Raw genomic sequence first — 72,089 nt, 5'->3', positions numbered from 1 at the left:
CGTGTTTGTTTCAGTCTGCCCCATGTTCCACTGTGCCCCACCCTCCCCTAATGTTAAGGTTTATTCTGTAACCGTTGCATCGTGTGCAAGTGTATGATCTTCCCGCGCAACAAAATCGTGAGCCGCCACTGAGAAAGTGGCCGAGCGTGTGACATTCAATTCGGGACAACCGTTACGGCCAGGGCAGGCAGCACTATGTATAGGGCTGTGACATAATAAATTCATCAGACATCAATCCGAAATTTCGTGTTCTCTTTCAGGCGTCCCGAGTGGCCATAACAGCTCGGGAGGCCCTGCTGCGTTGAACCGCTACCTCTAGCCACAAGGACGAACCTACCCTGAGATCCCGAACAATATTGAAATCACGTAAAAATCAATAGAGGTAGTGGGGACGGCGTCAATATGTTTATTTTTTATATGTAAGTATACAAATTATATCTACCTAGCTACAACCAAAGTTTATATAGTGGCTATTATGTTGACGACAACCATCGGTGCCCCAATCAGATAGCATAGACCATTATCCTTTGTTACCACCTCACCAAGTTGTGTGCATCAATGCGCGAGTAGCTTACATGCCTAATGTTCGCCCAGGTAGATGGTGCAACATAAGAACTAGGCTTTTGAGCAAGCAGCCAAATGTGCACTTCGACTATCTGAAATAGCTTGGCTTCTGGGTTGTAGCCGCTTCCAAGGCGAATATATCACCGATGTTTCGGTCGAAATTGCAGTCGTCATCATCAGGGTAGATTTATCTACTGAGGTTATTACAATTTCTTCTCCCTTTAATACTTTCGCCTGAGAGGAGTGATGCCCGATTGGCCCACAGCTGCAGATGCTAGTCTGAAGGGCAGAGGAAGGGTGGGGGGCTGGGTCATGGCGTTCAGTGGCCAGAAGTCATTACATAACCACAGAGATCCATTTTTATTGGATGCTAGTACTATAAAAGCATTGTAAGGGCTGTTGGAATGTTCTATCACCCCATCCTGTAGCATTTCCATCACTTGTGACCGAATGATTCGTTGTTCCCGAAATCCGTACCCACAAGGGGGGATGGGGGGCTCATAGATGGGCTGGTCAATAGTGGAAGGAATGTGATGTTCAGGAACCGCAGTGTGCTTCAGCAGGTGGGATACAGTAAGCACATCTTGCTTCTCGCACAGCACTTTGTTTACCTTGTATTGATGTTCTGGAGAACACTGTGATGAATGTCGCTTAAAGTTAAAATTTCACCATTTAACAGGGGGGCTTGTCCTATGGTGTACACTATGAAGCACTCTTTTAGACCCATGTTGATGAGAGCATGACCCATCTCCAGCACTGTATCGTGCTCTGCTAAGCATGTTTGTCCCAATATGAGCTCTTCGTGCAGGTCCTACACTACAACTGCTATGATGTTGGTAGTTATCTCCCTTAGGCTTACCTTAATGTACATGTGCCCCAGGATCTGGCCAGCATGCATGGTGGTGGCCAAACATAGATCACCATGGTGCGGGTGCAGGGCACAGGGCAGCACGAAAGCAGGGTGGATGAACACATGGCTCGCCCCTATGTTGATAAACACTGTGACAGGTGCATCGTGTACCTCTTCTGGAATGCAGAGCAGATAGTCTGTTGGCAGCATCAGCTGTTCCAGGGTTGGTCGCAGCACATCTGTGGTCTGTGCATGGTGTTCTATATGCACGGTGGGCAGAGGACTCAGCTCACTCCATCTCCAGACCATTTCCTGGCTTTGGCAGTGAGGACATTTGTAATTGCACTGTACTGGCTTTTGGTGCGGCTGATGTCTGGGGATATTCATTGTACCACTGGTAACTGCCCTAGGGGCAACCTAGTCGGCAGTGTGGTGGCCAGCTGTAGGAGAGTGTCCCAGTCTGTTGCGGTTCCAGCTGTTGGTTGGATGATTGCAGTAGGGGCGCGACTACGATCACCTGGTTGCGCCATTGTTGAGGCGGTTGTTGTTCCTGTAATGCTGGTTGTCTCCTGCTGTTGTGAGGGCTGTGGTTGCCCCTATCTGCTTATGGCAGGTTACATTGCCATACTCTCTGAAGATTGCGTTCTGTCGCCACCGATTGCTGGAGGTAGTCTTCAACTGACAGAGTGTGACAGGCCCCTATGAATAGCTGCAAATAGTACCTCAATAACAATGTAATGATAGGTAGTGCACTGATGGGTTCACTGCAAGGAGAAATTCGCCTAAACAGTTGAACTTGTTGAGCAATGAACTGTTCCACAGGCTCTCCATTTCGCTGGCCATTGCCGTAGAACTGTGGTGTACACTGCACGAGGGAGAATGCTGTGTCGAAATAGTGGATGAATGTCCTGATAAACTCTGGACAGCTCATTGCGAACCATCCTCACAGATTCTACCAGTTGCGGGTGAGGCTGCGCAGCTTTTCGCCTGTACTCTCTGCCTACTCGTCAGGTGGTACTCGGTAACAGGCCAGATGCATCTAACTACTGCTGTAAGTATGTGCATGGGTCTTCATGTGGTGCTCCGCCGAACTCCGGTAGTGTCAGTCATCCTGCCATGGCTCTTTAGATGACAGTTAGGCCCTAGTCGGCTAGTGTGTCTAGTTATAATATGTGTGGTGACATTGCAGTTGACGTCGTCCCGCCTGTGACAGTGAAGTCCAGTCTCCACCCCGCCAGTACCGGACCCCGCTGCAAGACTACACCCCTAGCCTAGCCTATGCAGGCTAATGCTGCCGCTCCTCCTCGGCCGGCCGCGGTCAACGGCAGTCGACAATGGGTCATCAACTAGGATGGACATGCCGTTCCCCACGTTTCCCATCCGTTCAAGTAATAACCGTCAGGTTATTACATGTGTGTGTATTGTGTTCAGCCACCATACCCTAATCAATAGCCAAGGAGCTTAGTAGTGCACACTGGTGCCGACGACCCACCACAACAACGGCTAGATGCTTTAAGACTAGCATGGCACCCTCCCGGAGAACTATCACCTCAACAGAGACACCAACAACTACTAGGCTCACCTCGGGTATCGAGCTCAAGACCTTGGGTGATGGCATAGTGGTGTGAAACGCACAGTTTAGGCATGTTTCTGGTTCCCTGTCGTTGAGTGTTTTGGTCCCTGGTTTGCAGGTTGCTGTTGTCAGCTTTGTCAGCTCTAATGGTGGAAAATGTTTTTCCTTGCTAGATATTTTCCCAGTCAACCTCCCAATTTGGGGCGATTGGTTCACTTTTGCATGGGTTGGTGCTTGATTTTTGTGCACATGTGTAAATATTTCGCCATTGCAGTTGGTCTTTATATGTATGTAATTTCAGCAAATGGCAATGCGGACATCTCGCGGGTAGTTTGCGTGGCAGCACCCCGAACCAGCACTACTGAAAAAAAGTTTAATTTTTATGATTTCGCCCCAACAGAGGAGCCAAATGCCATCACCCGCAGTTATGTGTTCGACACCCAGGGTATAACTAGTGGGGGTTGACATGAATGAGGTTTGACTTAGCTTTGGGAGGGCACTAAGTTAGCTTTTGATGCTAACAGAAGATGTATTGTTGGTCGTCAGCCCCAGAGTGGCCCACCGGGCTCGGGAGGCTGAGGTTTACTTAGAAGCCCAATATACACCAGACACTCGCATCGCAGTTAAGCTGTAATGGGTCTCTGAATGATAGAAGCATTTGGAAAACACATGGTTTAATTAACACATGACTTGGTTTACATTTTAATGTTTGTGTGGGCAAACTACATTAACATTTGAAAGAACGAAATGTGGAACCACACCTATCAATAGTGGCATGCTATGCTTAGTCCTCGCGGCAGTCTTTTCTAAGAAACGATGGTGGTTAAAACATGTAGCTCGGGTTCTGCAGTGGGCGCCGATAATCTATATTAAATGAAACAACATTACTTAAATAGCCTACAGACATATGCATGGCTGATTTAAGCAAAGTTGGTTCTTGAGTCGTAAGTTCGAAACCATGCGGTGGAAGGGTCGCATGGTGGTGAAGCTGATGATGGCTGGGTTATGCCCTGGACCGTAAATGGTCCGAGATGTGGGGGAAATAAGCTAAAAATGTTTAGGTTGAAAGGTTATAATTACCAGAAGTACTGTGATCAATGGAACAATGGTAGTGGCTCCCCCAAGGTACGTTGCATCCGCTCCGGATCGCGGCCTTACAAAGACTAGCGATTGCTGGGAGGTAGTGGCGACGACAGGGGGCCGCCTCCCGCAAACTGATTGAAAGCACTAAAACTAATTTTATGTGAAAGTTAACTAAACATGTCACATATCCCTTGAATAAAAAATCGTACGACCAATTAGGTGATTAAAGGCCTACAAATGTTGTATTAAATTATGTAAAAATTAGATTTACAATAGCAAGTCAAGTTGGAGACCTTCAGTGTGTGCTGTGAACCACTCCGGGAATATATTTAAATGGATTTAAAATTAAGATGCTGTGATCAAGAATAACTATGAGTTAAGTTAGCCCCTAGGCTGTAAGGGGAGGCAGTGGTGTTCACAAAATAGGGTGCCTTTAACGGGCCAACACACTTCCGTGACACATTATCCCTTTTGGGCACTAAAGAGGTTGATGTACGTAGCATGGGCACACAATGAAATTAAAGAATAAATAACAACATATGACCGCTCACCACAACATTTCCGCATCGGCACAGTCCTGCCCTTGACTCGTGGGTGAGGGCGAGGGGTGCTTTCCACCAGTGGGGTCTGGTACAGGTTGGTTTGGGACCGGGCTTTACTACTGAAGGAGGTACAATGTCAATAAAACCTATGCTTGGATGTGTATGTCCTGTTTCAGATAATTATTTTATATTTCTGCTCCACATTGTTAAACGTGCTGACATTTTGAGTGGCTCAATTCAATTAAATTCAAAAGTTTTTATTCACACATTTTGCACTTTACAGGTTTTGTGTTTATAATGCGACATCCCAGCACTCAGTGGCTGAACGTCGACAAAATTTATATATATATATATATATATATATATATATATATATATATATATACACACACACACACACACATATATATATATAACATACAGTTAGAATAATTATCTGGCTAATTTGCTTAAAAAAACATTATTGTGCAGTATGGATAAATTTAATAAGTCGGAATATTAAATTGGTAATTTTAAGGATAAACAACTATTTTACTGGCTACTATGAAACAGTGATGCCAACTAGCTGAATATTTTCTCCCACACCTATTTTAAAATCTCCTAAATTCAGAATAAAATACCTTAACTTCAAATGTTTTAAGAGTTTATATCAATTAATACAGTTTCATTTAGTAATATTTTATTGTTTAGTATAATAGATTAATTAAATGAAAAATGTAATTACATATTTCTATTTTTTAAATCTATTTAATTAAATCACCTTGATAATTTTTTTGAATAAGAAAGATTTGAATAAAAAGGTTCTATTAAAAATAGTATGTAAGATTTATAAAAAAGTTAACTTATTTATTGTTTGCATGTCCTATCGATATTTGTTGTTTTAATTGTCAATATTTTTTAATCTACTAGGAGCCATTCGATTAATTATAAAAATAAATTTTATTTTAGAAAAAAGATTTTGAAGCTTCGACGTTTCACGAAATTCTAAAACAAAACAAAAAATGTTAATTTTTATTTTGACATTATTGAAATGACACTGTTAATTTCAGCAATCTAGTCATAGAACTGTCGGTGGTTTTAAAAGTTTGGTGCCTGTTGGCAGGGCCGGATTTAGGGGTCTGGAGGACTCGGGGCAACAGAGGAGTGGAGGCCCTCTGGCCCCAAATTATTTTCCAAATAAAATGAACTATTTTTTTCAGTCGAGTTTTCCAATAAATAATTTATTGTGAAATCAAGTATATTCTCTTAGTATTTAAAAAAACATACATAAATATAATCGGAGACAAGAATTAAGTAGGTATATGAAATTAAATTTTAGTGTTAATTAATATTTCTGTTAATATTTAACAATAATATAATCATGTATGTACAAAGTACTGTAGGTAAAGGTAAAACAGCGAAAAAAGAATATCAAAGGAAAATATGTTTACTAGTGTTTACTTGTCGGAATTTGAAAGATTTTTTTTCCGAAGTCTCTATTGTGGGGGCCCTCCGTTTGTGGAGGCCCCGGGGCTTTCGCCCCGGTTGCCCTCCCCTAAATCCGGCCCTGCCTGTTGGTGTCTAACGCTCCTCCGAGCACACTATTCACTCTCGCACAACTGATGACTACTCGCTGCCGACGTGGTTGTCCTTGCATTGCGCGAAGCTGTCACATTCAGCTCGCAAAGAAGCCCCAGTCAGCCAGGTGTGTCCTAAACTCTTGATCAGATTATCCTGACAGTTTATTCCGCGGACAAAGTTTGCCCGTTGTTTAACGTGCCGGATTTCAAGTTAATTCTCCCGGTAAGGCCATGTCATACTGTCAAATTTTCGCTACCAACACCTTTCAATAAGTTGTGTCAAATAAAGTTGGAGGACTACAACGTCACCTGAAATGTCATTAGCGCAGCCATGTCTCTTTGAAAAGTTGGATAACTTAAGTTCCCATATAGTATTTTACATACAGGATAGGTTATAAAATATGTTGGATGTTGGATGCAATCGGCCAATCAAAATCATGCCCCACGAAAACGGAAATGATATCTGTCTTGGTCACAACGATTCTTTAAAATGGCGAAAAATACATGAGCGATATAAAAAAAAGACCACGAAAGTGAAATAATTAAAATAATGTTAATATGAATGTCATCATGGAGTTAGGAACAGTCAGGAGATAGTGTGCTGTGACGTAGATGAAGTCACTTTTTAAACTCAGAATCTCCTAAATGTTCCGCTCAAAACATTGCAGAAATGGTGCTTGACCACGTTTGATGATGGTAAGTAAATATGAATTAGAATCTCCATCATTAGTCACTTTCATAAAAAAAGGTATTTAAAACTGTTTCTACATGTCAAACACTACACTTCAACTAATGTTTTCGGCATCTAACCTACATGGTGCAACAATAAACTGAAGGATAAAACGGCTTCACACACCAAGTTATCATGAGGAAGTGGCCAACCCCTGATTGTGGTATGTGAAATACAATTTGTACAGAAAGGATGTTACTATAACTATAAAAAATCACTGAACATGTATTTCAAAGTGTAATAATTATTATAAGTTATGTAATATTGTGAATAAAATTTTTACATATTAAAAAATTTTTAAACAAGTTTAAAAATTTCGTCCAGCACTGTGATGCATTATTTAATTTTAAAATTTAAAAGCGTGAGATAGCTGATATAAAAAAATTATAGTGTGATATTATTTAAAACATATCTGAGATTATCTGTCCAAATTATTTGATGGAGAAAGTTGGAAGCCATTTCCCGTCCAACACCAACTGTATTGTCAAATATATCGGAGACATATATTTGATAGTGCCTTAAGGGCTGGAACACCACTGACACTTCAGATCCACAGGGAAATGGATACACCATTTCAAAGAAGCGACTTGAAGGTGTTTGAGAAAGAGCTACGGTGAGAGGCTGAGATGACCCATCCCACATAATTTCCATCCGTCCCTCCCTTTTCCACTTAACCGTGACGCTAACCTGTGGTTGACTCAAAGAAATCCCCATCCTAAGTGTATCACAAGGCGCTTGACCAAGTCTATAACATCTCTGGGACTCCTCAGACAACCGAGGGTGTCTGTGATCTGGCCGAAGTGCATCCAGCATCTGTTGCCTGTCCAGGCTGGTGCGTGAGCTGTATCGCCGCTCACTGCGTCAACTCGTCAACTCATCAACTCATCAACGGAATGGAGACTCCTCAAGATTTGCTCTAAGCGACTAGCGCTATCAGAGTATCTTGACGGAGGCAACTGTTACAGTCTGTCTCACGCTTAGATTGCAGTACAGAGTAAATGGCAACCACTGTTTCCAATTTTTATACTACCCAACTTTGTTAACACTGAACATATAATTTTATATATCATCTACTAAAAACAATGCATATTCATTATCGTGTGTGGAGAAGGTTCTCCAGGAACCATCGCGTCTGCTGCTCCCACAGCACATGGGATCGTAACAAATGGCAACCAGTGAGATTGCTTATCAAGATTACGAAATACTAACTTAACTAAACATATATATTATGCCTCGAGATCACAACACGGGCAGAATTTACATATATAATGAAAAAAACGTAATAATGGAACACTAATAACTGTTTTCACCAAAAACTCCTAAACATACCCTCAGCAAGGGAATGCTTAAGCTTAGGCGATCCTTAAACTGTCTTTCACCGTCGTAAAATCCACAGTTAGGGGATACTTAGGTAGGGACCGTCATGCCATAGATTTTCGCTTCGTACATATAAAAGAACTAACAATTTTTAGGGAGGTATTCGAACGTTTTGTCGCTTGTTATATGCTAGCCAAGAAACAAGAAAATTGGATGTTTATTCTGTTGGCGGTATTTCGGTGTTTGTGTATTTGCACTGTTAGGAAAGCTGTGTAACATGAACGTCAAAGTTAATAATTACGAAAATGTCAGAAACATAAAGGATAATGATGCAAAACTTTCCTCCAGATGATAAAATGAAGAGTTCTGAGTTTATTTGAGAGGTACAAAATAGTTATAGAAAATTAATTAACAGACGCTGTTTTAAGTGAATTAAAGGATGAGGTATGGGAAAAAAATTGGCCTTTTAATTTTAATGTAGGGTCCTCTGATGTGCGCTCTAAAGAAAATTCAAATAAACTTTATGATGTTAAAACATAATGCAAAATTGTACATTCCAATGAGAAAATGCTTCTCGGGAAAACTGGTGCCGGACCAAGTTCAGGTGTAAAATTGATCCAGTTATTTTTAAGACATATTATTTTATGGGGAGGGGATTCACTTGTCTGAAGAATGCCTGTGACGAAGATCTTGCATTTGGTGCGACAGAAAACTATATTTATTAAGTTTAGTATAACAGTACAAATATCTTGGCCCACATTAGTATTTTTGATATGCCTACCTTTACCACACTTCACTTTCTGAACTAATTCATCCGTCAGTTTTGGTTATTTATTTTGTTTTCCATAAATCCCGTATGAACATAATTAACTAAATGCGTATAACCAGTCAAAAAAAATAGCCTAAGTTACCATAAATAGTAAATACACACACACAAATTAGTAAAAATTCATAAACAGAAGAAAATCGTAGTAGCACACTACAAAAACAATATAAATTAATTTCAAACATACATAGTAATAATATGAAACAAAAAAATCCCTTTCGGCACAGCCTACAGGCGTAGGATTCTGAGTACCTATTTCTTCTGGAAATATTTTGAAAACTTGTATCACCTTCTGAAACATTGTAGGAACTTAATGTAGATAACATCTTTATGTTCTCTAATATTATAAATTGATCGATTAAACATTTTTTCATTTTCCATGCAGTGACAATATTATGAATGCATTTAACACAGTGCATCCAGCATTGAATAGCTTAGAAAGAATTTTATTTTATTGCAACTAATGTAGTTATACTAATTTTTATTTGTTTTTACTTTCGAACACTATGTTTCATCCCTTGCAGTAATAACGTGGTCGTATAAAAATTGCTCTCGACCAAGGTTTAAAATAATATGAAGATTTTTAAAATAAATTTGAACGAATTTGATACCACGGAAGTTTTGATTTTTTTTTGTTTCAACCCCTGTTTTTATGGTAGTAATTCGTTTTATCAAAAATAATTTCAGCCAAAGTTTTAGATAAAGTTTATGATATACGCAATAAATTATAACGGATTTGACACTTTATATATTTAAAAAGTAATTAATTATTTTTTTACTTTCAGTCCTTGTTATTTACACCAATTGCAGGAATGAATAGATACATAAAAATTTATTTTAACAAAAGTTTAAGACAATATTTCGAAAGTTAAACAAAAATAAGAACGGATTCTATAGTAAACATTGTATGGAAATTATATATATTTTCTTATTCCAACCCCAGATTTTCAAACACCTTTAAATAATGGTTTGTAATATAAAAAAAATGTTACAGGCCAAAGTATTAGATAAAAATATAAGATTTACAAATCATTCGAATGGATGGTGTGCCTACGAAGGGGGTAATTAAATGTTTTCTCCCTCCAACCTATTTTTTCCAATCCTTGTAGTAATGGCTGATCGTATAAAAAATGTCAGACAAAAGTTGTAGATAATAATTTATGATTTTACAATAAATTAGAACGGATTTAATAGTGTACATGGTACATAAATTGTTATTTTTATTATTACTCTGTGTTTTTAAACACCTTGCAGCAATGGTTCGTCTTATCAATAACTGTTTCAGACCAAGTATTCAGATAAAAATTATAAGAGTTATAAACAATTTGAACGGATACGACGGTTTGCCTACGAAGGGAGTTGCGGATTTTTTTTTGTCCTCCAACCCTTGTTTTTTCCACCCTTTGCAGTCATGGTTGGTCGACCCAAAAATGTAATTAGACACAAGGTTCGAGTATTAGTCCTACTAGTTATACTATGTTAAAAACGGATGAGATGTCCGTCGTATTATAGGCGCTTTAGCGATGTTTCTGTTTTTCAAAAAACCTTCACCATTTCAACTCCTTTGGTCGGACATTGCCCATTAACAAACTTGACTGAGATTTTCAACAACTATATTTTATGTATCCGTTTAGAAGTGATTTGTGAAAAATGACGGGCATTATGGTGTCCATGAAAATTATATATATATATATATATATATACATAAAAAATTTTGAGCTAACGATGGTTTTTGGGTCTATGAACCATGAAACTAAAAACTATAATAAAATTTTCCGGAAGTCACACCATGGGTAACGGCTACAATAATAGGTAGTATTTCTTCGAAATATACCTAAAATACAAACTGAATGAATTAAGAAAAATTGAATAGAGAACGCTTAGTACTTTAACCATGCTCAGCAAGTCACATTAGCAGTAATTGTTTTAAAATGTATTTCCTTGATTTTAATACAAATGTAGTACGAAACATATGTTCGAAGATTCAAGTAGTGTTTTCATTTTGTCTTGCACTGTATAGTGCTTATTTTGGTTTATCAAAATCTCAGGCAGATTGTAGCAAGCTATTTGGCACCAGAATATATTCGCTAAACAAAAATACCCTGATAATAATCTTGTGTACGGAAAGTGTTTTATTCATTTTCTGCCAGATCATAAAATTAAAAATTATAATAGAACTAGAGAAAGTTCTAATCTGTCAAAAGGGAATCCCAAATAATTTTCGATGTGAAGTATAACCCCTTGGACAACATTTTTCTTCATGCAAAATCTCTTTAAGAAATAATTTCACCTAGTTGTTCATAATAATCAGGCATTTGTTGAAATATTTGTGGTCGTGACAGCTATTCCACAACTTCCACAGAAACATTAATCAAAAATTATGCTTACTCTCTGACAAGTATTTTTTTATCTCCACAGCATATATTTTATATAACCGGTTTGGGATCGTACAGAACTTCTTAAGAACTTAGAGGCCCGATTTCGGCCGCTTGAATCAAGCAATGCTTAAGATTGCTAGGAGTTCCTTTACCATTGGTGAAACGCTTCAACGAGCTAGGCAGTTTTCACATGAGCTTTAAGCAGCTCTTAAAATTTAGGCGAGCTTTGTGAAGCCCGCCATAGATATTCTTGTACTTTAAACCATTTTTAAAGTATTTACAACATAATCAAATATGGCTACCACCGCAGCCAATAATATGCTTCTGTTGGTCGCACGGAGAAACGTAAACGGAAGAGCTAAGCTTTGCCGAGCTAATCCGTACGGGTCCGTCTCCTGCGTGCGATTGTAGCAACTCTGTTACGTGAGATCCGTCTACGTTTACGTGATCCGTCTCCGTTTCTGTGCCGTTGTAGAACAGGCCTAAGCAGTTAAATGTTTCTGCTGCGTAGCTTGCACTGTCTACGTCCATGTTTAGTGTATGGTGACACCATGCCCGTTATACTGCGAGAATACTGTTTCTACCCACACGAAAAAAACAAATATAAACGAACAAACACAAAATATTTCTTGCTATTACAAATCGTTTGTAAAGGATTAAAACATATAAGTACAGGCAAAATTGAAAATAATTAATTTTATTTTAAATTATAAACATTTTGCTAACATTTTTATTAAAATATACACGTATTTTCTGAAAACATTCAACAAACAAACGTTTTAATTTTTAACTTAGAAACAAGGTACAAGTATGTTCGTTCTTCGAAATACTGCTTAAGCACAGCTTTGTAACATATCAGCATAATGTCTTAAAAGCAGTTTACCACAAACCACAGCAGTAAATCCGTTCACATTTTTATCTTAACCACATTCTGCAGAATGATTTTAATTTTGAATTTTGTCGAGTCTATATAACTTCACGCAAGTTTGTCATTGTAATTTTAAAATGTGAATGCTGTAGCAAAAGTTTTAAAGATGGTTTCTTCGCTAACATTTACGTGTGGCTAACAAAACTGCCACAAACTTTATACATATAGGTAATTTACATATAACATTGTGGCTCAATAAATATTACGAGCTAATACTTGCACACTTACATTTAACACTTATCACAGCCTTTTAAGTAAAAAAAAAAGCAATATATATTTGGTAACTTTAAAAATTAACTTTTACATAAAACACTTTTTTTAAAATTATTCTTTCTCATTATACGTCAGTCAATTTGTGCTTTAGTCTATAGTCTGTCTCACGCTTAGATTGCAGTTCAGAGTAAATGGCAACCACTGTTGTCAGATTCCATTCCACCCGAATTGTTAACATTAAACAAACATTTTATTTTGTAGCCTATATCATCTTTAACATTATTAAGTTTTATTTGGTTTTTAATTTTACTGAATGTTTATTTTCAAGACTTTAAATTAGTGTATATTAATATTATCACAGTTATAGTCATTCTGACAAAAAAAAATTATATTCTAAATATAAATAATTATTTTACGGGGAAAACTATTTGTAGCAGTCTGTACCTACAAATAACAAATAATTCCATAAAATGATGTGCTTTGCTCAAAAGAGTAAAAAAAAAAAATAATGATATAATAATAATAATTGCAAAACGTTGAAAACAAGATGGTGTCTTTCAATTACCACTCCTTAGAAATAAATAATGAATATTATATAATTAATTTCTTGATTAAATAAAACAGAAAAATGTGGTTTCAAAAACCTCGTTACAAATTAAAGTTTTCAAAATATAAGGTTTCAAATAGATTTTTAAAAAATAATTTCATTAAAAAGTTGTGTCTAGAACGTTTTTGCTCCTTGGTGTAGATCTGGCAACAGAGCACACTGAAACAAGAACAGCGCTAAAGGCAGAAATAGTGCATTGGAAAGAGACAGTAAATGTTCATTTAATTGCACACTGCAATCTAAGAATGAAACGTTCTGTATAGAGTCTGAGTTTATTGTCAATTGATTTCATTTGGCACGAGATGAACAATAGAATAACTAATGTTTTTGTAACAATAATCAGGTGTATTTGAATGATCGTTTCCTACCTCGAGGTATGAGCCAGCGAAAATAATAAACGAGCGAACAACACAGACGAATGACGAACCACCATAAGAAATAAACGTCCCTTGCCTACGCATAAACTACCGTTTATTGTTTTTCCCGTGACATTCACGCCATTCTGGTCACAGCTAAGTCAAGATCTTCGGCGCGACCGCATTTATAACTCTCTAATACAAACTACAGGTTCTAATTCCTGCTGCAAAAAAAAACACTCCTTTAAACCAATGAAATTTATTAAAATAATCTACCAATTAATATAATTCGCAAACCAAATATTTCTGAAAAACAGAGTTTACGTGTGAGGTAAACATTGTGAACCAATGACATTAAAATACTCTTCAAACCTCATAAATTCACACGTAAAATAAAACCGTCATCCTACTTAAGCTAATGTTATTCTGGTTATTTTTTTGTATCATTGTATCATAATAATTATATATTCTAATTGATGTTTCATTCAAGTATATTTTTTTATCCATGAAAAAGATGATCGAATGTTCAACAATTTCACTTTATTTAGTTGTACCATGCTCATTATGTGCGCAGTTAATAATCGAATACTATCAGGGAACGTTTTAAAAATAAGTTTTACTATTGGAGGTACTGAGAAAACACAAAGCATAAATATCTGTAATTTTACATTAATATTTCTGTTACATTTACGAAAAAAAATTACAGCGTATGATTAAAAAACCCGTAACTATGTGCAATCGCGCAAGTTAATATCATCAAGGAAATTGTTTAATGATACTGAATTGTTTGCGGAATTGTACGAGAAATTGTATTCGAGAGATATAGTGTGTCTCACTAATGTTATCTGGGTTTAAATTGAGAACATATGTTCCCCCCCCCCTCCCCCATTCTTTCGGGATTTCTCGGCTGATGGATGTCACTCAAGTCATTGGATTACGTTAACTTCTACAACGGAGTCGAGATATAGCATTCTTTGGACTCTACGTTCGGGAGAAACCGGGTTCGAATTTCCGTCCTGCAACCTTGACTTCGGTTAGCCAGACGAGTTCTCTCTGGATCACTCGTCAGTTCACGCAGACGGTCGTAGAAAATCCTCAAGAACGGACAACAAAGCGTCCGAGATCGCGTTTCGTCGTTGTGCCGTCCAGATTGTGCGTTTAGTTTCATACCGTGTTTGTTCTATGGTCGTTGTCAGCCTACTGTCTTGTTCTGTGCTGTATTTTTTTAATAAATTAAGTTTTAAGTGGGAAATAAATTGGCTTTACATATATGTTTAAGTAATGAATAGTTTTAAGTTTTTTAACAATGTTTTTTAATTATAGTATTTGTTCTTGTTTATCTATTTTCCTTTTAAATTTTATATTTACATCGTGCATTTTTTTTCTCTGTAAGGAATGAGACCACCATTTAAGATCATATATGTTTTTAAAAAATAATCATATGTAATTTAAGTGTGAGCTGTTTTCTTAGTTTATTACATTTTTTAGTGATCACTTTTTGTATTTATATTTAAGGTTTATTTTTATTTGTAAAAATTATATATATATTTTTTTAAATCTGTTGTAAAACGTATAAAAATAAGAAAAACAAATAAATAAATTCCATTAAATTCCCTGTGCTGAATAGGTATGTAACCGTGTGTTTATTCATCTTTGTTGTCTATTCAGTGTAAAATAGTAATTTAGTTTTCCCATGAAATCATTTCTAACAATATTCTCCATTGCAAGAATCATTCTAATAATACATACATCAAATAGGCTACGCCGCGTTAATCCCGGTTTCCCTACTTTGTGCGCTTTTTAACGTCTACTTTAAAAAATGTAACATTTTGGCAAGAAAATTTCCTTTCTCTACACGCACTTGCTTGTTATTGTGAGTGTGAACATAACTGCTTTGCTCTCGTCAGCGTATCTTTTACACTATTAAAAAGTTTATATTATAACCTAACGGTATCGTCTTTCGCTATAACTAAAAAAAAAGTAACATCTGAAAATTTTAATGATCAAAACTGCCATATATTTCAGGTTTCACTTTCTTCGTGTCGTCTCACACCGGTGAAACTATTTTTTCTTCGCCAATGGTATTTCGTGGTATATTTCAAGAATAGTTAAATTGAAATCACGGCATTATGTCTCTTCACGCTGCAGGACCAGGTGTCAATAAAACGTTTTTTTTTTTTTTTTTTTTTTGTAAACCGGGTTCCCAGCAGCACAGCTCGGACTCAAGCATGAGATTTTCGAGACATGTTGGAACCTGCCCGCACTTCTCTCTCGTGCTCGCGCGGGCGACAGGACAAGCCACGAGACAAGCTGGACAGAGGTAAGCTCGGGCTACGGGCTGTCGGTCCGTCAGAGAGCTTCGGGACTGTCTCTCAGGCGGCGATAAGCCCTATTGCCGGGTCCAAACCCATACCGCCGCCGAGGAGAGGCAAGTTGTGTCGACGCACCTGCCGACGACTATACAGGTCCGGCGAGCCACGCACCTGCAGTGCGGCCAGGTCTTTCAACGCCGGAGCTACTTAAATTGAACGAGGTTTTAAGTAAACATGTTCGCAAACCCGAAAGTGTACGTTTACACGGCGTTTGACACAAAACGAATGTTTACCGACGTCGAAAGAATGTGTTATGGATCCTATTCTCTGTGTCAGCATCAATTTTAAAACACTAAAATAATTGCCTGTTGATCCTTTTTTTTTTGTTGCAATCAGGAAAATTATTACACGAACTAGTGCCGGGAATATTCTCCATCTTGCGTTTTTCGCAAAATGATTATTTATACTCTGAACACTCGGCAGCTAATCAGTGGCTTATGGCTTAAGTAGAAGAGATGTCGTTCTGAAATACTTTGCCAACATGTTTACGTTGAATGAGAAACGGCCTAGAAAGAAACATGTTCAGGCTGTGTGTAGCCGCTCGTGAAATATGAACATGTTATTTGATTTAATACAATTTTTTGGACATACGTCATGTCATTGGGGGAAAAAAAAATATCAAGAATGCAAAAATAAAAAAAAATAAAAATAAAAATGAAGACATAAATTCTATGAGAACAAGCCTTTAACTAATCGAACCTACCGTGTTCGTCGGTGTCGACGTTGTATTGTCCATAATACCCGTTAATTGTCGTAGTTGTGTTTGTGTGTTTGCTGCGTTCTCTGACTGCATTCACTGTTCTTGTTGTAACTGTCCCGTCGTTGCTAGCCCGCTATGTTCCTCTGTTCTGTTAATTTGTCATGGCTAAATTTCTTCCACGAAATTCTTGTGCTGACTGCTATCTAAATTTTGAATGAGTTCGTCTGTGCTGTCGTCACTGTGCTGTCCTTGGTACCTCTTTTGTTTCAGCGTTGGGTCTGTATGTTCAACATCAGATTTACGCTTTTTATCTGTGAATTTAAGTTTTATTTTGCATTCTTGAATTTTTTTCCGTGACAAACAGTGCAGAACTGCAATGGTGTATTTCCAAATGATTGTATTGAATCGTATTTACACATTGCACGAATCATTTAAAGACCGCATTGAACATGTTTGCCTGAAGTAGTTCAGAGCGCCGAGGGAAGAGCTCTTGATGTGAAAATTTCGAGCTCTGCTTGCCCAGAGTATGGCTCTGCTTCGCCTCACGGCCATCGACACTCGGCACGTGATGTAACCACGTGTCCGCGCCTCGTCACAACGCCCTATCCACCCCGCGGAGTTGTTCCGGGCCCGGAACTCTTGGTATCAGTCGGAGAGGAATTTTTCCGGAGACTTTCGAAAGTAAACGGGGGGGAAGGGGGGGAAACCTCGCTGATCTTTAAGTAAACCGGGAGACAGGCGGCGGAACTCCCGTTATATTTCTCTCTTCTCGCTAATCGGTTGAACCCACACCACACTCCGATTCCAGTAATGAAATAAAAACATGTATTTCATCCTGAGAGCTGCACGTGACGTTGAAATAAAAAAAACTAAACCCTAACCTATCAAAACTAAACTGAAACAAAACTAGTAGCACGATACTCCTGCACTCTGGGTCACCACTGAAGGAATTGAGCGCGTGGAATCATAACCTCCCCACTTCCCCCCCGGGCTGAAGGTGAACCACGGGTAATTGCCCGAGAACGACGCGGCGCGCGACAGTGTGCGATGATGAGCCCCGGGTGCCGGCGCGACCATCACGAGGCGGACGTGCAGAAGCAGTAGAGCTTCATGTGGTAGTCGGCGACGCAGGCGCTCTGCTCGCCGTAAGTGTTGATGCGGCTGACGACGCCCTCGACGGCCATGGCGCGGTCGCCGCGCCGCCGCACCGTCGCCTCGTAGAGCGCGTCGCCGGGCGAGGTGCGCAGCACCAGCACGATGTCGGCCGGGGCGTGGCTGCGGCGCAGCGCGGCGGTGGGCCGCTGCCTCTGCGCGCCGCGCACCTCCGCCAGCCGCAGCGGCGCGCACTCGCCGTAGCCGCGCAGCAGGGCGTTGAGGTGCTGCAGCACCACGGCGGCGGCGCGCACCACGCGCTCGTCCGTGGCGTTGAGCGGCTCGCTGGTCTGGCAGGTGCACCAGTGCGCGTCCACGCCCGCCTGCTCGCAGGTGCGCTCGTCGGAGCCGGGCAGGAAGAGGCTGCGGCCCCGCCCCGCGGCGCGCCGTGCCCGCAGCCGCCCCTCCTCCAGGTCCGCCAGGTGCAGCAGGTCGCGCAGCGTCTCGTGCAGGTCGTAGGGCGTGGTGAGGCGGCGCGCGTTGCGCCGCAGGTTGGCGACTGCCGAGCCGTACCGCCGCGAGAACCACTCGGGCAGCGCCAGCACGAGGAAGGGCAGCCGCTCCTCCAGCCGGCCCTGGTACGTCTCGCGGATGTCGCCCCAGCGGATGCCGTGGTCGCTGGTGAACACGAGCACGGTGCGGTTCAGGTCGCCCGCCTCCAAGTGGCGGCGCAGGAACGCCTCGTAGTGGGCGTCGCCGAGCTGCGGGAAGTTGAGGAAGTCGTGCGTGAGGCTGGTGGTCCAGAAGAAGGCGAAGTAGGGGTCGCGGGACATGGCCGCGGCGAACTTGGACATGTAGCCGAGCATGGCCTGCAAGGTGAGCTGCGAGCCCACGCACAGCTTGGCGTTCCACAGCTTGGTGTGTCCGAGCTCGCCCTCGGCCAGCTGCTGGTACGTGCGCGCGTAGAAGTCGGTCGGCTGGCGGCGGAAGCCCTTCTTCACGTACGTGAAGATGCCCATCCAGGGCGCATCCTCGCCGAACGCCGTGCGGTAGCCGGCGGCGCTGAAGTTCCTCCAGATCCAGGGGCAGTCGTCGAAGAAGTCCTTGTCGGAGGGCCAGCAGGCGGTGCGCAGCTCCGCCTCGGACAGCCCCGACAGCACGGGCACCACGTTGGGGAAGGTGTTGTCGCCCACCTTGTTGTAGCCCAGCATCTCGACGGCCCCGCGCGCCCGCAGCAGCGCGAGCGTGCGCGGCATCTGGCGCAGCAGGTTGAGGCGCGACACGGCGTCCACGCCGACCACCAGCACGCTGACGCCCTCCCCCGCCGCCGCCGCCGCCGCCGCCGCCGCCGCCGCCGCCTTGCGCCGCACGAAGGCGTGCACGTCCTTGTAGACGCGCCGGCCCGCGGCGTGGCACTCCACCGTCACGAACTCGTCCTCCACCACCACGTCCCCGGCGAACACCGTGCAGTTCTTCGAGAACCTGCGGACACGGCGCCACCAAACATATCACTTTCCTTTATCAATATTAGATGTTTAACGTACAAAAAAAAATTGGTTGTCTGTAAAGTCGGTTTACGGACGATAGTTTAACGTGACAACGTCATAACAAAACATTGATGAAATGATTGCATACTTTTATGAACAAAATTGAATCATTTTTAATTTTAATAATAAAAGAATTATTACTTGAAATATTATACTAGTAATCAGATTTTAAAATGCAAGAATAATTAACCTTTATTGCCGAAATTGTTTTTGTAATAAGCAATGAAAACCACATTAACTTTTCACTTCACTTTATAAACAGTCGACGAAACAGTTCACGTGTAGATGACTTGTTATTAATTTTAAAAACTGGTGTTTAGCTATAAAGTTTAAATATAATTATGAACAAGTTTTCATATAAATAAACTGTAATCAAATATCTATCATCAATTATATGAATCACCATAATTTTTTAGTCAATTGTAACATAACCCATTATTACAGTACTCGCCGACAGCGTAACGGAACACAGCGTAACGGGACACCGCGTAACGGAACAATGAGCGTAACGGTACACAGCGTAACGGAACAATTTGCGTAACGGGACACTTTTTAGTGCGTGCAGCCGGCGTTCATCGATTTATTAGGCGTTGTCATGTCAAAAAAAATTGATTTTTTTATAGAACTTAATTTAACAAATTTATTTATACAAGTTGTTTGTGATTGTTGTTTATTGTATAGTGCATTTAACAAAGAGTAACATATGGCACACAATTCCTACCATCTTGGTAGTTGCAAAAAGAAAATTATGAGAAAAAAAGAGGGGATAATACTCACTCTCAAAAACTGCTCTCTCCCTCCCCCTTTTCCCAACTAAAAATTCAATTTATTTTATTTATTTTCTGAGAATAGCAGGGGCAACTGGACAATATTTTAATAGAAATTTAATACTCACAATACAAAGCTAGTATGTGAGTGCTTCTTGTATTATTTTAAATAAATATGTATGTGCGTGTGAGCACGAGCAGTGCAATATATAGTACTACAGCCAAATGTATAATAGTGTGATTTATTTACATAAAAAATTAATACTTTTAATTAAATATTTTATATTTAAACTTTTAAAATAAAAACAAAAATTAATCTACATACGTAATACAAGGAAATCGTACTTAAATATCTTGAGTTCAAGTGTACAGACATAACTATTATATAGTATTGCAGAATTTTAATTTTACTCTATTTAAATTTTTGACGTGACAACGTCTAATAAATCGATGAACGCCGGCTGCACGCACGAAAAAGTGTCCCTTTACGCACATTGTCCCGTTTCGCTGTGTCCCATTACGCTCATTTTATATTGCTCTTTGCCAACGTGAACCTCCTAGCATTGCGACCGAGTCCATGGCGTAATTCTGTTTTCATGCATTTCATGTACCATTTTCATTGCTCTTTGCTAAACCGTTCCTCCTGGAATTGCTGCAGAGTCCGTGGCGCAAATATATTATTTTTGACTGCATCTTGGTGTTGGGTAAGCCATTTTCCTTCACATCATCCTTGAAACACTCCCATTCGTTTCCTACTTTTCCTATCATCGTCCTATCCTTAACAGAATAACACAGATTGAAAGAAGTTAAATAGCAAACATGTATAAAAGTTATAGTTAAAATAATCTCTTCGTTAAATTAATAAACATATTTGAATTTAATGAGTGCAAATAAAAGTACATTTATCAATTAAATTGTAGATTTCATTTCACTCATTCTTTGTATCCATACAAAATAGTGATAATTCAATAAAAATGATTCAATTTTATTCATAAAAGTATGCAATCATTTCATGAATGTTTTGTTATGAAGTCACGTTAAACTATCGTCCGTAAACCGACTTTACAGAAAACCAATTTTTTTTATTTTAATAATAAAAGAATAAATACTTGAAATTATACTAGTAATCAGATTTTTTAAAAGGAGAATATAAACAATTTTTAAATAAAAATTTCTAAAGCTCACTATGAACTGGTTTTCTGACCTAGAGTAACATGTAAATATATGTTATGTCTAAGCCCAATAAAATAGTTTAGTTATATAATTTCACAATATACTTATTTAGATATTTTAATATCTCGTGCATAGAAGTTTTTAAGTTTACTATATGGTGCATAAAGAGTAGTATGTAAATGGGGCTACTGGGACAGGCGCCAGGCGGTGGAGCCGAGAGCCGGCGTCCGCCATCTTGGATTTGTGACGTCACGACGGCAAAAATTCCTCAAAATACCTCAAAATTGACTCAAAATGACTCAAAATTTCCCGTTTTAAGAAAAAAATTCCCGTTTTCGAGCGAAAAATTCCCGTTTCGAGGGAAAATTTCCCGTTTTATTCCTCAAAAATCCCAGCGGCTAGAAATGACCTGATAGAGGCTTAAGCATCCTTAACTCAAGCCTCAGTTAAGCCTCTATCAGGATGTGACCTTGACCTTTGACCTTGACCCCGACGGCCATCTTGGATCCACCATCTTTGATGACGTCATTTCATTTTCTCGAACATTCCGGCATTGTGTTATCCGCCATTTTGAATTATGACGTCATCGTTGCAATTTCCGTTACGGCCGCCATCTTTAAATTTATTATCCGATTTTAATGAAAAAAAATTTTAAAATTATAAAAAATTAAATAATAAAATTTTTAATAAAATATTTAAAAAACAAACATTTACGACAAGGAGCTCAGAGTCCTCGGTTCAAACCCGACGAGTGCAAAAAAAATAAAAATGGCGACCGATCCTTCCCCCGCGGTGGCTGCAGGCATACTGACTCCCACCACTTTTTTTCAAAGCATATATATCGTCAGGTAGTATGACGTCATGTCCGCCTTCTTGTCCTCGTCTGCTGGAAGCCATCATCAGTGTATCGTCGGCGAGAGTGCGCTGACGCCATGTTAGTTTAATTCTTATCCGCTAGAGTGCAGTAATCATTTATTATTGCTGTGACACCCGACATCTTGTCATTTGGCCGCCATCTTGAAATTCCATTATTATTTAGCTAGAAATTCGGGAAAAATTCCAAAATTCATTAAATAAATTTATAGTCTATATACTGATTAATTAGATCGACTAAGGTCCGTGGTACGATCTAGGACGATGCAAAAAAATATAACATCAATTTAACATAATAGTAACAGGTTCGAGGAATTAAACACCACAAGTTCTTTTACAAACATAATATTTATTACATAATTTCTATTCTACTACAGGATCATTTGCGAAAGCCAGCAATCTTATAATCATTTAGTTCCGCAACGGTGTGAAATGACTAATTCTTAGCTCCAATCGGTTTATACTAGACAGAGTCCAGCCAGAACCTTTACAGACATAGTCCACCTCTTCTTGACAGAGTTTCTGGATACCGTTTTTAACAGTTTGCTTCACATCGTTAGAACTGTAAATTACTGCAGCCGATGTCTTAAAAGGGCACTTCTTCACTTTGTCATCGAACGGATATGGCTTTCCATATATACAGTCCAACCACAAGTTATATTTCAAAGGTCCGTTTGTTGCTACATCATCAGTAAGCTGATTGATTATCTTCTGTCTGATATCGTCAAGAAAATTACAACTGTCCTTCGACTCACCGAACGTATTTAGATAATAGTAGTCTTTCAACGTTCCACGAAATGCAGACTGCGCCAAGTAGAAGCCATTATCGTTCACTTGTAATGCGCCGAACACAGTCTTAGGTTTATTTTCCTGTTCAGACGTCATACCAATCGGTTGCTGCACATCGGTTTTCTTGCTTGTACGCTCACGAGCCTTCAACCTAAACCGAGGAGTCGAAATTTCTGCAGGTAGTTCAGCAGTAGGCACACGGACTTCACCTTTACAGTTTTTCGCATGTCGTCGCAAATTATCAATTCGAGTAAACCATTCATGACACTCATCACATCGAAACTTCATGCGAGATGGATTCTTCGTGCATTTGCTCCGCTCATGTCTTCGTGCATCATGAGCAAATGCGAACGACGTATCACAGTAGCTGCAAGGATACCGTGGTGATGAAGACGAACCTTTCAGACCCGATCCAGATACTGACGTTGCCGCAGTTGCACCATCTCCAGGCATACTCTTATGAACATCAATGCATCGTTGTTGCGCCGAAACCTTTACTTTCTGCCGAACAGCAGGACCTTTGCATGCCTTCATGTGCGTTTTCATATTATCTTTTCTGGCAAACTGCTTATGACATTTCTCACAAACAAACATTTTACGATATAGGTTCTTGGCACATTCTCTATTCTCATGTCGTCGAGCATTGCTGTTGTTTGAAAAAATCTTGTCGCAGTAACAGCACCGATGTTCGTTAGTTGTTGTCGATTCGGCATCCATTGAAGTCTCCATTGATGGCGAACCAGCGTTCGCCGAGTTTCCCTGTGCAGCCAGCACTAGCGGCATTAAAGTCTCTTCTGCTGGCGGTACCACGTCTGTTGAAGTCTCCTCCAGTGTTGTCAGAGGCGTTGCCAACGGGATCTGCTCCAACATCGTCGGCGCCGACGTCATGGTTCCCGTAGTCGATGGTACATCCTCTATCGAGTACGACGTTAAAATCGGTAAAGATGCCATCGAAGTCTCAAGAACAGGCAATTACACGACTTATGCACCAGATGAAATAATCTAGGTGATCCTTACACCGTCGTCGACAGTAACAAACTGAGCGACCTGCTGTCTAGGACTCGCTTATATACATGCACCGGATGGAATAATACGCTAGTCAAATCAAGAATCATTTACAATAATACTAGAGTCAAAAAAACATTAAAAATAGAAGGACCATCAACGAAAAGGCAGCACATTTGGAAGCACCGACAACGAAAAGGCAGCACATTTGGAAGCACCGACAACGAAAAGGCAGCACATTTGGAAGCACCGACAACGAAAAGGCAGCACATTTGGAAGCACCGACAATGAAAACGCAGCACATTTGGAAGCACCGACAACGAAAAGGCAGCACATTTGGAAGCACCGAAAACGAAAAGGCAGCACATTTGGAAGCACAGACAACGAAAAGGCAGCACATTTGGAAGCACCGACAACGAAAAGGAAGCACATTTGGAAGCACCGACAAAGAAAAGGCAGCACCGCCAACGAAAAGGAAGCACATTTGGAAGCACCGACAACGAAAAGGCAGCACCGCCAAAGAAAAGACAGCACATTTGGAAGCACCGACAACGAAAAGGAAGCACCATCAAAGAAAAGGCAGCACCGCCAACGAAAAGGAAGCACATTTGGAAGCACCGACAACGAAAACGCAGCACCATCGACGAAAAGGAAGCACATTAATTTGTCATTGACTCCAATATTCATTGGCTCCAATATTCATTGGCTCCAATATTCATTTACTCCAATATCCATGAGCTCCAATATCAATTGGCTCGAATTGCTCCAAAAGGTTCCTTTGGCTCCAACAGTCTTTTGGCTCCGATAGTCATTGGCTCCAATAGTCATTGGCTACAATATTCATTGGCTCCAATAATCATTGACTGCAATATTCATTGGTTCCAATATTCATTGGCTCCATCAGTCATTGACAACTACAGTCTTTTGGTCCCAAAAGTCTTTTGGCTCCAAATATATTAGGCTAGAATTCTTCGAGTCTAAGAGACTATGAGACCACATGGCTACGAGTCTAAAATGATCTAGCTGGTTACGAGTTATACATGGCTTGCGAGGCTACAGAGCTACGAAGTTTCTAGTACACAGGTTTACATGACTGCGAGGATACAGGACTACAAGTCTGCAAGAGTACTTGACTACGAAGGTACTCGTCTACATGACTCCAGTTACCGCATCTGTCTTCGACGGAATTTTATCTTTTGCTGCATCTGCTCCATCAGCATTATGTTATAAGATTACAAGGCCTCTTGCTTACGTAGCTTCAAGTCTACGAGCCTCCAATGCATCATGACTACGAGACTACGAGCCATGTGGTTACGAGTCTATGTGATTGCGATTCTTCTAGGTTACGTGATCGCGAGGCTATAGGACTACGAAGCTTCCAGAACACATGGTTACGAGACTGCGAGGCTACAATTCTACGAGGTCCCAAGACATCCTGGCTACGCGACTACGAGCCATGAGGTTACGAGACTACGTGACTACAAATCTTCAAGTTTACGAGACTGCGAGGCTACAGAGCTACGAAGCCTCTAGTACACAGGTTTACGTGACTGCGAGGATACAGGACTACCAGTCTGCATGAGTACTTGACTACGAAGCTACTCGTCTACAAGACTACAATTACAGCATCTGTTTTCGTCAAAATTTTCTCTTTTGCTTCAACTGCACCACCAGCATTATGTTATAAGAATACAAGGCCGCTTGCTTACGTAGCTTCAAGTCTACGAGGATACTTGGATACGTAGCTTCAATTCTACGAGGTCCTAAGACTTCATGACTATGCGACTTCGAGCCATGAGGTTACGAGATTACGTGACTACGAATCTTCATGTTTACGAGACTGCGAGGCTACAGAGCTACGAAGCCTCTAGAAAACGAGTTTACGTGACTGCGTGGATACAGGAATACAAGTCTGCATGAGTTCTTGACTACGAAGCTACTCGTCTACAAGGCTCCAATTGACACATCTGTCTTCGATGGAATTTTCTCTTTTGCTACATCTACACCATCAGCATTATGTTATAAGATTACAAAGCTACTTGCTTACATAGCTTCAAGTCATAGAGGCTCCAATACATCATGACTACGAGACTACGAGCCATGAGGTTACGAGACTATGTGATTGCAAGTCTTCAAGGTTACGTCATCGCGAGGCTATAGGACTACGAAGCTTCCAGAACGCATGGTTACGAGAATGCATGACTAATTGGCCGCATAGCTACGAAACTTTATGTCTCTAACTGACTACAATAGCACTATTCAGTGGTGAGAGTTAATTTATTTCATGCAAAGGTACTTGCTGCAAGCAGTTCCACTTTTCAACATCAGATGACGTCACGTTTAGCTTGCAGGTAAAATAATATTTATTTATTTTATGCGGGATGCGGGTTGTTCACTATCGATCGCATAAGAAGAATGGCATCGATAGTCTTCAAGGAGAAGGAAGTTCGTCCTTCCTGCTAGTGCTTCTCAGATTTCTCACGGTCCGCCATCTTGGATTGCGTTGTCACGGCTGTCATCTTGGACGGGTGTGACTTTGACCTTTGACCGAAACCGCAGGAATGATCGCAAGCACACGGATTAACCATCAAAATATTGATAAGAATAATCAGGATAACACAGAGATAACCATCATAATATTGGCAAGAATAATCAGGAGCACACGGAGAAAAACGACACATGTTTTCTTTGATGTCATAAAATTACAGAAAAAAAATATTTAAAAATAAAAATAAATTAATAAAAAATTTTAAAATAAAAACAAAAAATACATAAACAGATTCTGCTAGCTTGTATACTTATCATTGTTGAGCAAAGATAGAACTCTAGTACAAGCCAGAATTTTATGTATTTTTTGTTTTATTTTAAATTTTTTTATTAATGTATTTTTATTTTTAAATATTTTTTTTCTGTAATTTTATGACATCAAATAAAACATGTGTCGTTTTTCTCCGTGTACTCCTGATTATTCTTGCCAATATTATGATGGTTTTCTCCGTGTGCTCCTGATTATTCTTATCAATATTTTGATGGTTAATCCGTGTGCTTGCGATCATTCCTGCGGTTTCGGTCAAAGGTCAAAGTCACACCCATCCAAGATGACAGCCGTGACGTCGCAATCCAAGATGGCGGACCGTGAGAAATCTGAGAAGCACTAGCAGGAAGGACGAACTTCCTTCTCCTTGAAGAATATCGATGCCATTCTTCTTATGCGATCGATAGTGAACAACCCGCATCCCGCATAAAATAAATAAATATTATTTTACCTGCAAGCAAAACGTGACGTCATCTGATGTTGAAAAGTGGAACTGCTTGCAGCAAGTACCTTTGCATGAAATAAATTAACTCTCACCACTGAATAGTGCTATTGTAGTCAGTTAGAGACATAAAGTTTCGTAGCCATGCGGCCAATTAGTCATGCATTCTCGTAACCATGCGTTCTGGAAGCTTCGTAGTCCTATAGCCTCGCGATGACGTAACCTTGAAGACTTGCAATCGCATAGTCTCGTAACCTCATGGCTCGTAGTCTCGTAGTCATGATGTATTGGAGCCTCTATGACTTAAAGCTATGTAAGCAAGTAGCTTTGTAATCTTATAACATAATGCTGATGGTGTAGATGTAGCAAAAGAGAAAATTCCATCGAAGACAGATGTGTCAATTGGAGCCTTGTAGACCAGTAGCTTCGTAGTCAAGAACTCATGCAGACTTGTATTCCTGTATCCACGCAGTCACGTAAACTCGTTTTCTAGAGGCTTCGTAGCTCTGTAGCCTCGCAGTCTCGTAAACATGAAGATTCGTAGTCACGTAATCTCGTAACCTCATGGCTCGAAGTCGCATAGTCATGAAGTCTTAGGACCTCGTAGAATTGAAGCTACGTATCCAAGTATCCTCGTAGACTTGAAGCTACGTAAGCAAGCGGCCTTGTATTCTTATAACATAATGCTGGTGGTGCAGTTGAAGCAAAAGAGAAAATTCTGACGAAAACAGATGCTGTAATTGTAGCCTTGTAGACGAGTAGCTTCGTAGTCAAGTACTCATGCAGACTGGTAGTCCTGTATCCTCGCAGTCACGTAAACCTGTGTACTAGAGGCTTCGTAGCTCTGTAGCCTCGCAGTCTCGTAAACTTGAAGATTTGTAGTCACGTAGTCTCGTAACCTCATGGCTCGTAGTCGCGTAGCCAGGATGTCTTGGGACCTCGTAGAATTGTAGCCTCGCAGTCTCGTAACCATGTGTTCTGGAAGCTTCGTAGTCCTATAGCCTCGCGATCACGTAACCTAGAAGACTCGCAATCACATAGACTCGTAACCTCATGGCTCGTAGTCTCGTAGTCATGATGCATTGGAGGCTCGTAGACTTGAAGCTACGTAAGCAAGAGGCCTTGTAATCTTATAACATAATGCTGATGGAGCAGTTGGAGCAAAAGATAAAATTCCGTCGAAGACAGATGCGGTAACTGGAGTCATGTAGACGAGTACCTTCGTAGTCAAGTACTCTTGCAGACTTGTAGTCCTGTATCCTCGCAGTCATGTAAACCTGTGTACTAGAAACTTCGTAGCTCTGTAGCCTCGCAAGGCATGTATAACTCGTAACCAGCTAGATCATTTTAGACTCGTAGCCATGTGGTCTCATAGTCTCTTAGACTCGAAGAATTCTAGCCTAATATATTTGGAGCCAAAAGACTTTTGGGACCAAAAGACTGTAGTTGTCAATGACTGATGGAGCCAATGAATATTGGAACCAATGAGTATTGCAGTCAATGATTATTGGAGCCAATGAATATTGTAGCCAATGACTATTGGCGCCAATGACTATCGGAGCCAAAAGACTGTTGGAGCCAAAGGAACCTTTTGGAGCAATTCGAGCCAATTGATATTGGAGCTCATGGATATTGGAGTAAATGAATATTGGAGCCAATGAATATTGGAGCCAATGAATATTGGAGTCAATGACAAATTAATGTGCTTCCTTTTCGTCGATGGTGCTGCGTTTTCGTTGTCGGTGCTTCCAAATGTGCTTCCTTTTCGTTGGCGGTGCTGCCTTTTCTTTGTCGGTGCTTCCAAATGTGCTGCCTTTTCGTTGTCGGTGCTGCCTTTTCGTTGTCGGTGCTTCCAAATGTGCAGCCTTTTCGTTGTCGGTGCTTCCAAATGTGCTGCCTTTTTGTTGCCGGTGCTTCCAAATGTGCTGCCTTTTCGTTGTCGGTGCTTCCAAATGTGCTGCCTTTTCGTTGTCGGTGCTTCCAAATGTGCTGCCTTTTCGTTGTCGGTGCTTCCAAATGTGCTGCCTTTTCGTTGATGGTCCTTCTATTTTTAATGTTGTTTTGACTCTAGTATTATTGTAAATGATTCTTGATTTGACTAGCGTATTATTCCATCCGGTGCATGTATATAAGCAATTCCTAGACAGCAGGTCGCTCAGTTTGTTACTGTCGACGACGGTGCAAGGATCACCTAGATTATTTCATCTGGTGCATAAGTCGTGTAATTGCCTGTTCTTGAGACTTCAATGGCATCTTTACTGATTTTAACGTCGTACTCGATGGAGGATGTACCATCGACTACGGGAACCATGACGTCGGCGCCGACGATGTTGGAGAAGATACCGTTGGCAACGCCTCTGACAACACTGGAGGAGACTTCAACAGACGTGGTACCGCCAGCAGAAGAGACTTTAATGCCGCTAGTGCTGGCTGCACAGGGAAACTCGGCGAACGCTGGTTCGCCATCAATGGAGACTTCAATGGATGCCGAATCGACAACAACTAACGAACATCGGTGCTGTTACTGCGACAAGATTTTCTCAAACAACAGCAATGCTCGACGACATGAGAATAGAGAATGTGCCAAGAACCTATATCGTAAAATGTTTGTTTGTGAGAAATGTCATAAGCAGTTTGCCAGAAAAGATAATATGAAAACGCACATGAAGGCATGCAAAGGTCCTGCTGTTCGGCAGAAAGTAAAGGTTTCGGCGCAACAACGATGCATTGATGTTCATAAGAGTATGCCTGGAGATGGTGCAACTGCGGCAACGTCAGTATCTGGATCGGGTCTGAAAGGTTCGTCTTCATCACCACGGTATCCTTGCAGCTACTGTGATACGTCGTTCGCATTTGCTCATGATGCACGAAGACATGAGCGGAGCAAATGCACGAAGAATCCATCTCGCATGAAGTTTCGATGTGATGAGTGTCATAAATGGTTTACTCGAATTGATAATTTGCGACGACATGCGAAAAACTGTAAAGGTGAAGTCCGTGTGCCTACTGCTGAACTACCTGCAGAAATTTCGACTCCTCGGTTTAGGTTGAAGGCTCGTGAGCGTACAAGCAAGAAAACCGATGTGCAGCAACCGATTGGTATGACGTCTGAACAGGAAAATAAACCTAAGACTGTGTTCGGCGCATTACAAGTGAACGATAATGGCTTCTACTTGGCGCAGTCTGCATTTCGTGGAACGTTGAAAGACTACTATTATCTAAATACGTTCGGTGAGTCGAAGGACATTTGTAATTTTCTTGACGATATCAGACAGAAGATAATCAATCAGCTTACTGATGATGTAGCAACAAACGGACCTTTGAAATATAACTTGTGGTTGGACTGTATATATGGAAAGCCATATCCGTTCGATGACAAAGTGAAGAAGTGCCCTTTCAAGACATCGGCTGCAGTAATTTACAGTTCTAACGATGTGAAGCAAACTGTTAAAAACGGTATCCAGAAACTCTGTCAAGAAGAGGTGGACTATGTCTGTAAAGGTTCTGGCTGGACTCTGTCTAGTATAAACCGATTGGAGCTAAGAATTAGTCATTTCATACCGCTGTGGAACTAAATGATTATAAGATTGCTGGCTTTCGCAAATGATCCTGTAGTAGAATAGAAATTATGTAATAAATATTATGTTTGTAAAAGAACTTGTGGTGTTTAATTCCTCGAACCTGTTACTATTATGTTAAATTGATGTTATATTTTTTTGCATCGTCCTAGATCGTACCACGGACCTTAGTCGATCTAATTAATCAGTATATAGACTATAAATTTATTTAATGAATTTTGGAATTTTTCCCGAATTTCTAGCTAAATAATTACTGATTTTCAAGATGGCGGCCAAATGACAAGATGTCGGGTGTCACAGCAATAATAAATGATTACTGCACTCTAGCGGATAAGAGTTAAACTAACATGGCGTCAGCGCACTCTCGCCGACGATACACTGATGATGGCTTCCAGCAGACGAGGACAAGATGGCGGACATGACATCATACTACCTGACGATATATATGCTTTGAAAATAAGTGGTGGGAGTCAGTATGCCTGCAGCCACCGCGGGGGAAGGATCGGTCGCCATTTTTATTTTTTTTGCACTCGTCGGGTTTGAACCGAGGACTCCGAGCTCCTTGTCGTAAATGTTTGTTTTTTAAATATTTTATTAAAAATTTTATTATTTAATTTTTTATAATTTTAAAATTTTTTTTCATTAAAATCGGATAATAAATTTAAAGATGGCGGCCGTAATGGAAATTGCAACGATGACGTCATAATTCAAAATGGCGGATAACACAATGCCGGAATGTTCGAGAAAACGAAATGACGTCATCCAAGATGGTGGATCCAAGATGGCCGTCGGGGTCAAGGTCAAAGGTCAAGGTCACATCCTGATAGAGGCTTAACTGAGGCTTGAGTTTAGGATGCTTAAGCCTTTATCAGGACATTTAGCCGCTGGGATTTTTGAGGAATAAAACGGGAAATTTTCCCTTGAAACGGGAATTTTTCGCTCGAAAACGGGAATTTTTTTCTTAAAACGGGAAATTTTGAGTCATTTTGAGTCAATTTTGAGGAATTTTGAGGAATTTTTGCCGTCGTGACGTCACAAATCCAAGATGGCGGACGCTGGCTCTCGGCTCCACCGCCTGGCGCCTGTCCCAGTAGCCCCATTTACATACTATTATAAAGGTATTTTGAAGATTAAAGTAAGTTTCTGTATTGTAAAAGTGATTTGATTGGCATTTTTCTCATTCCACCCCGTTGGACAATTTCTTGCGAATCATAGAGAGTATCATGCCACTTATAAAGATGGCGACCAGTGCAAACAAAATTAAATATGTAGTTAATACGCAGAAACATAAACAAGTGTAACACGTGGGAAATTATAGTTTGTGGAGGAAGTCAGGGTAGCGGCATTCACAAAAATGTTGTGAATAACCCAAAAAGTATTTTGTGATTACATAAAAATAATTTAGTTATATACACAACAATTGTATAGTGCGGACCAAACGTCTTACGAGAAGTCGGCGCAGCGAGGTACGGAAGAGGTAAGCAGAAGGAGAAGTAGTATGGATCAGTGTGACGCGGCTAACAAGGTTGAAAAATCTCCTTGGACGCGGAATTTTTCTTAGGGTTTTTGTGGCACCAACTAGTAGTTTTGACACAATTTGTACCCGTTAAAATATGAGTGTTGACAATGCAGGTAGCATGTAATAATCCACACCACGCACAAAAGTGATTACTATTGAAGGTTTTTAGAACAATTGTGTAACATGGCCGTGCAGATTCGGAACTAGAGAAAAAAATTTTAATCCGGCTATTCCGGTTTATCAAACGTCAATTTTGTTTTAATAGGGATATAAATAAAAATGATTAAAAATACTGTAAAATTGTATTTAAACAAGTTAAAATAAGCTGCTTTATGAGAAGGAAAAAAACAATATAAAAAAGAGTTTCATGTACTCCTCAAAGGTGTGTAACATCTAACCTCGCTAGCGAGCAAATTCATGTATTCTCGTTGCAAATACACTTATAAAACGAAACTCGGACCTTGGTCTCTAAATTTAACGTAGAATTCTTTAGAAATGATGTCTAACGTTATTATTATGGACGCAAATCACACATACTTTCCGCACCCGTCACTAAAATTCGCTCCCTTAATCATAAACGTGTCTTGCCACCAACCCGTGCAGAGAGCAGCACGTTCGCTAAGTTGCCTATCGAATCATTCAATTAGCAGAAATAATTTCTAAACTACTATGAAACAGTCCCGATATAAACGAAAAAAAAAGAGTTGAAATTTGGTTAGCGCCATCCACTATAGACAGCAGCACCGCCAACAGCAATTTCTTGTTAAACATTTCCGTCGCATTCACGAAATTACTCCCACAAAATGCCGTATAACGAGAGCTGAGATGTTACACATCAAAAAATATTAATGTTGGTGAAATGTACGGAAATGTACAGTAAAATGTGATATATAACCTGAAAAATACCATACATTTTACTGAAATGAAAATAGGAACGAAGAACTCTGAGCGAACTAAAAATGCGTAGCGCAGTAATGCAACCTGGTTGACCAAGATCAATTCGAAATCCACCCGAAATAATCTGAACGCAAGCGTCTTGATTGGTGCCAGATTACAGAATACAACCAACCGTATAATTAAGGATTAAAGACCTTTCACTGTATTTGGTTCCGTTTAGCCACACCTACTTTTTTTTTGTTTTTGCCGGCTCGTTCGGAGCAACTGGTTTCCATTTAAGCTCAGCTTTTAAGAAGTTTGGGCACACTTTGAATCATTGAAAACAAAATTTCGCTATGATCAATAAACTGCTTTGTGAGATCTCGCCATAAATAATTTGGTGGTGGAAAGACACAAAATTTTGATGCACCCACCAGACAAATGGTCAGCTCCATGGCTGCAGGTTACTTGTTAGACGCACATACCTAGTACCCATTAGAAATAAATCGCGTGTGACCTTCCATGATGCATGGAGGCAGGAGATAGCATACACGACCGTGAGACCCCAGGGCTAACACCACAGTTTTACAGCACCAACACAAAGACCCAGTCGGTCACCGATTTTTCCAATGCCCCTTCCAGCCTGAGACCCATTGAGACAGTGCCTAGTTCGAGTGATATCCACATGCCGGCTTCTTATTTTTTGTATAGAAGTAACGAGGCAAAAATCACCACCTTCACGTTATCCCTTTGTATGTGGAGGACCATCCCTCAGGGCCTACCCCCAACATACGATTAAGTGCTCAAAATCTCATCACCCTGTGGAGGAAGAAGTTCACCTCGATCTCAACCTGCAATAATCACCGACAACAAGTACCTCAGCCCAAAGAGTTTACAGGCGATTAAGGCCTGGGCTCTCCCATTAGAGCTCTGATTCTCATTTGTCTCACCTGGGAGGCTGTATACTACCTCAACCGAACTCTTTCTCTCTCTCTCGGCTTTCACCGACTCTCAAGTAGGCTACTTAAGCTCAATAAGTTTACAACTGATTAAGGCCTAGGCTCCCCCAACATAGCTCGAATTATCATTTGCTTCACATGGTCACCTCGACTGAACCCTTGGATATTCACCATTTTCAAGAACCGTTAATTAAGGAGTTTTGTGGCTTGGGCCAACATCCATGGCAGGCCCCTGATAGGCGAGCTCGTCACCCAGAGAAGAATGCTAGATATCCAAGGGTCTCAGCTTTGCCTTTTGGTCAGACACCTCTAGACATTCCTGGAGAAGGATGAAGGCGCGAGGCCTGTCTAGAAGTGACCTCATCCAAGAAAGTCAGGGGTGGTACATGAAGTAAGAGGGTTGCCTATTGGTGGGCAGATGGTAAGAGGGGCATCCCCACCCTTTCGGCAAGACATTGCATTCCAGGACATCAAGACAGGCACTTCCCGACACATCCAACGTACGCCTCGCTAAACTATGCCACCTCTATCCTCCTGACTGCAACTATATGTTGTTTTTTTGCAAGGACCCAAAATACACTCGCTTATCTCCTGCCATTTAGCAATTTTTTTTTTTCAAGGTATCTACAGCGAAGCCTTTTTTTTTATACAGCTACAGACAACGAACCAGAATAGATACATGTTAGCTTCTGAGACTAATGCCGGATGCAAAATGAGAGTTTTCAATTGGAACAATATATATATACCTATCTATTTCTAATTTTTCATCAGCGACAGTTATTCATCTCATACAATGAACTTTTATCTGGAGCAATTCACGTGAAATAACAAAGAAACCAGTTTCCCCCCAGGAAGATCCCTGAGCAGTTGTGGAGTGGAGGGAGATCCGGGCTCGCGCACTCACACCAGGCTGTCGTCGCCGTCGGGCCCGCGCCAGTAGGGGCGGTAGCAGCAGGACAGCTCGGCCTCCGTGCAGTTGTAGAGCGGCGCCAGCGAGGCGTGCAGCAGCAGCGCCGTGTCGTTGGAGGCGACGAGCGGCGGCGGCCGGCCCCGGGCGCAGTCCACGGGCCGCTCCTTGCGCACGAAGCGGCGCACGTGCGGGTCCCAGGGGTCCAGCGCCGGGATGCGGCAGCCCGGAGTGTCCACCACGAAGCCCGGGTTCAAGGGCCGCTCGCGCTCTGCGCACGCGGAGAACAGGGGCGTAGCCAGGGGGGGGGGGGTTAGGGGTTCTAACACACCCCTCCCCCCCAACCCCATTAGCTGCCATTTTTTTTATCTTATCTGAAAGCAGGTTAGCTAAAAGCCTGGGTGTCTTACTGCTATCACCGGCCCACTGCACTGGAGGGGAAGAGTAAGCGAGCCCTACCGATTCTCCTTCCCTTCCCCTACCCCTGGCAACCAGGGACGCAACAACAGGGTATTTTAACCCCTTCTGAAACCTTCAAGTGGGGCAAACGGGGGCAAAGAAAGTGCTGTGTAATCAATTTTTAGATGCTTTAATAGCACCATTTTCCACCTTGAAATACAATAATTTTCCCGGGGGAGGACCCCCGGACCACCCGCTTTAATAGGGGGTGGGGCCTTGCTTCTTAACCCCCCTCCCCCCTTCATACACAAATCCTGGCTATGCTACTGGTGGAGAACAAAGGGTCGTTACCACAACGCCGAACTACCACAACGCCGAACGTACAATAACGCTGAATGCCAAATTGACCGCAACGCCGACAGCTAGAAAACTGTTGTGCACCATAACGCCGAAATACAGTAACGCCTAAAAATGTTGCTGCGGGGAGGGGGGCGGGGGGCTACAGGAGCAAAATGAAAAACAACTGAATGAATTTGCGTGTGTTTCTTAAATGTATCTTAACGCCGAAATACCACAACCTAACCTAACCTAGGCTAGCCTAACCTAGCCTAACTTAACCTAACCTTACCTAACCTAACCTTTGTGGCAGTCCTGCTGTGACATTTTTCGGCGTTAATGTATTTCGGCGTTGTGGTAATTCGGCGTTGTGGTACACAGCAGTTTTCTAGCTGTCGGCGTTGCAGTCAATTTGGCATTCGGCGTTATTGTACGTTCGGCGTTGTGGTGCGTCCCCGAGAACCAACACCTCACCTGCCCGAGCGCCCGTTCACTGTGCACAGCTTCAACACTACACGTCCCGAGCATTTGAGAAAGTCCTGAGGGCAGACGGGCGGTTCCGGTGTCCGCATTTACTTTTTGGACGTGATAACGTCTTGTAAATCGATCAACGCCGGCTGCACGCACGAAAAAAAGTGTCACGTTCCACCTGAGCCGAGCGTGCAAGAACCGGCCAACCACCATTGCGAGAAAATCTTCCATAATATCAAACAGGTTAAGGCGGGCCTTTTAAAACTAATTTTTCGTGATTATATTTGAACGAATTATTTCAATTAAATTTTGCAAAAAACTGTAAATAATATTTGAAATTTAAAAAAAGTATGCAATTTTTCATCAATGTTTTCTTATGACGTTATCACGTAAAATTATCGTCCGTAAACCGACTTTACAGACAACCTCCTTTTTTAAAATCTGTTTTAAGAAGAGTGAAAACGGCTAAAACGCGAATTTTTCAGAATAATCACTAAGATGTCATAGTTGTCCTGTGCACGACCGTCAACTGTCTCACTCTTAGAGGCGATACCGCGCTGGAAGCCCTGACTGGCGGGCGCCTTAAGAGAAGCGAGGTGGCGGCAGTGGTGAGACACTGGACACGTGAGCAGGAAACGTCAGTCACGCTGTTTTCAAGGGCGTAGTTTCAACCCAGGAGCCAAGATGTAACCAAGTCACACCTTATCTTAAACGCAGAGCTTATCCATACATTCCCGCAGATTCCCGGACGATCACACTACGGCGAGGGGTGCTACCGTAACTTAGAAACACACAAATTAGAAACAAATAATTTTGGGAAGAGACAAGATAAGAATCTTTACAGTTATGTGGTTTGGCATTGTGGTGCCTTTACGTTATGGCGGTTATAAGTTGTTTAGTTTTAAGTTGAGACAGCTATAAACTACAATGTTTCTAAGTTAAGATTTTCTAAAAAAAATTATATATATATATATATATATTGTTTTTGTTTTGTTTTGTGTGTTTCTAGGTTTCGATCGTTCTAACTTATGATAGTTTTAAGTTACGTGGATGTTTTTTTCGAGGATTCTAAGTTGTGTGTTTCTATGTTTTAACAGCTCTGAAATGATTTTCTAAGTTAATATATTTCTAAATTGTGATTTAGGATGGTATTCCAAGTCGTTCGGGTAAGCATTGCCTTGTTGGAATAAAACCGTAACCTAACCCGTGGACCGCATTCCAGAACATGTCCAAACCGAATCCCAGAAATAAAAAAAAAATCGTCAACTGTTTATTTTTAAACGGTGCCCTGCTAGAAACAGTTTCAACGCATTCTAGTGGACGTTTCGCAATTTTTATGGCAGAAATACTAGAGATGATAGCAGCATCATCGCACAAATATATACCTATATTTTTTTCTAATTTTCCCAAGTTACGATTATTTATTGTCATGACTATTGAAGTGTACGAAATGTATTCCAGGATATTTTAGATATCACAAAGTTTCATTGGCACACCAACACGCTTGGTTTGTCCCCCGGTTATCACAAAAAAAAAACTATATGCGAGTTAATGGCGCCAAATCATCGAAAAAGTGAGCTCAGTGCATGCGCGGAATTCGGGCAAAAATCCGTTCCCTAAAAGCCGTGTCCTATCGTTAGAGATACGAAATTTCGCTCATTTATTTGGTTGCAAGTTAGAAAGCAAACCACACTCTCGTACTGTTATTTTTTTGTACACGCCCTTAAACGACCGCGAGCCGACTGTGATCCAGGAGAGAAGTAAACGAATCAGGAAGTGACAATTAACAAGGATACAGACAGACGTTCTCGCTATGAATTCAACCAATGGGAAAGTAAAAATGGGTTGAGCACACCTGTGAAATTGAATTCTACCCAAGGAGGCCAGACGAATCCGCGAAATTTCCCGGGGGTCTCTACCTATCGCGCACTGGGAATAACGGATAGGGTACAGTACAGTTGTGGCATAGTCCAGCGGTCCCCAAAAAGTGTTCCGGGGCAGGTTCCGTGAGTCAGGACGAATGTCACATAAAGCAGGCACAATTATTGCAAAGTAACTTTTCTTTGAAGGAGTTGGGGTTCCGCTGAAAGTGAAGTCGATCACAAGGTTCCTTGGGGACCGCTGGCACAGTCGAGGGAAGCCTTATTTTCACAGACGAGAGAGCCAAAACCCGAAGTTCCCCGAAGTTCATGCTCGCTTTTCTTTTTTTCCGTATCTTTAATGTAGCTAACCTTGCCAAAATCAACCGTCCACAGTGTTCTAAAGTATTTATAATGTAGCTAACCTAACCTAATTGATCATTAGTATCCTCTTTATCAACACATTTACAATGAACCAAAAAAAAAAACCGAAGATGCACTATCGGACGTTTGTCTCGTCTGTAAAAAGAAGGTCTCCCCCACAGTGGACACCTCGTGTGTTGGAACACGGCGAGAGGCGCGCGCACCTCGAGGCAGCGTGCCCGGCAGGCGGACGTGTCCCACGGCGGCGCGGCAGTCGTCCAGCCAGTAGACGAGGCCGCAGCCTGCAGCCAGCACTGCCACCAGGCACCAGCCCCTCGGCGCGAGCCGGGGCCCCGCCCCGCTGCCCGCGGGCCCCTCCGAGCACTTCAGCCCCGGCATCTGCAACGGCAACGGCGACGGCGACGTCAGCGCACACCTCAGCCCAGGCATCCGCGTACATCACACATTACAAGTGTAAGTTGGATTCTGTCAAACACCGTGTTTTTTACCAGTGTCCGAAAAGTCTCTTCCTGATTACACACATTAATAACATCGGCTATAAGTAAGATAAAAATATGAAACTGATGATGAAATGTCGAGATACTGTCCAAGGTTTTTTTTTTCAAACATGAGTACAATTAAACATGAGCACCTTTGGTAGCACGTAGCACATCTAGTCGATATTCAATTTCCGTCCACACATTAGCCAACATCGTTGGAGGGATCGATGCAATGACTCTGGTTATCCGTTGACGCAGGGTTGCAATATCTGGTACGTGTGTTGGGTAGACCTCGTACTTGACATGACGCCATAAAAAGAAGTCTAATGGGGTTATGTCAGGAGAGCGTGGAGGCCAAACCGTTGGTCCATCACGACCGATCCATCGTCCAGGAAAGGTCATATCAAGATAGGCACGGACCTCGAAACCTCAATGAGGTGGTGCACCGTCTTGTTAAAACATGACATCGGGGTGATACTCAAGCAGCTGAGGAACAGCATAAAGTTGTAACATGTCCAATTACACTGGAGATGTGATGGTTGCCTTAGCAAAGAAGAATGGCCCGATAATTCTGTAATGCAATATTGCGCACCAAACATTCACTTATGAACTTCCTCTGGTACACTCCATCACCTCGTCAGGGGGCTGTGAACCCCAAATGCGCACGTTATGGCGATTCAATACTCTGCTGACATAAAAAGGTTGCCTCGTCAGAAAAGGCAATTCGTTGGAGATATCCATTATCGTCCTCCATACGTATTAACATTTCAACCGCAAAGTCATATCGATGTGATCTGTCATTGGGCAACAAAGCCTGAATGATTTGCACTTTGTATACACGAAACATTCAATGTTTGTGTAAGATATTGAAAGAGCTTTTTGGCATATGTAATTCACGTGAGGGCCTTCGCACAGATTTCTTAGGACTTCGCAGAAATGACTGTCTCACAGCTTCCACCCTTTCAGCTGAGGTTGATGGTCGACCAGACTTCGGAAGGTCAGTAACCAATCCTGTGGTCTTGAACTTCTCATACCACGTCTAAATGCTCTTGACATCAGGGAGAATATTTCCATATGTGTTCTGGAAGTTTCTCTGCACTGTTATTGGTGATCGTGTCTCGTGGTACCACAGGGCACATTGGTAATCATGTCCGGGTTACTGCGAACCTATAATGAAAAAAAAAACTTGAGTTATGACCTAACATTTTGACAGCACTGTCATATTTTTATCGTACGTCTAGCCGAAGTTATAAATTTGTGTAATCAGGGAAAGACTTTTCGGACATCCTGTATTTCAAGTAAACTATTTATAACAAGAACATAGTGTTCAAAGGTCAGTGGAAAAAAATTGAAAGATAAAAAAAATAATTGTGTTACAATTATTAATTTCGGTATTGAAAAGTTTTTTTTTGTACAAAGCACGGCCTCTACGCAAGCATGCCACGCAAAACTCACTATAAACTATTAGAATCCAAAATTAGTACAAATTTGTAATACATTTTTTTCTATTCGCCTTTAATTTCACACTTTTTGTAGTCTACAAAAATTTGTCGGCCCTTCTTGCGCATTCTGTAACCTTACGCCAGGGGCAGGCTGCCAACATCCCCCCCCCCCCCCGGGGGGGAGGGCTCCTACACCGTTCTAGATCCGTCTCTGATCGGAACCCCGGGATCGTGGAGAGGGTTACGATAAGGCTATGTCTCCTGGAATCATCGGAACCAACAATGTCGTCCAAGATGGCCGCCGACAGCAGACGACAAAATGGCCGCTTACTCCAGAACAATGTAGCCTCTTCATAACAACCCCCCCCCCCTTCTCACCGAGTTAATTATGTTGATCGCGGGACTCCGGAATTAACCTGCGCCTCGAAACTCTACCTGAAGCCTGCAACAAAAAAATACTATTACACACTAGTAGTATATAATAGCCGGTCCGAGCGCTGAGTCCTGGGTCGTGTAGCGTGGAGGGATTCAATGGCTGACAGTCCTGACGTCACGGCGGCCATCTCGGATGATCTCGGCATTCAAAATTCTTTACAAATTATTCCAAATTCCTAGAAATTTTGTGATTTCGAGAGAAAATATCCCGTTTTGAGAGAAAATTTCCCATTTTTTTTCCTTAAAAAAATTCATAAATTCGAAATTCGGAATTTCTCAAAAGACAATTGACTTTGAAAGAACTCAAATTCCTAAAAACGGCTGAAATTCCCCATCGACAAGTCTCCCTAAGCCGACGAGATTTCGACTTTGAACTTAACTGTAAACACGAAATCTTTAATTTTTTACCGAAAAATTCCGAAAAAATTAAAAAAAAAAAAAAATGGTTTACTTCAAACATTGCACTTTACGTTACTCCAGCCATCATGAAATCGAATGTCTTACTCCCCGAATGTTGCACTTTTCCTTATGCCCGCCATCTTGGACATGTATGATGTAATCGTTGCACTTTAGGTTAAGGCAGTCATTTTGGATTCTAGAACTTTGCAATTTCCGTTACGGACGCCATCTTGTTGTCGTCTGACGGTGGCCGCCATCTTGGATGATGTCACGGCCTCCATATTGGTTTTTCGGTTCAGCTTGAGGCCGCCATATTTAATTCTATAAATGTTTCAATATTTGTTACGGTTGCCATATTGAAAATCCGTAATTATTATCCGATTTTAGCAAAAAAATTGATTATTAATTTTTTTGCTAAAATCGGATAATAATTCCGGATTTTCAATATGTCAACCGTGAATGTTTTTTAATTATTAAAAAGTATATTTGATTAAATTTTAATAAAAAAAACTACTTGCATCATGGTGTCCTAGGTTCTAAGCCAGTGAGGGCGATCGATTAAAAATGTCGACAGTTCCTTCCTCCACACAAGCCACCGGCAGACTGACTTCCAACTACTAATGCCAAGGCAGATATTACTTCAGTCAGTATGACATCTGACAGCCATCTTGTTTTCGCCTGCTGAAAGCTACCAACCGGGATCCGACATATTGTTTTGGTCTGCTAGAGTGCGCTACCGACATATTAGTTTAAATTCTGACCGCTATACTACAGGGAAAATTTATTATTGTTATGTCCACCAAAAGATTACTTGTTAAAATCATGATTGAAAAGATTAATATCTGCCCTAGGTCCGGTCCTAGCTAAATGCAATAAAATATAATTTAATTAAAATTAAACAAAAATGCCAGGTTCGAGGAAAAGAACAAAATTAAAAATAACAAAATTATCACAGAAATTCTACAAGTACAATAAAAAAGTACTAACATTTCCCCATGTCTATAATCTTCTTAGAAGGCGTAGCTAGTCCTTGGCATGCCTTGACATGTGTTTTCAGCACATTTACACATGTAAGTTGATTAACTGGTTACGTCCAGTTGGTGACTATGCACATCAGACGGTTGGTCAACCACGCACAACCAGTCGGTTGGAAAGGCTATCACGTCCAGTTTGTGTAAAGGTACGCCAATTCGGTGGTCAGACACGTCTATTCGGTGGCCAGGAACGCATGTCCAGTAGGTGGACAGCCACGTACATTTGGTAGCCAAGCACATCCAGTAGGTGGTCAGACACATCCAGTGAGTAGCCAAAAGGTAGTTTTCATCGATATTTGGCGAAAAATTTATACAGTTTATGTACAAAATCATGCGCATTGGCCAAGCGTCTCCGAACCACGAGGCCAGGTCATGTACAATGTTAGGTGTATAGGCCAAGCGTCTCCGAACCAAGAGGTGCTATTCGCCGATACTGGATCAACATTTTAAACAGGCCATGTTCCATGTCAGGCGTATAGACCAGACGTCTCTGAACCACGAGGCCAACCATATCCTGAGTACTGACTTATAGATGCTCATTCATCACCAAAAAGGAAGCATTTTAATAAAAAGAAAGCACTTCATCAAAAAGGAAGCACATTTGGAAGCACATTAAAAAATAAAGCAAATTTGGAAGCACATTCCACAAAAAGGAAGCACATTTGGAAGCACATTCGAAAAGAGTTAGCACATTCGACAAAGAGTTAGCACATTTGGAAGAACAACAAACGAAAAGGAAGCATAACCAACGAAAATGAAGCATATACAACGAAAAGGAAGCACATGTGGAAGCACAATAAAAAAGGAGCACAATCGGAAATACAATCAAAAAGGAAGCATAATCGGAAGCACAATTAACGAAAATGAAGCACACATGGAAGCACAATCAATATTTTATTGGTTTTCTCCGTGTGCTTCTGATTATTCCTGCCAATATTTTATCAGTTTCTCCAAGTTCTTCTGGCCATTCATAGTGACACTACTACTGGTTTTCTCCGATTGCTTCTGGTTATTTCTGAGATATCAATCTCTGCATGAAATTTTTTTTTACTCAAAGAGACATGCAAATTTATTAAGAGTTACGTTTAATTAGTGAAATTCTGTTACTAAATCAGCACATACAATAATTTTATCAGGTGGAATTAAAACCAAAAAAAAATCATTACTCATTCAAATAATATGCCTTTATCACGCTCGACAAAATTATTTCTCCCTGGGACTTTATTCCCTCTAGACGGTCCTGAAAAAAGCATTTGGTGTTGCAGTTAGGGGGGAGGGGAGTTGTTTGAGCCAGCCTCCGGACACATTAATTTTTAAAAAAATTAATGGTAGTAAGTTGCCGCCAAGAATTAACTCACCTCTTTTAGGCGGTTGAGGAGAGACACGCGGACAAATATGGCTGTCCTATTCGTTGTTTTGAACGAGAGCGCGCTGGGAAATGACGACCGCGTTCAGTTAACGTTTGCGCGTAACTACATATATCTGGCTTCCGGCGCACGCGACAAAAAGAAATCGCACATCACGTTCTGACCTCACGGACCGAGAGATAAACACGGAGCCGCAGATAGCAATGACTCGTTATTTTTTAAACTGAAACTTCCTTGCGGACGGTAGGGCGAGGCGTAAATAAAATGAGAGAAACGGAAACTAAAAAACGCAATGCTAAGAAGGGAAGCCCTCGATTTTAGGGAGGGGGGAATAACGAATATAAATAGGGACGGGAAAAATATTACAATCGATTTCAAGATGGGCTGAAATTAAAATATTTGTACTGCTTCTGCTACTGGACCACAGATTGTATGCATGACTCTTGGGCCAATGAGAAACGCTCAACCGAAGAAGTTTCGAATAACAGGCTACCCGAATCATGTCACACAATTCGGCAACCAATGAACAGGTGACATTTACTCGAATATGTAGAGGACTGTAGAGTCTATCATAGAGGTCATTTGAACAGAGAATTTTCCCAGTCCATAAGAAAATGAGGTAAAGTGTTCGGATAAATGTAACGTCTACTCTTTGCTGGGTGGTCTCCACTATGTTTGTTTACACCTGTGAGCTTCGAATGCGAACCACTGTTAGTCATCAAATTACTTTCCCGAAACCCAGATGGTAGCAGCCACATTAGAGGACCAAGTTTGCATTGTACTACCACACTTGCGCGATCGCATAATTAAGCACTAGCATACTTTAACAATTTGGATACTTTCAAAAAATTTCATACGCTCACATACCTGTACACTCGCTTGTACTTTAGTATACTTGCACACATGTACACGTGAATCAATTATTAATATTGCATGTCAATTTCCCATCCTTCAATCGGTGAAGTTTCAGTTTTGAACTAGAGTGGTGAGCTCACATTATCTTTGTCACTGCGTCTACAACTCACCCAAACCTACAAGCCCCTAATCCTCACCAACACGACACTCTCCTAGTCATTCTAACTGGTGAGGAGTTTCTATCCCTCACCCAAACCTACAAGCTACTAATGCTCACCAACAACAACACTCTCCTAGTCCTTCTAACTGGTGAGGAGTTTCTCTTCCTCGGCCACACCTACACGCCCCTAATGCTCACCAACCCGACACTCACCATGTCCTTCTAACTGGTGAGGAGTTTCTCTTCCTCGGCCACACCTGCAAGCCCCTAATGCTCACCAAAACGACACTCTCCTAGTCCTTCTAACTGGTGAGGAGTTTCTCTTCCTCGGGCACACCTGCAAGCCCTTAATGCTCAACAACACGACACTCTCCTAGTCCTTCTAACTGGTGACGAGTTTCTCTTCCTCGGGCACACCTACACGCCCCTAATGCTCACCAACACGACACTCACCTTGTCCTTCTAACTGGTGAGGAGTTTCTCTTCCTCGGGCACACCTGCAAGCCCTTAATGCTCAACAACACGACACTCTCCTAGGCCTTCTAACTGGTGACGAGTTTCTCTTCCTCGGGCACACCTGCAAGCCCCTAATGCTCACCAACACGACACTCACCTTGTCCTTCTAACTGGTGAGGAGTTTCTCTTCCTCGGGCACACCTGCAGGCCCTTAATGCTCAACAACACGACACTCTCCTAGTCCTTCTAACTGGTGACGAGTTTCTCTTCCTCGGGCACACCTGCAAGCCCCTAATGCTCACCAACACGACACTCTCCTAGTCCTTCTAACTGGAGAGGAGTTTCTCTTCCTCGGCCACACCTGCAGGCCCTTAATGCTCAACAACACGACACTCTCCTAGTCCTTCTAACTGGTGACGAGTTTCTCTTCCTCGGGCACACCTGCAAGCCCCTAATGCTCACGAACACGACACTCACCTTGTCCTTCTAACTGGTGAGGAGTTTCTCTTCCTCGGGCACACCTGCAGGCCCTTAATGCTCAACAACACGACACTCTCCTAGTCCTTCTAACTGGTGACGAGTTTCTCTTCCTCGGGCACACCTACACGCCCCTAATGCTCACCAACACGACACTCACCTTGTCCTTCTAACTGGTGAGGAGTTTCTCTTCCTCGGGCACACCTGCAAGCCCTTAATGCTCAACAACACGACACTCTCCTAGTCCTTCTAACTGGTGAGGAGTTTCTCTTCCTCGGCCACACCTGCAAGCCCCTAATGCTCACCAACACGACACTCTCCTAGTCCTTCTAACTGGAGAGGAGTTTCTCTTCCTCGGCCACACCTGCAGGCCCTTAATGCTCAACAACACGACACTCTCCTAGTCCTTCTAACTGGTGACGAGTTTCTCTTCCTCGGGCACACCTGCAAGCCCCTAATGCTCACGAACACGACACTCACCTTGTCCTTCTAACTGGTGAGGAGTTTCTCTTCCTCGGGCACACCTGCAAGCCCCTAATGCTCACCAACACGACACTCTCCTAGTCCTTCTAACTGGTGAGGAGTTTCTCTTTCTCGGGCACACCTGCAAGCCCTTAATGCTCTCCAACACGACACTCTCCTAGTCCTTCTAACTGGTGAGGAGTTTTCTTCCTCGGGCACACCTGCAAGCCCTTAATGCTCACCAACACGACACTCTCCAAGTCCTTCTAACTGGTGAGGAGTTTCTCTTCCTCGGGCACACTTGCAAGCCCCTAATGCTCACCAACACGACACTCTCCTAGTCCTTCTAACTGGTAAAGGAGTTTCTCTTACCTCGGGCACACCTGCAAGCCCCTAATGCTCACCAACACGACACTCTCCTAGTCCTTCTAACTGGTGAGGAGTTTCTCTTCCTCGGCCACACCTGCAAACCCCTAATGCTCACCAACACGACACTCTCCTAGTCCTTCTAACTGGTGAGGAGTTTCTCTTACCTTGGGCACACCTGCAAGCCCCTAATGCTCACCACGACTCTCTCCTAGTCCTTCTAACTGGTGAGGAGTTTCTCTTCCTCGGGCACACCTGCAAGCCCCTAATGCTCACCAACACGACACTCTCCTAGTCCTTCTAACTGGTGAGGAGTTTCTCTTACCTCGGGCACACCTGCAAGCCCCTAATGCTCACCAACACGACACTCTCCTAGTCCTTCTAACTGGTGAGGAGTTTCTCTTACCTCGGGCACACCTGCAAGCCCCTAATGCTCACCAACACGACACTCTCCTAGTCCTTCTAACTGGTGAGGAGTTTCTCTTCCTCGGGCACACCTGCAAGCCCCTAATGCTCACCAACACGACACTCTCCTAGTCCTTCTAACTGGTGAGGAGTTTCTCTTACCTCGGGCACACCTGCAAGCCCCTAATGCTCACCAACACGACACTCTCCTAGTCCTTCTAACTGGTGAGGAGTTTCTCTTCCTCGGGCACACCTGCAAGCCCCTAATGCTCACCAACACGACACTCTCCTAGTCCTTCTAACTGGTGAGGAGTTTCTCTTCCTCGGCCACACCTGCAAACCCCTAATGCTCACCAACACGACACTCTCCTAGTCCTTCTAACTGGTGAGGAGTTTCTCTTACCTCGGGCACACCTGCAAGCCCCTAATGCTCACCAACACGACACTCTCCTAGTCCTTCTAACTGGTGAGGAGTTTCTCTTCCTCGGCCACACCTGCAAGCCCCTAATGCTCACCAACACGACACTCTTCTAGTCCTTCTAACTGGTGAGGAGTTTCTCTTACCTCGGGCACACCTGCAAGCCCCTAATGCTCACCAACACGACACTCTCCTAGTCCTTCTAACTGGTGAGGAGTTTCTCTTCCTCGGCCACACCTGCAAGCCCCTAATGCTCACCAACACGATACTTTCCTAGTCATTCTAACTGGTGAGGAGTTTCTCTTCCTTGGGCACACCTGCAAGCCCCTAATGCTCACCAACACGACACTCACCTAGTCTTTCTAACTGACTAGGAGCTTCTCTCTTCCTCGCCGAACACCAAAAAAAAAAAAAAACTTTTGAGCGAGTTTTTCATTACCTGCCAGTGATGTGTAACATCTTACCTCAGTAACGAGCAAATTCATGTGTTCTCTTGTTGCAAATATATACTAATATTATAAAGCTGAAGAGTTTGTTTGTTTGAACGCGCTAATCTCAGGAACCACTGGTCCGTTTGAAAAATTCTTTCAGTGTTGGATAGTACATTTATCGTGGAAGGCTATAGGCTATATTATATTATCAATTACATTAGGGATCCTTACTAAAAGTCCAATTTAGAATCAAATAAATTGGAGGGGGTTAGATACAACATGCAGTACACGTGTGTTGACAATGCCACAGGCACTAGAAGTTTATTTCCTATTGCCTATTAACATTGTTGCCACGCACTAGATGCCTTATCATTCTTAATTTTCCCATTCAAGTAAAAAAACACCCGTGTGATATTAACAACGAAGCTATCAGTACCCTCATAAGAAATCAATTAGTTTTTTATACTTTTTATCACTTTAAATCGCAAACCTCTCTCTCTGTGTTTAATTTGTTTTTTTTACTAGAATAATTTTTATTATTTTTAATTAATTTTCATTTTTCGCACCATTAATAATTTTCCTCTCCCGTTACAATTCTGAAAAGGACGTGTACACACATATATATATACTGGATCCCGCGTCAAGAATTATCGCAAGAATATGAATAATGAGGCACGATACTCCACACAATTAGTCCACCCGCCTTACAGCGGTGTCGTGAGGGAGCGGGAGATCAAGGCACTTGTCCTGTTATCTCTATTCACTGGCGGCTAACTTCGAAACATGCACAGATAAGCTTGTGTTACGATATGACAAATGCCTTGATAGTTTTGGCTTTTATGTATTAAAATAAATAAGACCCTACTGTACTTTTGATGGTAGAATTACTATGTTACGTAAATTTCCTTTTTTTTAAAATAGCCTTTCGGAGGTTGAAAAAAAAACAGCCCTCGTGTATATATATATATATATATATATATATATATATATATATATATATATATATATATATGCGAAATACCACTCACTGACTCACTAATCACGAGATCTCTAAAACTATACACCCGATTGACTTGAAATTTTGCATAGTTACTCTCATTTTGTGATGTAGACGCTCACTAAGAACGGATTCTGCGGAAATCCTATCCCAAGGGGAGTTTCGGGGGCGTAATATATCAAAATTTCCAGTTTTTGGTAGGAAATAACCATGGCAACGGCTGTTGCTTTGTTGATGCTTCATTCCTCTCTATGGCAACGACTATTTCATAGTTAGTGCAGTCCTCATCACCGTTGAAATTTTGCGGGTACTTTAAATATCAAAAATATCCCTTTTTTTCATATATATATATATATATATATATATATATATATATTACAGACTTGAAACTTCACAGTAATGTTCCTTATGTTACGCAGGATGACATTTTCCGAAAATTAGATCCCATGGGTGGTTAAAACCAGGCAACAGTGGGTACTTTGTCTGCATGAGAACAGGATTTTGCATTGTTCATGCCTTCTGCGTCTCCATGGCAACGGGCATTGCGCGGCAGTGGCATACCCACAAGGAGGGGCATGTATAATGAGCGGCGCAAGAGTGATCTGCCTGTAGACTGCCGTAGCGAAGTACGGGTACATCAGTTGTACGTTGCGTGCACGAGTCGGGAAACCATCGCTGCTATTCATTTTCTCTCCGGTACATTATACAGCATTGTAATAAATTTTCACTGAATTTGTTTTTATTTACCATTACTGTAAATGGGAGATGTGGCTTAATTTTTTTCCATTAGTATAGCCGTGCGAAGCCGGGTCGGGCAGCTAGTATACTTATAATACGAAACTCGGACTTCAAATTTAACGTAGAATATTTAAATATAATTACGAGCATTATAAATATACGAAAATTGTTTTTTCAAATACATTACTGGACGCGAATCACGCGTAGTTGCCGCACCCGCCGCTAGAATTCGTTGCCGGAGCAGATACTTTGATTTAATCATTTGATTAGCAGACCGAATTTTTTAAATATAAAATGAAACATCTCCGAGTAATGCAAAAATCCTTCATGTAATACTATACTCTTGCTTCGGCCTGATTTTTTTAAAGGAAAATTTATTAAAATACTGCCCGTCACGTTAAAATTCACGAAACTATTCATACTATATTGTTTCCCTTTGAATTTTTGTACTTTGCTTCGCTCATTCTGCCACAGATGGCAACAACGTAGTTATAACACATTTACATTTCCGTTCGTTGCTTTTCGTCGGTCGGATTACAAGGGTCCTCGCTACCCACCCCCACCCCCTTCCCCCCGCCGCTCCCCACGCACCTTCCGGCCTCGGGTCACAGAGGCCGCTGCGAGGAGTGGCGTGAATAAGCACCGCTGTTCTGGGTTTTTCGAACGTCGGGTCAGCCCGGAATGACGCGACACGTCAAGGTCGCTCTCGTCGGTTCGAGAAGGACGCCACGGGTATATAAGCGACGACGCCGGCCTCCACGGGAGTTCCGTGAGTGACGGGAAGAGTGATATCGGCGAAGAGTGTGAGAGACCCCCTCAAGAGCATCGCAAAGAGGAGCGACGGGACCGTGAGAGTGCGACTGAGTGGCACGAGACTGTGTGTGTGTGTGGACAGGCGCGAGGTAAGGGGCGAGCCACTGCTGAGCCTAGCTCCAGTGAGGAGTGCGAACTGCGGAACTTGAAAGACATTGAGTGACTTGCGAATAAACATTTTTAAGTGCAATTGGTTCGTGATCACACATGTTTTAAGTATAATTATTTATTAGTAATGTAAATATTAGTAATTAATAAACTTTTGATAAAACGAGCCCAGTTTTCCTCACAATTTTCGTAAAAATACTACAAAAAGAGTAAAAATACAACTGTTTAGATCTGGTTAATGTCAAATCTGTTTATGTATATTTACTCTTTGTTGTATAAATTTACATAAGCATGAAAGTGTATTTTTACCACAACTGTCAGTTAATTATCGTTTTGTGTAAACTTACATCAACAAATTGTAACTCTTTTTTTTAGCTTATAGCAGCTAATGAACACTGTGTAATTTTGATATAATTTATATTTTATTCATATTAATTGTTATAATGAACACTTATGACACTCTGAGTGAATTATAGGAGAATTTAATTTAACTCACGACATTAGGTTCTCAGTTACCGTCTTAGCCACTTGAACAACGTCCCCACTAATAAATCTGTAAGTAATGGGAACCACTTTAGTAATTTAATGTAAAATGAATGGGTCTTTATCAGTTTAAATTGCAAAATACATTTTTTTTGTAGTTCCTTGGTAGTTGTTAATTTACTCTTTCAAATATTTTGTACTTTTTCAATGAAGCAAGTGTGTACTTAAAAGAATACTTTATTGACAAAATACAGGAAACAACACTTGATGTATGTGCAATATCATCTATACATCCGCATGTGTAATTAAATATGTTAGTTATAATAGTTGTAAAAAATATAAACATTCGTGTATTTTTACCGAAGCCTGTAACACAGTTTTGCTTTCTAGAAATATGTGTGTAGAATTACACCAACTTTCAAAATAACATGACAAAAATGTAGAATTACTAAACCTTTTCGTGTGTAATTTTGGGCAACATGTGCTTCACTTATCCCACAGCAAACACAGGGGTATTAGTCCTTATGGGGTGGGTTTCACTACTTAGGTTTAGGTCAACTGGTTAACAGTTTATTGTTTAGCGAGAAAAATCGTAGCAGTATAAAACTTGAAAGGAAATCACTACGAGGTATCGCGAAAATCCCAACACGGAATGAGTATCGTTAAACGAAAAAAAATTTAACAATTTCCCAGCGAGGAATTAACACTTAACATCATTGTGACCAAAACAATTGTTTTGCTGTCCAGGTGGGGAAAACGTGTAAGGGGGCGAGGGGTGTGATTCGTTTTCATTTTTACTTCCACTATTAACATGGCAAGGACTGCGCGCACTAACTCCCTAAAGTTTCGTCCAGACTCGTGTAATGTGCAGTGTAATGCTACGTGTAACACGGATAGTGTGGACGGTACACAAGCTCATCGACAATCCTATACCGTATGAAGGTGTTTGATCCAGCTAGTTTCACTCTATACAAAACATAGCTTTTCAGTTATTATTTTTGGTAATACTGAGAGTTTCTTAATTCCAATTAGTAGGGGTTTTTGATTTTACCCTTGATACACACTGACGAGTTTAAGCCATTATTCTTCATTCCATAACCATGCTTTTTTCGCGGAAAAAAATTTTTCTGCCAGCTTTGTGTTAAACCTTTGGTGGTATCGTCTGTGTTTCGTGTTTGGTTGGGTATACTGTCGGCACACCAATCACAGCCATCCAGTGCGGAAGAAAACGCGTTCTTAAGGGCCCGGCCTAACAGGGCGATGGCTTCTCTTCCAGACGGCCGCCAATTGCAGTGCTGGCATTAACGAACGTTAAGGTTATTTCGCGAAAGAAAAATTGGTTGCCTGTAAAGTCGGTTTACGGACGATAGTTTAACGTGACAACGTCATAACAAAACATTAATGAAATTATTTCATTCTTTTATGAATAAAATTGAATAATTTTTATTGAATTATCACTATTTTGTTTGGATACAAAGGAGTGAAATGAAATCTACAATTTAATTGATGAAGTTACTTTTATTTGCACTCATTAATTCAAATATGTTTATTACTTTAACGAAGAGATTATTTTAACTATAACGTTTATACAATCTGTGTTATTCTGTTAAGGATAGGACGATGATAGGAAAAGTAGGAAACGAATGGGAGTGTTTCAAGTTTAATGTGCCTCGAAAAAGTCAAATCGATGGTTGTTCCAATTGAGTGGAAGAGAGATAGATGAGGCCCAAGCGTACAATGAGCGTAACGGGACAATGTGCGTAACGGGACAATGAGTCATCCTTTTTCGTGCGTGCAGCCGGCGTTCATCGATTTATTAGACGTTGTCACGTCAAAAAAAATATATACATACATGCCCTTACATTGCACATTCACGCGAACCTGGACTCGGCTTAGCTTCTTACCTCCGTGGCAGATAACCGATCCAAGTGACTCGACTAAAGCGTGGAGTGACTCCGGGATAACGCGCGCAACGCGATATCAGTCGCAGAGACTTCTGGTACTGTTATCTCGCCCTGGTGAGCTCCTCGGATGACGGACAGTTGCGACGCGTGTCGGCGTCGCGGCTTCTCTCTCGGCTGAGCGTCGCGACGCTTCCGACACCCCGACTGCCGTCTGCACTGCGTCGCACAGCCTCGCATCTGCCTCGTGGGCGGAAGCCCGCGTCCCGATAACGAGAGAGTTATCATTCGGAACCCGCCTCGCCCGGCAAACGTTCACTCCGTGGACCCGAGCCTTGGTTTGGAAACGACGCGACATTTTCAGCAACCACACACAGAAGAAAAAAAAATTCTGTGCTTCTACAAATGATTTCCTTTGGAAACCAATTGCCAAGAAAAAGTTTGTAATGCCACAAGAAAGACATTGTAACTTTGTACCTTTGTACAACACATTACTGTGGTTATTATTTTCATATATGAAATACTTTATCAGAGGTAATTGGCGCATTCACCCACGACGGAACGTAGAAGGTCTATGCGTTTAGGCTGAGAGGTTGTTTGTGTGTGCAAAAAAAAAAAAAACCAATGTTCCCATTTATCTCCAAAACTATTTTACCGATTTAGATACGGTTTTCTGTAAAATGTTTGTGATACATCGACGATGGTTCTTTGATATGTGTCATGTTGTCAACTCACCAGGTGGCGCTTTAATAAACATTTTTATTCTTGATTCTGCATATGAAATGCTGAAGGTCTGATGATAGAGCAGAAGAAAACCGTTGGAAACTATGAGGAGGCACGTAGCTAGTAAAATCATGTTTGAGTTCTTCTTTTTCCATTAAAAAAAATAATAATAAATAAAAACAAAAAATTTTACTTTAATTAAAATTGAATAAAAAATTAATATCCAAATAATATAGGTCTTCACATAACGTAAATTACTTTTACTGTTTCCCATGCAAAGCGACCACAAGAAACGCAGTTACGTATAAATGTTTGGTACCGTAAATTTTCTCCCCCTCACGCGTTAATATGGTATCGGAATTCCCGTTCTTGAACAGTATACATGTACGAATTTCGTTGAGCATTTTTAATTCATTCCTTTAAACTTCGTATTTTGTGAAGCCATATATTTCATAGTTACCTATTATTAAATAATCTTATTTTATATACTGGTAATTACGTATTAAAAATTAATTTTCCAGCCTTCATTAGTAAATTAATGTTTAAATAAGAAACTAAAAGTCGTGATCAAACCAAGAAAAACCAGCTAAATATACGAGTTAAGAAAAGAGAGGTTATTTTCTGTTTATAAATTAAAATACATGCGTGCTTTTCTTAGAATGATTTATTTTGGGTGATCTAGTAAAATTATGAATTTTTTTAACAAAATGTGCATTTTCCTATATCGGTTCGGAATAGATGAATTGGCAACCGTTGTATCGGCATATCGGCGTATCGGCATATTGGCAAAATTTTGTGAATTGGTACAGCTCTATTATTATTTGTTTTTTATGTATTTCCTATAATTATTTATTCTTACAAGAAAATATAAAACAGTTTCAGTTTGCGATATCTTAAAAGATATCGCAATCCAAAATTATAGCTGTGTATATCTCTACGAGAAACAAATGGGTACATAATGGTATAGGAAGCACTAAGAAAAGTCATAATTAGTTGTTTACATGACAGACTTTGCGACAAATAAAACTTTTTAAAACGCTTCTTATATTTATCTTTCTTTTCTTACTTCATTTTAGTCGAGGGTTTTCCAAAAATTTTATTTAATTATTTTTTGATTACAACGTTTACATCCGTTGTGGATTTTTTCAAATATTTAATTCTACTTTTTATTTTTCATCGATTTTTCATTCAAGCATCATTGTTTTTAAAGCATGGAAAAGAGAAATGACAATTCAATATTTGGACTTTATTTTATTTTATTATGCACTAGCTGCAATACCCGGCGATGCCCGGGCTGAACACAGGGTGAAGGGGACCTTTTTCGAAATCAGATGTAGTTAGTAATTGTCTTCTTAATTTGAATGTCAAGTGTGAAAATTAATTTATATCACTTTCAGATCCCGACAGACGTTGTTCTGCCAGTTTATAGTTATTTACCTGGTCTGTATGTAATTTAGACTTTATAAAGCAGTATAGAAAAAAGCTGAAAAATAAGAGATTACTAACATTGAAAAGATTCCATTATCTAGCTAATGCTTAGCCTGCATTGCAATGCCTCATTCAGTTTTGTTTTGTAATATGTTTGAAGTAGTTCCACATATACAAATCATCTATCCATCTCTCTATATATATTTATCTCTATCTACACATATATACATCTATGTATCTCTCTATCTCTATTTATCTCTTTATATCTACATATATACTTCCACTATCTCTATATATTCTATATATGTCTCTATATAGCTCTATACATCTATAGGTATATCTCTTTATCTAACCCATTTAATTCTCTATACCTCGCTCTATCTCAACTTATTTCTACGTCTCTATCTCACTCTCTCTCTCTCTCTTATATATATATAACTCTATCTCTGTCTCTCTTTTATATTTAAATAAATTGTTTCATGCGTGCGCACTTATACAACAAAAACAGACGATGTGCCGCTATATAAAATGAAATAAACACATTTTTTGACACGATTCATGCTGCAACTATTGAAAAATAGTTATACCGTCTCAGTAACCTTCATGGGCATGCGCATAACAAATCACCAAAATTTCATCTCAATCGGATAAATGGTATAGGAACGCATACGGCACAAACAAACGAAAATTAAAGACATGACAAACGCATCAAACGATGGTGCGTTTAAAATTCAAGGCAACTCTATCTATTGACGAAGTTAAGAACAAAACTGTTATTAGCGCCTTTATTTTGCTAGCCGCTGCGATCTCCACTAAGCGGACTGGTCTCACTAAGGAGAAAAATATTAATTTGCCAGACCTTACTATGTGTATGATCGTGTGGCAGACATAAAGAAATGACACTCACTATGACCTATGATTTTTTCTGTTATAAAATGAAATTATAACTTTTTCACTCCCTTAGTGATGTAATTTCATATTAATATGTGGTATATGTGTTAACCCAGGTTATAAGCTAGGTCTAGGCCAAATTTCATTCAAATCCATTCAGTAGTTTTTACGTGAAACAGTAACAAACATCCATCCATCCATACTTACAAACTTTTGCGTTTATAATATTAGTAAGATTATGCTTATCAATGTGCACAGTTAATACTGGAAAGCTATTCTGGGAACTGTTTTTCAAATAACTATAACTATTGGAGGTACAGGGACAACACAATGCATAAATGCCCCGGTAGGTATCCGAAGCCATTATTCTGCGAACACTATTTTGTAATGATATATTTGTTTTCAGATAAATGTGCAAATTCAAATGTATCTGTAATTTTGCTTTTACAAAAGATAAAATTTCCAGTGCATTTCAGAATACCGGTTTAGTAACTACGCAATGTACAATAACGCAACGGAAGTATTGTTCGGGAACGCACCACAACGCTGAAATACCACAACGCCGAACGTACAATAACGCCGAAAACCATAACGCCGAATGCCAAATTGACTACAACGCTGACAGCTAAAAAAACTGCTGTGTACCACAACGCCGAATTACCACAACGCCGAATTACCACAACGCCGAGTTACCACAAAGCCGAATTACCACAACGCCGAAATACATTAACCCCGAAAAATGTCATTGCAAGACTGCCACAAAAGTTAGGTTAGGTAAGGTTAGCACACAAATTCATTCAGTTGTTTTTCATTTTGCTCCTGTGCCCCCCCCCCCCCCTCCACCCCGCAGCAACATTTTTCGGCGTTACTGTATTTCGGCGTTGTGGTACACAGCAGTTTTCTAGCTTTTGGCGTTGCGGTCAATTTGGCATTCGGCGTTATGGTATTCGGCGTTTTGGTAACGACCCGTATTGTTCTACATACTCTCAACATTCTTTCGTTTTGGCTTGCGTTTCCGAATGGCTATATGTGAAGAGATGTGTTCCTAAAAGCTTTTTAACACGCAGACGTTTTGTTCACAGAAGCCCTTGATGTTCCCTCGATGTTCTCATTATTGTATTCATTAGGTTTACCATTGTTTAGCTTTCACACAGTGAAAGTAAATAACGCTTTGGAATCAAATTATTGACTATTTCTTTAGGTTTCATGATAAATATGAATTACTTAAAGAAGCCTGGGGCTAGAAATATGTTTCTCAAGTTTTAACATTTTAAGTTGGTGGGTGACGTCTTGCGAATTGCGTGCTTTATAAACGACTGTGAATTTCTTGCGTTGGTTGCGCGCTGCGCTATCTGTATGTTGCATTCTCTACGTAGTTTATAAATCCAGCCTAATTCCGTGTCCGAATTCAATTACGCAGTTTTGCACTTGCAGTCCTCCGTACTTGACTTGTCCTTATGGCGTACTTGAATCTGCAAGGGTTCAACATTTGTCATCTTAAAACAGCATTAGCCAGCTGAACAGGTTTTGTTTTTTGTGATTTTTTTCAACACATACATATTATTGGAATATTTTTTTTACTGAAAATAGTAATTTTTAACACTTAATTATTGTCTCACGAATTTACAGCAATTTACCTTGGGATTATTTCTACCTTTTTTATGTATGTAAATGGATTTGTCGAAACTCCATTATAAACATATTTAAATATTTATTTATTTATTAAATTTATTAATACCAGACAAATATAAAGTGAACGTGAGTTTAAATGTCTTCAGATTACTTTAATGTTAAATTTTATGTAACCTACAGAACGCAGGGCAGTCGGATGTCGTCTACCCGAACAACAAAACTTGTTAGCCAAGTGTGAAATGTCTCATGCTCTTGTCTTCCCCCACTATCGTGAACACGGCAAGACGGCATCGTCTACCCGACTGTGTAATAGGTGAATTCTGGCTCTTCATGTACAAGGCCATGGCGGATTCTTTTCCCACGCTGTATTTATTTGACGTGACAACGTCTAATAAATCGATGAACGTCGGCTGCACGCACGGAAAAGGATGACTCATTGTCCCGTTATGCACATTGTCCCGTTACGCTTTGTCCCGTTACGCTCATTGTACGCTTGCGCCGCATCTATCTCTCTTCCACTCGATTGGAACAACCATCGATTTGACTTTTTCGAGGAACATTAAACTTGAAACACTCCCATTCGTTTCCTACTTTTCCTATCATCGTCCTATCCTTAACAGAATAACACAGATTGGAAGAAGTTAAATAGCAAACATGTATAAAAGTTATCGTTAAAATAATCTCTTCGTTAAAGTAATAAACATATTTGAATTAATGAGTGCAAATAAAAGTAAATTTATCAATTAAATTGTAGTTTTCATTTCACTCTTTCTTTGTATCCATACAAAATAGTGATAATTCAATAAAAATGATTCAATTTTATTCATAAAAGTATGCAATCATTTCATCAATGTTTTGTTATGACGTTGTCACGTTAAACTATCGTCCGTAAACCGACTTTACAGACAACCAATTTTTTTTTTTTCGAAATGGAACAGAAATAATAATGTAAAATTATAGATATTTGTAAATCTCCAAATTTACATGAAAAAAAAACTTTATCACTACAAAATAGTGTTCGTACTAATACTGAGTTCGGATTTTTTCCAGGGCATATTTGCTTTGTGTTGTCCCAGTACCTTCAATAGTTAAATATATTTGTAAACCGTTCCCTGAATATTTTTTCAGTACTAACTGCGAACTTTAAAAAAACATTATAAAACAAAATAAATTCTAATTACTGTATAAATATGCTTTAATAAAAATCTATTAAAATAACTAATCAATATTATTCAAAAAAAGTCTTTAAATAACCATATCCATGTGCTGTACAAAGTTACTATGTATATATAGTGGCATTAAAAACTATTTCTTGGCAACTGGTTTCCAAGGAATTATTTTTCAAAAGTACAGAATTTTTTTTCTGTGCAATATCCTTGTTCCAAGTCTGTGTGTTACGGCCTGCTTTGACCTCGCTGTCATTGAGAGATTAACAGAGAAAAAATAATAAAGTATATAACAATGCATCGAGTGAGATAACTAGCTAATTCACTGATAAAATGTTCGATTGGTTTTTTTTTAAATAGTTAAGTGGTTGCACGCGCGTGCCAAAAGTACGAATTCTGAGATAAAGGAAGAGGAAAATTTTATTCTACCCGAATGATGTAATCAGTTGTCAATATCTTCTTCAATAATCCACTTAAACGATAAAGCAAAGTACAAGGAAATAAATTTTTTCTGTATTTTTACAAAAGATTCCTGTGGAAACGAGTTGCCCAGAAATAGTTCAAATATTTTTTTGCGGATGTAATTTTGCCTCCAGAAACGCTCTTCTCTCCTTTCCTACTTTGTAACATGTTAATTCCCGAGTATTCACCACCCGCCACGCATTGAAGCATTTCCTTTGCCTAACTATCAGAGGAAGGAGGTACCGAGCCAGTCATGCGACCGGGTTACGTGACCGGGTCATGAAAGGGTCGTTACCACAACGCCGAACGTACAATAACGCCGAATACCATAACGCCGAATGCCAAATTGACCGCAATGCCGACAGCTAGAAAACTGCTGTGTACCACAACGCCGAAATACAATAACGCCGAAAAATGTTGATGCGGTGAGGGGGGGGGGCCACAGGAGCAAAATATAAACAACTGAATGAAAGTGCGTGTTTCTTAAATGTATCTTAACGCCAAAATACCACAACCTAACCTAACCTAAGCTAGCCCAAGCTAGCCCAACCTAGCCTAGCCTAACCTAACCTAACCTAACCTAACCTTTGTGGCAGTCCTGCAATGACATTTTTCGGCGTTAATGTATTTCGGCGTTGTGGTAATTTGGCGTTGTGGTACACAGCAGTTTTTTAGCTGTCGGCGTTGTAGTCATTTTGGCATTCGGCGTTATGATTTTCATCGTTGTGGTGCGTCCCCACGTGACCATCAATTAGTCCCGGTGCGAGACTTTTCACGATCTCTTCGATAGACGTAGGGCGCGGTGTGATACTTCTCCGCTCGGTGCGTGATCGTTATGGTTCCTGGTTCATTCTGGATGCCGAGCTGTTGGATCTATATACATATATATATATACACACCTCTCCGCAGAGAATCACAAGCAGAGAAGGGCGTAACGCCGCCGCTACGCGCCGCCATGCAGCCGGAATCCACGCGACAACACCCGATGTTTGACTTGGCCAATCATTTGGGGAAGAGAGACGTTGTATTTTTTTTTTGAGTTCGGACTTAGCACCAGCTGCCACGACGAAGGAAGCTACTGCCGTTAGATAGTGAGTGCGGCAGGGTACGCAGGTAACTCGCTCGATGAATTATATACTCAACTCGCCCTGAGAGTCGGCTCTCGCTGGGCGAGTAAGTTGCAAAAAAACTCGCTTATCGGATATTTTTTTGGTACAGTTAGGTGGTCAGAATAGCACCTGGTATACTTTGAAAGACTCGCCGACGATGTGACTCTTTTTACTCGCCGAGCGAGCAGTGAGAAAGCGAGTAAGCCAAGAGGATTGGTGCAGAAAGGGGCTGAGTACATCAACAGCAGCAGAGAGCTGGCTACAAGACAGGCTGGTCAAGGGCAGGCAGGGTGCAGACAGTAGTGCGACACATCGAAAATAATTAACGATGCACGAGTGTTGTGTTGATGCGTTCCGTAGACTTGTTGTGTCCCTTCGGCCATGTTGACATGGGTTGATAATGTTGATAATGTTGCTATGTTCGTGAAGTAAGACAGTTGTAAACGAGTGTGTAGAGGTGGAGACTGGGAAGTCGCGAGAGGTGAATCGCGGCCAGTCCTTCGTCAGAGTGGTCGAGCCTTCCGGAGTAGCTCCTGAGTAGCTCCTGCTGGCTGTTCCCGCCGACGAAGCACGAGTCAGGCGCTACTCGGCGCGGGAGAACGACTCGCCGCTGACCCGTGATTGGACGCCTCCTGCATGACGTAGAGGCGAATGACCACAGTAGTATACGAATGTATGTCCGGAAACAGGCGGCAGGCGGTGGTTGTGGTGTCGGTGTCAGCCATCTTGGATTGTGACGTCACGGCGGCCATTTTTGACTCAAAATTCCTCAAAATTGACTCAAAATGACTCAAAATTTCCCGTTTTAAGAAAAAATTTCCCGTTTTCGAGGGAAAAATTCCCCGTTTTCGAGGGAAAAATTCCCGTTTCGAGGGAAAAATTCCCGTTTTATTCCGTAAAAATCACAGCGGCTAGAAATGTCCTAGAAGAGGCTTAAGCATCCTTAACTCAAGCCTTAGTTAAGTCTCTATCAGGACTTGACCTTGACCTTTGACCTTGACCCCGGCGGCCATTTTGGATCCGCCATCTTGGATGACGTAATTTTGTTTTCTCGAACATTCCGGCGATGTGTTTTCCGTCATATTGGATGATGACGTCACCGTTGCAATTTTCGTTACGGTCGCCATCTTTAACTTTTTTATTTATTATCCGATTTTAATGAAAAAAATTTAAAAATTATAAAAAAATTAAATAATAAAATTTTAATAAATTATTAATAAAAAATATACTTTTACGACACGGAGTTCGGAGTCCTCGGTTCGAACCCGGTGAGGGCAAAAAAAAATAAAAATGACGACCGATCCTTCCTCCGCGGTGGCTGCTGGCATACTGACTCCCACCACTTTTTCTCAAAGCATATATATATCATCACCTAGTATGACGTCATGTTCGCCATCTTGTCTTCGATGCTGGAAGCCATCATCATTGTATCGATGGCTAGAGCGCGCTGATGACATGTTAGTTTAATTCTTATCCGCTAGAGTGCAGTAATCATTTATTACCGAGGAGCCCCCCCACCATCTTGAAATTTGGCCGCCATCTTGAAATCGTGTAATAATGTAGCTAGGAATTCGGGAAAAATTCCAAAATTCATTAAATAAATCACCCATTAATTTAAAAATTGATTAGATCGACTAAGGTCCTTAGTTAGAACCCTGGCCGATACAAAACAACTTTAATATTTTAAAAAAGTACCACTTAAGTGTCAGGTTTGAGAAAATAAAAACACCGCAAGTTCTTTTACAAACATAATATTTATTACATAATTTCTATTCTACTACAGGATCACTTACGAAAGCTAACAAATTTATAATCAATCATTTAGTTCCGCATCGGTGTGAAATGACTAATTCTTAGCTCCAATCGGTTTATACTAGACAGAGTCCAACCAGAACCTTTACTGACATAGTTCTCCTCTTCTTGGCAGAGTTTCTGGATACCGTTTTTAACAGTTTGCTTCACATCGTCAGAACTGTAAATTACTGCAGCCGATGTCTTGAATGCACACTTCTTCACTTTCTCATCTAACGGATATGGCTTTCCATATAGACAATCCAACCACAAGTTATATTTTAATGGACTTTTTCTTGCTACGTCATCAGTAAGCTGATTGATTATGTCCTGTCTAATATCATCAAGAAAAGTACAAATGTCCTTCGACTCACCGAACGTATTTAGATAATAATAGTCCTTCAATGTTCCACGAAATGCAGACTGCGCCAAGTAGAAGCCATTATCGTTCACTTGTAATGCTCCGAACACAGTCTTAGGTTTATTTTCCTGTTCAGACGTCATACCAATCGGTTGCTACACATCGGTTTTCTTGCTTGTACGCTCACGAGCCTTCAACCTAAACCGAGGAGTCGAAATTTCTGCAGGTAGTTCAGCAGTAGGCACACGGACTTCACCTTTACAGTTTTTCGCATGTCGTCGCAAATTATCAATTCGAGTAAACCATTCATGACACTCATCACAGCGAAACTTCATTCGAGAAGGATTCTTCGTGCATTTGCTCCGCTCATGTCTTCGTGCATCATGGGAAAATGCGAACGACGTATCACAGTAGCTGCAAGGATACCGTGGTGATGAAGACGAGCCTTTCAGACCTGATCCAGATACAGGCGTTGCAGCAGTAGTACCATTTCCAGGCATACTCTTTATGCACATCGATGAAAAGGTTTGCATACATAACCTCAAACCTGCAAACTACAAAGTTATTAAACTAATGCTTGCCTAAAACTAACCTAAAAAATCACTAAAATTTTAAAGTGCTGAAACTAACAAGTTACACAGAAGGAGTCAAAAAATATTCAAAGGCCCCCCAGTAACTGGTAACCTACACAAAAGTTAAAGCTAGCTGAGAAACATTCAATTTAAATGCTCGCTAATTCCCGACATTGTGTCACCACAAGGCGCTCGGAGAACAGACAAAGTTTAACTACATGACAATACTCGTTATGTAAGGAAATAAAAAAAATTAAATCGGATTTATTTAATACATTTATTTCAAAGTCAGAACACATACATGGCATACTATTATTAAAAACATTTAATTTTACATACACAAAAAAACTTATATTTACTCTCCATTAATTATTTCCACCATTCTTTTCAAAATATTTTGCATTTCATTGCGTTCAATCAGGCGAACATCCGCAGTAGAAGTAAGTAGGGTCGCTGGTTCGAAGCTGTGAAAGTACTTGTAGATTTTAAATTGTTTTTAGCAGACTTGCGACGATTTTTTTTTCTTTCTGGTACATTTTTCGTGTGTTGGAAGTTTGTTCTTTCGTGGTTTGTATACCCACTTCACTCGTAGTTATACAGTTTGTTGCATGATTGTAGAACTCCATGGTAGCACACTCGGGCGAATGAAGAGGTAGTTTTTCTTGATTCCTGGCGAACTCAACTACTTGATCGATAGAACTTGCTAGTACTGTTTCCTCCCTCATATAATAAACACGGCACTGTCCATAAATTTACAGGTAGCAATATTTTGACAATGTTCGTATGAATTTAGGTCATCGGAAATCAAAGAATGAAATAGTCCATCGCAAGTGTCCGTCTAGGTTTTTAAATCACTCCAATAAGAATGGTTTCCCCGGATAAATTTTGTTTCACACTGACGTACGGATTAACAGGATTAAACGTCTGTATGCTGAGGCTTCCCAAATCAAAATGAATACTCATCAACGTTTTACAAACAGTGACCAACTTTTACATAACTGGTTAACTGGTTAAAACCTGTCTGTATGATACATTGCTTGAAAAAAATAGTCAAGCAGTCGGCGAATACATTCACAGACACCATGATAGTGGTGATGACAGTTACAATTACAATTAATATCGGTAGAACTAGTTTTTGTCCTCGTGTTATAAGTTACATCATTTTTAATTATCTTTAATTCAGTATATTTTTGTCGTTTTTGAATACACTGTTTCAATACAAATATATGAATAAATTCATTTCGCGATGACAGTAAGATTTGTTTCTACTACAACGTACGATGACCAATACGCACAGCCCTTGATCAAAGTCAGCATCAATCAGAGATTACAGAAAGATACAGATGGAGCATAAGCTCTGAGCACTGTGGCCAGTTTGTTCATGTAAGAAGATGGCGGCCATTTGTTTATATTCGCGAACAGCTGGTATGTGCGTAACATGTCATATTAACTCTCATCTGACGGAAAGCAAAGTAAATACAAAGTCAAGACATCGTATGTATGTCAGCGTATTTTTCCGGGAGAAAATTTTGAATTATTGTATCTGGTAACCCCAAAATGCTATAATAAAGGATGATGAACCCATATATTCATCAACCAGCTTAAAAGTTCATGTGACCTTGACTACATTATAGACTAATCCTGACCGCAGCTACGTTTAACAAACATATAGCCATATATAGATTCGAAATGTAATGTCCTTGCCCTTTTTTGTAAAATAATTGGTCTTTCCGACAAAAATTGCATCCAGGTTAACTGATTTACCGACTTGCCGAACATATCTTTAATTGGATTTTCGCACTAAATTTGAATCGCAAATGATTGCCGTCACCACGTGTAGAGTCGAAATTGCTTTTCTAAGCTTTTTACTACATCAAAGACAGAACATTTAACGTATGGTATGGTTTGTTGCAAATGGTTTTATGTTAGATATCAATAAAACTCAAACTGTAGATTTTTTAAACAAATGTTACAACTGAATACAGAATAAAAACAATTGCTGGTTAGGCCTGTAAAAGATGTTAAATTAACTTGGTTAGCTCATATAAATGTAATCACAGTAAGATTGTCATCTATAGTTCACTTCTAGTGAAACATAAACTAGGCCTACATACTTCTGTGTCTCGTTTATTATCACAATTGTGTTACAAAACGACAAAAATAGAAATGCAAAACTACATGACCATGATTTTATAAGTAGGCATACTTCTATTTTGCCAAAAATGTGTATGTATAAGTATATTCTGTATCCAGTATTAAAATATATTTATACTCTACTAGGCCCAAACAAGAGGCATGTTTTAACCTAACATGAACACTCGAGGACAATGATTAAACTTACTTCTGAAAAGTTATTTTCTTCTGTTTTTCTAGTTCCAGCTGTTCGGCCCCCTTCCTTGCACTCCTGTTCGTGCACCCATATGCAGAACAAGACGACATTTCACGTAAATACACACTCCAAAAGCTCTAATTCACATCCAACACGATCCAACGTTAACACAACTGTCCTAATTTAAGTAAAACACTTCCAATTTGGCGCTAAAAGTTTTCACTTATTATATATAAATGTAGTTTACTACATACTCTTGTACACAATCATTTTTCTCGAGTCAACAGACTTTATTTGTTTAATATTTATGCACTTTTCCACCACCATACATACATCACTTATGAGAAAATGCGATTTTCTTCATGGAACAATATGGCGGCGACCTGCTTCCCCCTTACGTCCCTTGGCTTCAACAGAGATACCAGCAAACTGTGTTTATGCTCCATCTGTAACTTTCTCTAATCTCTGGCATCAATAAGCAACAACCAGTTTGCCAATTGTAACCTGTAAATTAAGTTGTTTTTTTTTTTTTTTTTTAAATGGGGGACCCCCCCAGGGGGTCCACCCCGCCAAAAAATGTCTCTTTATTTTAAAAAGAGTAGTACAAAGGGGTTATTCCATGAAAGAGAAAATTTGAAACAATAAACAATTATAAAAAGATATATACAATATTACATACACGGCACTGGGCCCCTCCCAACACTAGAGTCCTTGGGGGCTGGTGATTTATGGTTGGTGAAGTGTTTCTTTACATGATTTGGTGAATTTGATGATGGTGTGGTGGTGAGGCCAGGCCCGTTTGGCTCGGGGCTGGCCTGTGCAGACGGCAACTGGGGTGATGTTTCGGTGGGGTGGTCATGATAGAGGTGTTGGAGTACCGTGAATCATTGGTCCCGCAGTGCATTCTTGTAGAGTTGCTGGTCCCCTGGGTTAGCCGCCGGCCCCGCCCACTGGGATGTCGTCTTCTTCATCTGCGGAGTCCTCTGCTTCTAGGTGGTCGGTCGTGAAGAGGGGTCTTCTGGGGTGTGGTGAGTCAGGGGGGGGATCGGCATTTTGTCTGATGAGGGGGTTGAGGCTGTATGAACATTTTTTGATGAATTTCTTTGTTGATTTGATGATGATGTCATGGATGTGGGGGAGTCCGGTCTGCTGCAGGAGTTGTTGTCGTGAGGTGGAGCGGGGAAGTCCCAGGATGAGTCTGGTGCCGAGGAAATATGTTCTGGTGATGGGTCGGAGGTTGAAGAGTGATGAGTGAGTCCAGTTGGGGCAGGCGTACGTGAGGTGTGACATGACGTGTGTGCGGTAGACGGTGATCCTATTTTGGAGGGAGGTGCCAGAGGTAGGCCGGAGGACTGGGGCGAGCTGTCCCATGACTGCCCTGGCTTTGGTGCGGATGTTGTCGAGGTGTGGTATGAAGGTGAAGGATGCATCCAGTGTGACTCCCAGGTATCTGATGGTGGGCGACCAAGGGATGGTGTGTTGGTTGATTCTGGGGGGGTGGTCCTTGTGTGGGTGATAACGGGAGAAAAGGATAGCCTGTGTTTTGGTGTGGTTCAGTACGATGCCGTGCGCAAGGAATTGGGTGTTGAGGGAGGTGAGTCCTCGGCTGAGGCGATCCCTGAGCAGCCCCTCGGAGACGGAGGAGGCGATGAGGCAGGTGTCGTCAGCGTACTGAACGAGGTAGGTGCCGGGAGGAGGAGTGAGGTCGGAGATGTGTAGGGTGAAGAGGATGGGACTCAGGATGGCACCCTGAGGGACGCCAGCCTGGATGGATCGGGAGTCTGAAAGGATGTTCTCTACTCTCACCCGGAAGGAGCGATCCTCCAGGAAGGAGCAGAGAAGGCGGATGAGGTGCGGGGGGATCGCTGTGGCAGAGAGGCGGTGGAGAAGTTGAGCGTGAGGGACGGAGTCGAAGGCTCGGGCGAGATCTAGGAGAACCATGCCCGTGTGTTGCCGCCGGGAGAAGCCCTGCACCACCAGCAGCTCCACCCGGGCAATGGCGTGAGAAGTTGAGTGGTGTGGTCTGAAGCTGAACTGATGAGAGGGTAGGAGATTGTGGGTCGAAATGACGAGGAGGAGGCGCTTTAGGATGGTCCTTTCCGCAACCTTGGACAGGATGGGGAGGAGGGAGATTGGTCGGTAGGATGATGGGAGGGTCGGTGGCTTTCCAGGTTTGGGGATGGGGCAGACGATGGCTGTCTTCCATGAAGTGGGGAAGTGGCAGTGTATGAACATGGCATTGATGAGCTTGGTGAGGAAGACGATGGCGTGGCGGGGTAGTTGGCGCAGAAGTGGGGTGGGGATTGAGTCTGCGCCAGGGGCCGCAGAGAGACGGAAGTGGGATATCGTCGCCTTCAGTTCCCTGGGGGTGACCAGGGGGAAGGGAGGAGTGTCTGGAAGGGGGGGGAGAGTGACATGGTGGGAGAGGGGGGATGATTCATCGTCAGAGGAGTCAGAGGAGAGTGAGTTGTTGGTGGCTGAAGCGAAGGTGGTTTGCAGGTAGGCGGCCACCGCCTCGGATCTCTCCTTTGCTGTTTCCGCCACCCCTGCGGGAGTGGTGATGGGCGGGATGGTCGATGGGGTGGCTTTGAGCCTTCTGAGGTATGACCAGAGGGAGCCGGTGGTTGTGGAGAGGGAGGCGAGACGCTGTGTTTCCTGCCGGGCTCTCCACTCCGCCGTCAGCCGGCGACACCAGCCCCGCAGCAGGAGGTACACTCTCCTGCCGAACGGGGATCTGGTGTCCTGCCAGCGAGCGCGGAAGCGGTTCCGGAGGGACAGAGCGTCTCTGATGGTCTTTGGGAAGGGGATGATGAGGGAGCGTGGTGGTGTCATAGGGACATGTGAGTGGGCAGCGTCCGATATTGCACGGGTGAGGGTGAGGGTGTTGGCGTCAATATCGGCTGGTGAGTTGAAGGGGGTGGTGAGGTCGAGGGATTGGGAAAGGGTGTTCTGGAAGGAGAACCAATCCGCTTTCTGGAAGTCGAAGTGGGGGAGGTGGGGGTTGGTGTGTGGTAAGTAGTGTAGTGAGCCAATGACAGGGATGTGGTCTGAGGTGCCGGTGGTGATGGTGCGGAGGTCTGTGATGAGGGGGAGAGCCGAGGATAGGGCGAGGTCGATGATGCTGGGGTGCCTGTTCTGCTGGGCTGGGTAGAATGTAGGGGTGGGGGGGGGCATGAAGGGTGAGATGGGAGGTGCGGAGAAGCTGGCGGAGTGAACTGCCCCTCCTGTTGGCAGTCGTGCAGCCCCAGAAGGGGTGTGTGGCATTGAGGTCCCCCGCAAGCACGACGTGCGCGTCGAGCCTGCCGAGGGCCACAATGTCAGCTGTGGGGAAGGGGTGCTGTGGGGGGAGGTAAAGGGATACAATGGTGAGGGCGTAAGGGCCTCCGTGGAGCCGCACAGCGACCGCCTCAGCCGCGGGGGAAGTTTGGATGTGGCGGCGGTGGTGGGAGATTCGGGAGTGGAGCAGCAGTGCCACCCCCCCTCCCCGACCATCCCGGTCAGAGCGGTGGGCGGCGTAGCCGGGGATCTGGAGTTGGTCGGTGGGGGAGAGCCAGGTTTCTGAAAGGAACACGACATCTGGGGAGTGGGTTTGGAGGAGTTGGAGGAGGTCGGTTAGTTTAGGAAGGAGGGAGAAGGTATTCCAGATGAGGATTCTGAGGGGTGGGGGAGGATTCATTCAAAGAACGAGAGGAGAGCTTGGAGGAGGACTTCGAATTTTTCGGTTTTGGTGGGGGCTTGGGAGAGGGCAGTCATGGTGCGGCGGATGATGGGTAGATAGCTCTTTACCCAGGAGATGATGGTGTGGAAGATTTCGGCGAGTGAGGAAGCATCTGTGGAAGCAGGGGCAGGGGGGTTGTTTGTGGGGGCCGGGGAGGTGTTGGCTGGTGGAGTGAGGTGTGGTGTGGTGGTCGTATGCGGTTGTGTCCAGGCATTTCCCTTGAGGGGGGGAAAGGACCGGGCTGAGGTGATGTTGGGTGGAGGGGGGGGGGTGCAGCGGTGGTGGTGGGGGTGTCAGCCTTGGTGCGGAGTGGGTGGCGTTTTGCGTAGGCGATGAGAGTGGGGCATTCAGGTGAGGTGGCGATGTGGGCCCCCTTGCAGAGGCAGCATCTCTTCTTGTCGGGGCCGGCAGTGCACTCCCGGGACCAGTGCTCCCCGGCGCACTTGAAGCACCGGACAGTGCGCTCGCACAGGCTGGAGGGGTGGCCGGGGGTCTGGCAGCGGTAGCACTGCGGAACCCTCCCGGATCCACGGTACTTCTCTACCCTGACCACCCAGCCGCCAAGGTTTCTCATTTGGAGGAGTTGGGGTGCCTCCCCCAATTTGTTGGTGGACACCAAGAAGGGCTTGGTGTCCGCGTCAGGCCCCATCCTCAGGGGGGTCACGGTGGAGACAGGGTAGCCATCATGGAGTAGTTGTTCTTTGAGTTCGTCGGCAGTCGTCGCAAGTGGTAGTCTTTTGATGACTACCCTGTCGCACTTTTCGTCATCTCGTCGTCCTGTGAATGGCTGGTAGCCTCGTTGTTTTAGTGAGTTGAAGAGCGTTGTGTGGTCGTGTTCGTTTGTCGTGTAGAAAGAAGTCTTGTCCTTGATGCTGGTGATGGTGAGGTTACCAGTCAATTGTTTTTGGAGTCGGGCGGCAGTCAGGAATGGTTGTGCGTGGGCTGGGACAATGCAGGAGATGGGTGGCATTCTGGGCTGTGGGGGTGGGCGGTTTTGGGATGGGGCGGGGGCGGATGAGGTGGAGGCCTGTTGATGGTCCTTTTTGACTGTCTGTCTCCGTTGGTGTTGGTGTTGTGGTGTTTGTCGTGCTTTCGTCGAGGGAGTGGGGGTGTCGTCAGCGTCGTCAGCGTCCAGTTGAAGGTTGTCGGCGAATCTGTTGCTGGTGGCGATGGTGGAGGCGACAGATGAAGAGGAACCCAGCGATTCCTTCCTGGCGCGTTTGATGGCCTTCTTGGGCCTCACGAAGCCGTCTGCCATGACAACGTCATGCGGCGGCTGCGATGCCTCTTGAGCTGGTGGTGGTGCCTGGTGAGCTGGTGGTGGTGGCCCCAGAGGGAGGTCCAGTAGGGCAGGGATCTGTTGTTGAGGTTGTTGGTGGTGTTGTTGTTGTTGGTGTTGATGGAGCATGAGTTGTTGTATTTCATGTTGCTGTTGCTGCTGTTCCAGTATTTGTTGTTGGAGTTGTTGTTGTTGCAGTTGTTGTTGTGGTTCTTGTTGAAGTTGTTGAAGTCGAAGGTCGGTTTGTTGTTGCAGTTGGTGGTGTTGTTGGCTGTACGGGAAATTGTGCACACTGCTGCTGATTGGCGCGATGCTGGCTGTCGTGGTCGTGAATGTCGTCGTTGTCTGTGCAAGGGGGAGACTGGATGTTGGGATCAACCCATCCAGTCGTCGGAGTTCCGAAACTTTGACACATGTTGATTGGGTCTTCCTAGGAGCCTCTGTGGGCGTCACTGGGAGAGAAATTGGTTCTGTATGGTCAGGGACCGCTGGTGAGGATGTAGCAGGAACAATGCTCGTTTCTGTGTTATTGGTACAGTTTTTCGGCTTTTGTCGGGCGTAAGTGCGTTTTTCTGGCAAGGCGGCCAGGTTGGGAAGTGCAGGGTATTCGTCTAAGTTCATTTCGGTGGTTTCCATTATTTAAAATTGAGTCCTGAATTTAGAAAAAATAAAAAATGTTTTTCACCAGAATCGTTCTTGGTGTATGGTCACTGGGCAGACTCTATAGTTCGTCTGCGCGATCGCAGCGCGCCTGGAGTGACGCCAGTGTACTATCTGTCTAAATCGCGGTAAAATTGCGTGAAAACATCTTACAAAACAATAAATCGAAGCACTTTTTCATGTTTTTGGCACACAAATTTGAATTAAAATAAAAATAACTGGTGAAATACATTGTTTTCAGGTTAAATATTAATAAAAGTTTTCAGAAAAATGTTTTGAAGAAAATAGGTTAAATTAGGGTTATGAACTGTTAGTAATAAATATTAATTGCCGAAAATCCACAAATAATCAAAACAGAGTAATGTTAATGTTTTAAATAATTATTAAATAATTAAATAAAGAAAATAAGGCTTCGCAATTGTTCGCAGTGTATCACACAAGATTGTTTATAGATATATCAAGAAAATATTTGTCTGTTAATGGAAGCAGCCCATACCCTCGTGGGTATGCCGTAGTTGGCTACACTGAAGCACAACTAACCCATTGTTGATTTGGAGGTTAATAAATAGCAAATGTCAACTTACTAAAAAGCGTTTTGTCTTTTGTGAGCGAATTAAATTATAAAAACACTCACATTCCTGTGTGTAGCTGATGGAGTTATCCAGGCATCGTCTCGCACACGAATCGCACCCGAAAATGAACTATTTCCACCTTATTGAGGCTTCAAAAGTGTTTTTCAGAATTTAAGGCAGAACTGATTGCTAACTTGAGTAACTGTCTATATATAAACAAGTAACAATTATTAACTCCGAAATAACCTAGAACTTTTTGTATTGTACTGTTCAAAAACGTAAATTCTTTAGTCCTTACAAAAATAAACAATAATTATTCACAATTTATAAATCTGGGTTGGCACAGGTGCTGCTGGTATTTATTCCAAAACACGTCATATTATTGTTTATAATTAGAAAAACTATATGCGTCACCTATTGGCAGCTTATGAACTTCAATGACTCCACCTGAGTAGAGAGAGTAAAAAAATATTCCACCCGCACACACTATCCAACCACGTTATCCTGACCACAAGCAAGGCCATTATAAGAAGCCGTTTCAATAATGGAGGTTTTAGTATATGGAGTGGCTGTGTGTTCTGAATTTGATGTCAACTGGTTAGCAATTGAATAACAAAACAAATCTTAGCTGTATAAAGACTAATAATGCTATAATTTTTTTAATAGCTTGGGGAAAAAATTCACTAGTATGCCATAATGTAGTGAATATTGCTAAACAAACAATAACAACACATCTGCAGGAAATTAGCATTAAATTTCTATTTCACCTTAATTGTTTTGC

At 41.8% G+C, this 72,089-nt stretch overlaps 1 protein-coding gene across 2 annotated transcripts; it reads right to left on the bottom strand.

The window, feature by feature from the left end:
• Positions 1 to 12,150: 12,150 nt before the first annotated feature.
• LOC134538727 (uncharacterized) lies at positions 12,151 to 52,809 on the bottom strand. 2 transcript variants are annotated; one of them, XM_063380183.1, is made up of 4 exons: positions 52,619 to 52,809; positions 38,593 to 38,767; positions 34,938 to 35,211; positions 12,151 to 19,172 (listed from the first exon to the last, which is right to left on the bottom strand). In XM_063380183.1, exons 2-4 carry the CDS (start codon positions 38,765 to 38,767, stop codon positions 17,675 to 17,677), a joined length of 1,947 nt encoding a protein of 648 aa, XP_063236253.1. In that variant the 5' UTR covers positions 52,619 to 52,809; the 3' UTR covers positions 12,151 to 17,674. The 2 variants fall into 2 exon arrangements, with proteins under 2 accessions (XP_063236253.1, XP_063236254.1); XM_063380184.1 differs by lacking the exon at positions 52,619 to 52,809 and adding an exon at positions 43,537 to 43,632.
• Positions 52,810 to 72,089: the final 19,280 nt, after the last annotated feature.

Source organism: Bacillus rossius, chromosome 14, assembly GCF_032445375.1.
Source record: "Bacillus rossius redtenbacheri isolate Brsri chromosome 14, Brsri_v3, whole genome shotgun sequence".
Taxonomy (NCBI): domain Eukaryota; kingdom Metazoa; phylum Arthropoda; class Insecta; order Phasmatodea; family Bacillidae; genus Bacillus; species Bacillus rossius.
Note: the sequence above shows the minus strand (reverse complement) of the source record. Positions and strands in the feature narration are given on the sequence as shown.

What these genes read in the sequence shown, in the direction of transcription:
- LOC134538727 (XM_063380183.1), bottom strand. Translation starts at nt 38,767, where the DNA reads ATGCCGGGGCTGAAGTGCTCGGAGGGGCCCGCGGGCAGCGGGGCGGGG. An exon ending in GCCGGGCACGCTGCCTCGAG is followed by an intron (nt 35,212 to 38,592) that starts GTGCGCGCGCCT and finishes CCGCGTGCGCAG; the next exon opens with AGCGCGAGCGGCCCTTGAAC. An exon ending in GACGGCGACGACAGCCTGGT is followed by an intron (nt 19,173 to 34,937) that starts GTGAGTGCGCGA and finishes CCGTGTCCGCAG; the next exon opens with GTTCTCGAAGAACTGCACGG.